Source organism: Canis lupus, chromosome 8 (assembly GCF_003254725.2).
Source record: "Canis lupus dingo isolate Sandy chromosome 8, ASM325472v2, whole genome shotgun sequence".
Taxonomy (NCBI): domain Eukaryota; kingdom Metazoa; phylum Chordata; class Mammalia; order Carnivora; family Canidae; genus Canis; species Canis lupus.
This window is the reverse complement of record NC_064250.1, coordinates 55,419,282-55,491,370: the sequence shown is the minus strand read 5'-3', so window position 1 is coordinate 55,491,370 and position 72,089 is coordinate 55,419,282. Positions and strand designations below refer to the sequence as shown.

The 72,089-nt window shown below is 36.0% G+C and overlaps 1 long non-coding RNA gene across 2 annotated transcripts; it reads left to right on the top strand.

The window, feature by feature from the left end:
• Nucleotides 1–27,125: 27,125 nt before the first annotated feature.
• Nucleotides 27,126–67,107, top strand: LOC125755602 (uncharacterized). 2 transcript variants are annotated; one of them, XR_007412458.1, is made up of 3 exons: nucleotides 27,126–27,425; nucleotides 58,317–58,456; nucleotides 59,033–62,679. It is a non-coding gene; the product is annotated as an uncharacterized LOC125755602 (long non-coding RNA). The 2 variants fall into 2 exon arrangements; XR_007412457.1 differs by lacking the exons at nucleotides 58,317–58,456; nucleotides 59,033–62,679 and adding an exon at nucleotides 64,478–67,107.
• The last annotated feature ends 4,982 nt before the right edge of the window (nucleotides 67,108–72,089 follow it).

Genomic DNA, 72,089 nt, shown 5'->3' with positions numbered 1-72,089 from the left:
CACTTCACCATTGAAAACATCCCCCTCTTCAGTTTCGAAGATGGTGATGAACTTCAAAACCAGAAATGTAAAGCATCCAACATGGTTTATAATTTATCCATAGCATGTATTTGAGAAAAGCAAAATTTTAAAAATGATATAATAAGTTAAAAAGTTATAATTGCTTTATTTCCTCATAATCTTAGAAAAACAGTGTATACAAAATCATTGTATTATATACATATGTTATAAATTCATCTCAGAAGCCTATGTAGATAGTATTTCCTCCCCAAATATTCAACAAATAATTGCAAAAATCATTAAATAAGAAATGCATTTCTTGTGACCATATAAAAGACTTTTCAAATATATTGTTTATAGCAATGATAAGTAAATTACTGCCAAAAATTAAGCAAGATGTTCTTCATTCTACTTTCCGAATTGCTTGCAGAATGATATTCTGGAGATATAAACTCAGTAATATCAAAGTTTAAAATCACTCATAAAGTTTAAAATCACTAGGACAAAATTTAGGTTTTTCCCTAGGATATATACATAGCGACTGATCTTACCCTTATCAAATGTACTTGTTTCTCAATTTTCTTTTACATAAATTCATAGATAAATAGACTTCCACATTCACATTTTTATGTATTTCCATGTCCTCAACCAATTTTACCATGTTTACCATGATTTTACACTGAAGGCATAGTCCACATTTTACTGTCAGGTCAAGAGTTTATAGATACTCCCTTTCATAAGAGTCACATGTTCCAGGAGAGATAAGTGGGAGAAATCCCTAATCACATTCCTGGCAGTAATGAAAAATCTGTATTGAAATCATTAGCTCTTTTATAATATCTATTACAGAATCATATAATATCTATTAGGATACTGGTTGATACACACACAGGCACACACACACAAGAACACATACACACACTGTTCAAAAAGTAGTGTTGATCATCTTTTTTCTCTTCTACCTAATTTTGATGATTAATATTTACCACTCAATAGAATTATATAGAATTTATCATTTTTAAACACATCAATATTATTTGGTGTTTTACTCACATTCTTTACTCTAAAGTAGGACTCCAAGGGAGCGTTGGTGGGTGAGTCAGTTAAGCGTCCAAATCTTGGTTTCAGTTCTGGTCATGATTTTGCAGCTGTGGGATCAAGCCCTGAGTCAGGCTGTTTGCTCAGCATGGAGTCTGCTTCAGAGTCTCACTCTCTCCATCCTGCTCTCTCTCTCTCTCTCTCTCTCTCAAATAAATTAGTAAAATCTTAAAAAATAAAATAAAGTAGGACTCCAAGGACACATGGAATATTTGTAATACTATCTTATTCCTTTCTTTTGAAATATCATCCAATATTGATTTTCTTACTGAGTAATAACACTTCTTTTTATTTGTTAGATATCTTTTATGTGTCTTTTTCTTACCAAGCCAAATTCATTTAAAAAAAAAAACCTATTAGGTCATTGATTCTCTTTCTGAATATATTTGTATTAGTTTACTTGTTCTACTGATAAGCTATAAATCACAAACATCTTTTCTGTTCCTTATTAAAACTTAGTTATCTTTTGTTTAACTTCTTTCTGCTCCAAAATCTAATCAGATGAAAGAATACGATGAGTATGTGTTCTTTCAAAATTATTAGAACATTTCCCATATATATTTCAGATTTCTTCAGGACTATCTAGTATCCCTAAGTAAGTGAAATAAGCCTGCTGGTTGTATGGCTTTTAGCAAAACCTTCATAGTATTTTAAATATATTATCTAAGAGCAATTTTCTCAGTTAAATAAGTCATGCTTTCAATAAATTTTGTACATATTTGCATGAAGTATGTCACCTAATACCACCATGTGTAAATCCTCTTAAATATATTGTGTTTTCTTACTTTATAAAAGTTCTGTAAGTGGAAGACACAAGCTGAATTTGAAACACTTTTCATGCTTTAATATGCATAGTTTTTCATGTGGTATTTTCTCAAAATTTTTACATTAGAATAACTAGCCTATAGCAAAGTTTATTCTATTGAAGACTAATAAAGTAATAACAAGAAATCCAGAGTTCCCAACTGCAAAGTTTCTTAAAATATGAGGGGGAAAAACTACACTGAGTATCAAAGGAATGAATAAAGATATTATCATTTAAAATATCCCTGAAAGAGGTAATAAAATATAGCTTCTGCTAGAACCTCAGACTCTATTACCTCTAAGAGATACTTCCTTCGACATCACAGAACCATGTCCATCTGAAGACCGTCCAAATTAACATTTTTTTAAATTGGATTTGTCACTATATTCAATAGACCTCATTAATGCACACACACAATTATGACAAATAGAGGAGAGAGTTGACCATCACTTAAAAACACTACTACTGGGGCTCCAGTCAGTTAAGCATCTGCTTTTGGCTCAGGTCATGATCTCAGGGTCCTGGGATCAAACCCCACGTCCAGCTCCCTGATCAGGGGTAGGTCTGCTTCTCCCTCTCCCTCTGGCCTTTCCTCTGACCCATGTTCTCAATCTCTCTCTCTCTCTCTCTCTCTCTCATGCACTCTCTCTCCCTCTCAAATAAACAAAATCTTTTTAAAAAAGCAAAACACAACTACTGACTTAGCCTAAAGAAAAGAGAAAATGCTTTTCATTGTGCATCAGCAACCTGTTAATTATGTCCATTTTTGCTGCTAAAATAAAAGTACCACAAAGTTTTAATCCTTTATCTTATTTTTCTCAAGTTACTTATCTCCCAGTGACCTGGAAATCAAATTTCAAATAAGCCTACCATTTAAAAAAATGGACCAATGTTTGTATTAATCTATATAATATAAATGTTGATTAATTTTTTTAAAGTTATGCTATCAACCATAAGCAGACAAGCAAGATAAAACAAGCAAGATAAGCAGAGTGCAAAATTCAAATACACTTACCTTTTAACACAGAAGTGTTTTTATTTTCTGTACTCTCTTTAAGGGATCTCTATTCACTATTAAGATAAGATAGATGATCAGGATCTTTCTGATCATGCACTCTTTCTATTACTGGTATACTGTCAGAACACACTGGGTCCAGCTAGCAGCTACCAATGCAGCCAAATAGAGAAAATAAGATAAGTGATTTATAGAAGTCTCCAACCCACTATCATGCAGAAATGGCTGTTCTCACAGTTAACTGTGAAAAAAAAACAAAAAACAAAAAACAAAAAACATCTTGCTATAAACAACAATTATATTGGACTTTGACTTAGTATAATTGATCAGACTTAACAACGCTCTTCTTGAAATATTTCCTACATATGACTTATATGATACAATATCCTCCTGGTTTTCTTCCTCTGTTACTACTCTCTCTTTCTCAGTTTCTTTTAAGGGTAAAGTTCAGTTTTGCAATCCCTAATCAATTATTCACTGTTAACTTTCTTCCCAGCACTTTCTATACTCCCTATGATTCCTACAAACAATTGCAGGTATATCAGTATAGATATAGAAAAGGATACACATGTAGATTATATATCAGGTTTATACTGGATGCAGGTAATGAGTTAGAAATTGCTTGTATAAGATTTGTACAGTTGTTATAAATTCCTTACAAAAAATGTATAGGAAAATAGTATAGGACTGTTAAGCTACAAAGAACACATTCTTTAAAAATATTTATATGTTTACATAAAAATATCCTTATTTACTAAACATTTAAGAAGATTAGTATTTGCTTTTGGATTTATAGAGAGCAGAAGCATTGTCTTTTCCTTCTCAACTCAGATGACAGAAAATGTTAAAAGAAGAATAAAACAAAAAAAAAAAAGAAGAATAAAACAATAACAGTATTAGAAAATAAGAAAATAAGGAAGGAGTGGCTCAGAAAAATTGTGGGCAACCCAGAAATGGACAGCTGGTAAAGGAACCAGTGAATCCACTGCAAAAATCTTCAGGGAAGAGAACAATTCTTTCCAAAGTGGTTCAGGAGAAGATGTAATCTTAATATTAAAAAAAATTATTAAAACTGCAGTAGGTGGTAGGTCTCAGGTTATTAATTATCGTGCTACAATTAGATCAGTGAGAGTGGTTGGTTCCTTAAATTGGCCATACCAATTGTTGGCAAGGATGTGGAGCAACAGGATCTTATCCACTGCTATTAGAAATGCAAAATAGTACAGCCACTTTGGCAGATAGTTTGGCAGTTTCTTTAAAAAAATAAATACAGTTTTGCCATACAATCCAGCAATCACACTACTCTCTACTTATCCAACTGACTTTAAAACTTATGTCCATACAAAAACTCTGTACTCAAATGTTTATAGCGGTTGTATTTATAATCATCAAGAGCAAGAAGCAATCAAAATATCCTTTAAATACTATTTTGATATTAAAAAGATGAGCTGTTAATTTATGAAAGAATACGAAGAAACCTTAAATACATGTTACTAAGTGAAAAAAAGTCAGCTTGAAAAAGCTATACCTCGTATGCTGTCCATTATACAACATTCTGGAAAAAACAGAACTGTAGAGATAATAAATTGATCCATAACTGACAAGAGTGGGGAGGGCTGAACAGATGAAGCACAGGAGAAAACCATGTGATACTGTAATTTCAGATATATGAAATGATGCATGTGTAAAAGTCAATTGATCTTTATAGCACAAACAGGGAACTATAATGTGCAAAATTTTTTATAAATCACTTTGTAGGTTTGAGGGAACCCCTAGATGGGATGCAGAATACGGCAAAACAATCTAACCGTATTACAAAAGTATAAAAGAACTTCAGTAACCTGAGTGGGAGAAAATGTTGCTAACTTTGGAAGGGAGTGGGTTCTGTAAAACTAAAGACAAAAAGAATCTGTATTAAGGACTGTACTCTAGCTGGTAAAACTGTTTCCCATAGGGGTCCAGCGTAAGAATTCTTATTCAGCTATCAATGTATAGAAGAATTGGACAATCAAATCAATCAATGGGAGAGGATGAGAATCCTAAGTCTAGTATATCTGGGTATGGTAAACTAATAACTTTGCTCCCATTTGTCAAGATCTATTGGTGGTATTCAGGTGTCTTTACTTTGGTCAGCTCAAATGATTCCTCTACAGCTTCTATTACAGGATTCAGGATTCCAAATTTTCTTCCTTATCATTTGGAAATGTTATCACTAAAGAATCAAGTGAGGGTGAAGACTGAATGAAAACACACAAAGAATTCAAAATATGGACTCAAAATTGTAAATCACTAACACAATATATTAGTTTGATATGAGGTATTTTCATGCTGTATTAAATTTTCATCATTAGCTTTTCTAAGTCTCCTTTTTCCTTCCATTCTTGAATATATGCAGGCAAACTTTATCTTGTTCCCTCCTACCTGAAAGGAAGAAATGTGTCTCATTGTCAAGAATATATTTAACCTACCAGTGCTTTGATCTCATCTGGCTGCTACTCACTTTGTAACAAATTTTTTTATACTCACTCCCCTTTATGAGTTTTCTGTTTCTTTCCACTTTTTCTTAAACCATGCTCAAACACTTTTTTTTTTAAAGTCAAATAGGAAACAATGTAAGTTTATCATATTTTCATTCTGTCTTCTGGATCTAGTGTTTGCTCCTTTTTTCAATGATAGCTGTCTTAATGGGTGTGATGCGTTTTATTCTGGTTTTGATTTTCATTTGCCTAATAATTAGGAAATAGAGAGTTTGGTCATGTGCTTATTGGTCATTGTATATCTTTGGAGAAATATTTAGTTTTCTACCAATTTTTTGATCAGGTTGTTTATTTTTTGTTGTTGAATTGTAGAAGTCCTTTATATATTCTGGATATTAGCTTCTTTTCAGGTAAATCCTTTGCAAATATTTTCTTTTTTCCATGCATTGCATTTTCACTCTTGATTCTTCCTACCAAAGAACATGGTGTGTTTCTCAAAGCTTTGTTGTTTTGCGGGTGCCTTGGTGGCTCAGTTGGTTAAGTATCGGGCTCTTGGTTTTGGCTCTGGTCATGATCTCATGGTTTGTGATCTCATGGTGTCCTGAGATCTAGCTCCTCTCTTCCCCTACCCCATTGGGCTCTGCACTCAGCAGGGGCTTCCTCTGTCCCTCCCATCTCTCCTACGTAATAGATAAATAAATCTTAAATATATAAACAATAAAAAAAAACAAGTTTTGCTACTTTGTTTTGGCTTTACTCACACTGGTTTTTAGGGTATTTTTTAATTTGTAGATTTATAGATTCATTTTTAGTTATTTTTAGTTAGTTAATTTGGTATTAAAAGCAATCCCCTTTTGTAGTACATGTTCTTTCTAGTTTTAGTCAATAGATATAAATGCTGTTGATTTTTGTGTACTGATTTATTACCTGCTACAAATGGTATGCTTATTTGTAGATTTTGCTAATTTCTGTAGAATAAATAATTCTGCTGTGACTAATTTCAAACTTTCAATGATCCATCCACTGGCTTGGAAAATTCCTGGACTTTTAACAATCTTCATTAAAAGCCTGTACAAACTGGCTCCAGCATTATAGGGCCTGATACTTTAATAAATTATTTGTTTGTTTATAATAGTTTTTTCATTGATTCTTTTGGAATTTCTAAATGTATAATTATATCATCTGCACATAGAGACAGTTTTAGCCTTTCTACTTCATACAATTTTAATAGTTTCCTATTGTCTAATTGTATTAGCTAGTATTTCCTATAAACCATTAAATGTTCCTGGAAATGGTGGCTATCCCTACCTTGTTGATGATTTTGGTAGAGAAGTTTCTATCTAGTATGTTCCATTAAATAAACTTCCCCTCTTTAGTTTATGTAGATGCTTTTGTCTTTTTATGTAGGTGTGTGTGTGTGTGTGTGTGAAAGATATACCCAACAATACTGTTTTACTGAGTGATTTTTTTTAAATATTTTATTTATTGATTGATGAGAGAGACACAGAGAGAGAGACAGAGACATAGGCAGAGGGAGAAGCAGGCTCCCTGCGGGGAACCATGTGGGACTCCATCCTGGGACCCCAGGATCACACCCTGAGCCAAAGGCAGACACTCAACCACTGAGCCATCCAGGTGCTCCTACTGAGTGTTTATAACATAAATTAATGTTCATATTGGTTTTTGTATAATGCCTTTTCTGCTCCTATACTGACTCGATGGAAATAATAAGATGACTTTGTCCTAATTTTTATTAATATGCTAGCTGCGTTAATAAATTTATTAGTAATTAAATACCATTTTATTCCTGGAATAAAATCTATTTAGTCAGGACTTTCTCTTTGATATTCTATTTTATTATGCTGTTGCACTTTATTACCTACTATATAATTTTAAATGTTTACAAAATACTCATCACTGTGTTTATACTTTTCCTCCTCACCCACTATCTCTGATGTACTTTTTACCAGGCTTTGAAACATTATAAAAGTTTGAAAGAGTTATCAGTATAGATCTTAAAATTGTCCAGCAAGATGCTCAATCTAATCTGACTTCATTATTCTCTTAAAAGAAAATTGTTGAAATATATATTTAACTAGTAAATATATATTTAACTAGTAAAACTCCTTTACATAGAAATAGTGTCTAGATAGAAATAGTGTCTCATAAAAGGTATGAACTATGTGTGATTATATTCTCCATTTGCCTCTTGATTTTAGTTGCAGGGGTCATGTTATTTCTATCATATGCTTGAGAAAAGTGGATGAAAGACTCATAGTGTTCAGTTGGATAATTAGCAGCAACAAATTTTAACCTAATTCTTTTGACATTAAGATAAAAACTCCCATAAGTTTTTGTTGAGCCCATAAGTTTTTGTTGCTGAGCCATTCGCTTTCATGCTTTAATCCTTCCCTTAGTCAATGGTTTAGGAATAAAACCTATAATCATGGAATAAAATTGCTGTACCTGAATAACTAACAGAACAGCGATGCCACAAAAATCTTTGCCTCATGATCTTGATGCCATGTAATAATAACTCTTAATGAATGAACTGGTCATTTTTGTCCTTCAATAGTTATTTTATAGTCTTTTTTTTTTATCATTCCAGTTTATACTGTGGCTTTATTACTTTAATTTAGGAGAAAAGAAAACTGAAAGAACAATAATATCTTGGATAATATAGAAAACAAATATTTCTCACTTGATGAAAGTATTTTTCCTTTAAGGAAAAAATGGACAATTAAATTAGTTAATTACAATATATCCTTTTTTAATCCTCATAATGTAATAAAAGCCAGTTAATTTTAAATGCCTACAAATTAGCGTGACTTAAAGAAAATGGCAATAAGCTGTAAATAATAAGTTTTTAATTATAACTGTTAATCATGACAATTAATACTACACCCTCTCAAGTTTTGTTTTTAAAATAATGGCCTAAAATTGCCTTAACAAGATATAATATAATTTAAAAACTCCTGTGAATATACTAAATAGCTATAATAAGCCCCATCATTAATTTAATAAAAGAAACGTTTTAAAAGGTGAATTGGAAAGAAAGGGGGAAAAAAAGCAATAGCTGTAGACAAACAAAGGCTTCTTCTCTCTCCCCATGCATTTATGACTTGAGGGCAAAACGGGAACACAGAATAATGATTACTTCTGCTTTGAATTTTGTGTAGAGAAGAGAAAGAAAAATTTACCCCACCCACTCTAATTGGAAGGCAGGACGTATTCAAAGCATCGGAACAGTAAAGAACGTCATCATAGAAAGTGGCAAAGGTTAATTTGGCGAATGCCTGTAATCCCACCTCTTTCAGGATTATTTAGTAACCTCTGTGCTCTGTTTTCCTTCTCAATTGTCTCCTGATTTACTGCTTCTATTTACTTTCCCTGACATTCTTTCTCACAAGTGGAGGCTGATTAGTTTTTGTTATGATTATTTGACTTGATCTCTGTGGAGAATTTTGGGGGAGCGGTGAAAGGTGCATAATGAAAAGATATGTTGCTTCTACTGAGATTACAGAATTAAATGTAATGCAAAGTTTATGCAAAAAGAAATGCAATCACTCCGACGAGTTGAAAGAAAGATGAGGAATAACAGCACTGTGGATGGTTATGAAGTTAATCTAAATTAAAATATAGACTGGAATTAATTTTGTCTTCTTGGATAGCAGAACACTCCTCCTGATTTCCTCTCCTTGTGTTGACTTAGAGAGATAAATAACGTCCTCACTTTCAAATGCATGTGTCACCAACCAAAACAATCTAACGAGGAAATCTGTTAGGCAAATGAGTTTTCCCAAATTGTCATGGTTGCCTATTGAGACAAATGAGTTAGTAAATTTTGGAGGATTCACCACTCATGAGTATTAAAGTGCATGTTTGGTAAGAATTATAAAGTGTATTTAATCTTCACTCCATGTACATGAAGTAATATGACTAACTGAGTTCTAGAAGAAGTGCAGGTCAAATAGGTTATTACAGGCAAGCTATGAAAATTAGTATTAAAAATATTTATTGTTAGCTTTCATACAGCACTGCTTTAAGTAGAGAATACAAAAACACCATTGAAATCTTGACCCTTTTTTTGAAGCCTGGCTTAACCAAGGCAATCTGGAAGATACCTTATTTCATTTTAATCATTATAAAATAAATAATATCATTGCACTTAGCTTGAAAAGCTCTGCCATTCTATTATTTACCCTATGTAGTTTTATATATTATTTTTTAAATTTATATTTATATGCCTCTTATTTCTTATTATAACTTCCTAGAGAGCTGAGGGCTTCCCTTGCTTTTTATAAAGGTCAACATAGTAGGTATTTAATATATATTTTATACAAAATCAATTGAACTGATGAGTTTTCTGCATCGTATCTAATTTAACCTTTAGTGTGCCTAAAAATAACCTGTACAAATTATCAAAGACTTTCATTGTCAGGAACCAATTCTACCCCTAGTCTGAACTTCTGTTTCACTAGATTTGGGTTCAAATTTATGGTTTTGACACTGATGTTTGTAGGTGGCCTAGGGAACACACATGAAGAAATGTTGCATAAAGAAACTCATTTACTCTTCACAATAAACATGAGAGAGGTGCTATCATCTCATTTGCAAAATTTGTGTTTATAATAAATTATGAGGCAGATATTTGAACTTGGCACCAAGTACACAAAAATAAATCAAGTGTTCTTGAGAAGTTCAGATCCTAGTGTATTTGTTCCAACTAGCCCAAAAAGATTAAAAATATATATATATATATGATTTCCTTGCTAAAATTTCTCCCGCCTTCAGCCTCTTTCTCTGCTAGGGCAGATTTGCTCCACTCTGAAGTTCCTATTTTCATCTTTATGCCATTTGTATGATCCTCTATAGAGAATGTAGCTAGTTCTGCACTATAATTTGAATAGAGAAATTATGTGTTAGTTGGTTTCCTTAGGACATATTCTGTTTCTGGCTTTTCTGCTCTTTATGTTTTGTGATCCTTCAAGTAATATAGAGGTTGGAAAAGCTTAAAAAAAAAACCCTTAAAAACCAAATATATGCCAATATATTTGTAATACTAGTTTCCTTCTCTCCATGCTTAATAATTCCATCAGTAGCAGCTATTTTGTTGGAAATGCCTTCCACAGCAATCCTCATAGGGGAGTTTAGAGTGCCCTGTCAAAAGCCATACTAACTAACTTATTCCCATAACTATTACAGATCAATCTTTTGGTAAGAAATAAAAAACAGGAACAAAAATAGGATTATAATTTCAAATTCACTTCTGGGGATCCCAGCTGTCATTTTAAATCACCTCTTTTTTGCTACCTGGTTCTTCACTTGCAGCCCTGTCCAGCCTCAACATGAGAGGCCAAACCCCTTAGGTGCCTGGGTGGCTCAGTCTGTTAAGTGTCTGTCTTTGGCTCAGGTCATGATTTCAGGGTCCTGGGACAGAGCCCCACATTGGGCTCCCTGTTCAGTGAGGTGTCTGCTTCTCCCTCTCCCTTTGCCCCTGCCCCCCTCCCTGCTTGTATTCTCTCTCTCTCTCTCAAGTAAAAATGAAAAATAAAAATCTTTTTTTAAAAAAGAGGCCAAAACTCAAAAACTAAGGTGTCAATGATTAACAAAATACTCACTATTATAAGGAATAACAACCAGTTCAAACACATCAGATGTTTGTTGACTCACACCAGAGCACATAGCAATAAGACTGTTTATTATATAGATACAACTACTAACATGAATCTGACTGTGTTTCAGAGTGAAAAATGTTTTATTTTTTTAAAGCATGAAATAATGGTCTCCCACATTCTAATTCTCTAGTTTAAATCAATATACTCTTTTATCGAGAATGAAATGATATTTTTTTTTCTGAAATCATTTTAATGTCTGACTTTGTGTATTCAGGCTACTATAACAGAATACCAGAGACTGGATGACTTAAAAAGAACAGAAGTTTATTTATCAAGTTTCTGGACGCTGGGAAGTCCAAGATCAAGGTATCAGTAGATAGAGTGTCAGGTGAGAGCCTACTTCCTGATTAATCTTCTAGTGTTCTTTCGTGGAAGAAGGGGGCAAAGGAAATCTTTGGGTCTTTTTTATAAGGACACTAATTTCATTCATGAAGGCTATACCCTTATGACCTGACCACCTTCCAAAAGTCCACCTCCAAATGTCAATATACTGGGAGTTAGAATTTCAACATATGAATTTGGGGAGGATGGAAACATTTAGCCTATAGCTCTAATAGCTTGTATTCAATTATTCTAAGAGACAAAGTCAAATTATTTTTTAAGTCAAATTATATTAAACACTTAAAGTTTCTAAATGAAAATAAATGCATGAAACACAATTGTCCGTTAATAATAATAGTCTTCAAATCCCACAATCAAAACACTGCAAACAAAACAAATTGGCTCTATTAAACCTTTTTTGTTTGTCATTTACCATTTACAAGAGCTCTGTTGAAAATACTTACCACAATCATCATTCTTGAAAATATAAATATAAAAACACAGATAATTTTTTCAGCATAATTGAATTATATGAAGTAATACCAAGTTTGCCATCCTCACTGAAGCATATGATTCATTTCCTATGACTACTGACAAAAATCACATAAATTCTATACTGTCTTATCTGAAAGATGCTATTTTTAACCCAACTGCATCAGAATCAACAGTGGTTAAACGATGGTTAGCCTAATTTAATGCTGCATTTTAATGTCTTATGTTAAAATTAAATACAAAATGGAGACCAGATTTGAAACTTTCCTGAGCAGTCAAAACCATTTAAGCACATAAACAAAACAAAATCTAGCTTATTTCATGGACATAAGCAAAACTTAAGTGATTTCTTATAAATGCCTCTGAATAGCATAAAATAAACTTTAAGTTATCTTCCTAAAATGGTATGACATAATCGCTTTTAATCAATCCCCTGCCATTTGGAAATCCCCATTGTAAAGGTTAAACCACTTCCTCAATTTTTGCCTTATGAGCCATCTTGTAATCATGCCCTTGAGCTTTATATCAGTTTTGAATTGAAAGCTCTCAGTTCATGAACTGTTTTTATATACATAATAAACTTTTGCTAAATACTATTTTATTGATCTGCCAGTTTTAATTTGTGACTTCTGGATATTTGACATTTGCAAGTCATGGTTGCAGGAATTCAGTGGCTATGACAAATTCTTGACAAATCATAGAACTACATATTGATCTAATATGACCATTTATTACCTAGTCTGTCTTCTTTCTTTCTTATAATGTTGAAAGAAAAAAAAAATGGTTTTGAATAATATTCTGTCAATAAAATCAATCAGATATATTTTACTTTCCCTTTGAAATATGAAAAGCATACTAAAGTAAGTCATTAATATTAGAGGTCTATTTGAGCACAATGATAATTTAACAAGCCTAGTTCTCTGTACCACAAAATAAAGTTTAGTTTATAAGGTTAGGAGTAAGAGAGTGTAAGAGATTCATGGATTACAAAATGCACGAAGTGGCAAAAATCATCCCCCACCAAGCTCAAACCAGAGAAACAGATCAAGGTCTCTTTGTTATTGAAACATGGGAACTTAACCCCCCAAATACAACAAATTTATGGAATTATCAATTTAAAATCCAAATTATAGAAATAAAAACAAATGAACCCTAGCTTCTGGCTTCTAGAAAATGGCAGAGTAGCTTGGTGGGGCTAATGTTCCATGGATGACAATCTTAAAATCAGAGCAAAATATTTTCTTTTAAATCAGGTGGTTTAACAGTATTAAAGAATAATCAAAAGGAAAGCATGCATAATCTGGAAGAAAGCTGACAGTTAAAAGATGAGAATTGCCCTGGGGAAACTGAGGCATTTTGCAGCAAGCACTCTTAAACCCAACTTGCCAGAACAGCAGAAAGTTGCAGTTCACTCTCTAACAGAGGACAAAGAATGGAACTAAAGAAACTGGAAAATTAGGAGAGAAATCTAGAAGGAAAGGAGACACAGAAAGGAGGATCCACAAAATATTCATATAAACCCTGTTGAAATCCTTGACTTACCATTAAACTATGAATGTATGGGGATACTCTTACGGTGCATGGCATAAAAGGCAGAGGTAGAAGCTGAAAGAACTGAGAAGGCTTAGTGCTGCCCCCCTAAATTTTTCTTTTGATACACGGATTATTTGCGAGTATATTTCTTATACTAGTTTACTAATTATCTCCTATATTATTGATTGCTTTATTAATTGCACTGTGGTCAAAGAACATACTATTGACTGTTGATAATTCATTTCCTTAAAAGTTGTAGAGACTAGCTGAGTAATATTCTATTGTATACATAAACCACACCTTCTCAGTTGATGGACATTTGGGCCTTCGCATACAATGGAATACTACTCAGCCATAAAAAGGAATGAGATCTTGCCATTGGCAGTAATGTGGTTGGAGCTGGAGTGTATTATGCCAGGAGAAATAGTCAGAGAAAGACAAATACCATATGATTCCACTCATATGTGGAATTTAAGGAACAAGACAGATGAATATAGGAAAGGAAAAAAAAAAAAAAAGAGGAAGGCAAACTATAAGACACTCCTAACCCTCAGAGAACAAACTGAGGATTGATAGAGGGCAGCAGGGTAGAGGACGGGCTGATGGGTGATGGGGATTAAGGAGGACACTTGTGATGAGCTCTGGATGTTGTATGTGATAGATGACTACATTCTCTACATGAAACCAATTTTATTGTACATGTTAACTAACTAGAATTTAAATAAAAACTTGAAAAAAAAAGTTGTAAAGACTACTCTAAGGCCTAACATACGGCTGGTTTTTTATAAACATTTCATAATTATTTTAAAATGATGTATATTTTTACAGTTTTTTGGTATTACTAAGTATAAATTAGGCCAGCCCTGGACCCCACTTTTTTCTCTTTCTTTCTTTTTCTTTCAGCACAAACTTTGAAAAGGTCTGCTTAATTACTCAGTCTTTCCAGTCACATATCCAAGTATCACCAGGCACTTCTAGTAGAAAGCAACATCCAATAGTAGGATCATCTCCCAATATTTCCTGCTTTCTTAGCCATTTATTTGCCTTGCAATTCTTCAGAGTATTGACGGTTCTTGCTTTTGTTGACATCAGATTTTCCTTGATGTTCCTATACTCTTCCTATACCCTCAGAAATTCCTTGAATGGGTTTTAGAGACTGGATGGCCTGGGCTTAGAGAGGTTTAACAATCTTAACCTCTTCAATGCTCAGATTCTTCATGCCAAATTGTCTTGATCAGAAATAGATAAGGAAGCCCACTATTCTTTTGTTTCAATTTTATAACCAAATACATTTTCATGAGCTATCGCAGACAGTGATTTCTGAGTTGCAGGGGTCTTGACAGCAGAATCATGAAGTTTACAGAGCTGAAGAAGAAACAATTTCCCTCTTTTTGCCATGACATTGTACCTTGGGGCGTCAGCTTTCTTTCTTTCTTTCTTTTTTAATAGGAAAGCTATGTTGAGGTAAATTGATCCTCCTCAGGCTTTGCTTTCACATGGCTGAGTATTTTTTTTTCTCTCTTTATTAAAAAATCCTGTCAGACCTAAGGCCACTGCTTGAGCAAGGTAGACGGTGCAAGAGTCCATTCTAAGTCACTTGTTAGGTGGCATTTGCATTTTGATTCCAGTGCACCAGAATGTGTTAGGGAAGTGTGTTTACACATGAATAAGGTAAAAAGGGAAGTTCTCAAGAAATGAGTCATAGAAAGTATGTTTCTCCTCTCTGGCTATGAAAAGCACCAGCAGAAATATGCTCTGCAAAGATAATCAGGAAGAAAATTCCTCACTAAGAAGGCTTATAAATAGTTGAAACATTTAATATAATACATTTCATACAATTGAAAATCATAGGCTCTTTTCATTAAGCAAAACATACTGACTCAATATAAAGCACATTGCAGGGGAAGAGATTATCTAGAGCACTCATCCGCATATATTGGGGGGAAAACGAGATGGGGGAGAAGTGAATTTTATATGCCAGCCTGTGATCCTCTAAGCATCACCTACAGGTTTCAGAATTTAAATTCTACTTGTCAGCTTTCCCTATGGAGAGTAAAGGAAAGCTTGCTATCATACAGTCAGGATTTTGTCCCTTCTGTTGCTTTCTAACCTCCTGGAATGGAATCCATGTCTCTATCCCAGTAATAGCATACAGGATAAGTATCACTCTCTTCTCACCAAAATAAATATTCTACCTCTACTGTTTTGAATATAATATGCACTAGTTTTCTTTTAGGTCATACAACCGTGCTCTGTGTATCCCTGCTGACATCCTGATAGCCCTTAAAATATTTTAGCACTATTAAAAAAGCAGTTGCCCCAGGTTGTACTTCTTTTGCTTGAAGAGTGGATTTTAAGAGCTGAGATGTTTCTTTTACCTGAGATTCTTTCACTTACTTAGCAAAATACAATTGTCGGTGATTGCTGAAAGGCAAAATAATTCAGTGCCTGGAGACGAAGACTGAGGAAAGTCTGAGCCTTATACTCTTACTTCAATAGCATTAACAACAATAGAAAAATATAAATTATATTCTTCGTGCTCCATATGCTTTGAAAAAAAATTCCAATATACCGAGGTGATGAACAAAAAAGTAGGAAGAGAAAGAAGAGAAGGATGGAGAGGAAGAGGTAAAGGGGGAAGAACAATGCAAAGAAACATATTTAATGTGTGCTTTGTACAAGGTACTGCACCAGGCTCCATGTGTTACGAAATGCATAAGGACATTCGAAATGCTTAGCTTCATTTAGACACACTTAGGGGGATCCCAGGATGGCTCAGTGGTTTGGCACCTGCCTTTGGCCCATCAAGTCCCGCATCAGCTCCCTGCATGGAGCCTGCTTCCCCCTCTGCCTGTGTCTCTGCCTCTCTCTCTCTCTCTGTGTGTGTCTCTCATAAATAAATAAATAAATAAATAAATAAATAAATAAATAAATAAAATCTTTAACAACAACAACAACAAAAAATTATAAGGATTATTGTGGATTATCTTAAGGACTGATATTATCAACATTTCCCAGATGAGAAGCCTGTGGTTTAGACAGGATCTACCACTTGCCCAATATTGTAGTTATAAGAGGATTGAAAACCATATCTGACTGCAGAGTGTACAGGAGTAACTATATTGCCCTCCCTCTCCTTTTAGAAATGCTAAACCAAGAGCTTGATCTAATTTGGGTTCCAGTGAAAATCTACACCTTATTTTATAAAATTCATTTTGTAGTAGATATAATAAGAAACTTGATTCTAATCCCTCCAGGTCAGAAATTCAGGAGGGACAAATCACAGGGGGAGCAAAAAATTAATTTGGAAAACAAGCTACTTATTTCTACTACAAAGAAACCTCTTAGGTGGGCTCCCTTCCTGTATCTCTGGTCTGCAGAGCAAACGGGAGCAAATCAAGAAGCCGATTAACGAGGTACACATTTAAGTTGATAAGTTTCTTCCAAATATGTTGCAGTCACGTTAACAAGAAAAGCTAAAAGGAAGGCTTCAGTGAAAAGAAGGAATTACGAGAACGTATATATATGGCACAATCATCAATTTTAAACAAAAATGGACCTCAAAACCAATGAAGGAAGCTGCTTCCTTTCTTCACGAAGACCCCCACCCAGAGGGTGGAACTAGCATTATTTCCGAAGGCTGTTCTGACCCCTAAACAAGAGTAGAAAAAAGACATGCCTACTTTTCTTTTCTTTCTTTCTTTTCTTTCTTTTTTTTTTTTTTTCAGGTCTTAGGAGGGTCTTAGCGATGTTATTACATACGGCTTCTTCTTCTTCACTCTTGTGTCATAACATCTGGATTTGGGAATAGAAGTCAATACACCAACTTTAAGTAGGGAATGGGAGACTGGAAGACCAACTTTCTCCCTAAGAATAAATAATTCTTGCTTGTCAGATGAGAATAAAGATCCTTCGATGAGCAAAGAGAGAAATAATGCTCCAAACCTCAAAAAAAATTATTTTTCTCTCGTTCTTTAGGAACAATATTCTTTTCACCTACTTCTATCAGACCCTGCCTTTCCCAGTAGTCTCTTTTGTCTGGATTTTTCTCTCTTGGGGGACACCCTTTATCAGCTCCAGCTGTCCAATGTGCTTTTTTTCTTTGCTTCACAAAGAGTTTTCAGAAGAAAGAAACTTTAATTACAACCCTTTAGAGAGTCAACTGAGTTATTTAGAATTGTTGCCTGGATCCTCTAATTTTATCCAAACTTGCCTTTGGGGCTAGTGAACAGTAGTGGAAAATGCAGGTGCTTTTAAACAAATCAATCTTTATAAAAATCTTTCCTGTACCAGTAAAGGGCTGGTGGTCATGAACAAGTCATATCACCGGCCCTCACTTAAAAAAAAAAAAAATCAAGAACATAATTCCTGTGATAGAGGGCTATTAGGAAAGATAACTTATAGGATGCATCAAGTATGATCTTGGCAAATTGGGGAGAAAATTTTGAAAACTTTAGGAAGAAAAAAACTTTGAAACTTCACTTATTAGGAGTTTAGATGCTGTGGGAAAGAAGTAACAGGTAAGGAAGATATGTTGATCTCCACAAGAAGAAAATATAGCAAGCCTTATAGGAGTGAGATCAATTAAGTGAGTGATCAGAGAATGTTGATGACTGGGAGAAGCTTTTTAGGCCCTCTCTCCTCCTACACAAATAAGGCCCTCAAAAAAATCCTGAGACGAAGGATAAACATGAAGCCTTGAGGGACGGGTAAGGCACCATACCCACTCTCGGCATTTTCCCCAATAGCTTCAAGTGAGCCACATCATATTTCATTTTACAATACTCATGATATAATATCCAGGGAAGGGGGACCTTAGCATTTGTTTCCTGTAGTTTACTTGGAAATGAAGGGTGAAGTTAGGAGGATTTCATGTCCTAATATCACTCAACCGCATGATGACATAGATTCTGGCCAGTTCAGTGACTGGTGGGCCTCCTCTGACAATAGCCTGTCTGTATCACTTGACTAAATATGCTTTGTGAAAGGAAGATACATCATACTCCTTTTACTCATAAAAGGTAATAATCACATATATATATCATATCTATACCTATATATCTCTACATACCTATATCTACGTATATATAAAGTTGGCTCCACACCCAGCGTGGAGCCCAGCAAAGAGCTTTGACTCACAACCCTGAGATCAAGACCCAAGCTGAGGGGCACCTAGATGCACCGTGGCTTAAGTACCAGACTCTTGGTTTCTGCTCAGGTCCTGATCTCAGGTTTGTGATTTTAGAGTCATGAGATCAAGTCCCATGATGAGCTCCACATGCAGTGTGGAGTCTGCTTAAGACTCTCTCTCCCTCTCCTTCTGCCCCACCCCTGCACTTGCATTGTCTCTCTTTCTAAAAATAAATAAATAAATCTTATTTTAAAAAAAGGATCCAAATTGACATCAAGAATTGGATGCTTGACCCACTGAGCCACCCAGGGGCCCCTATTCATATTTTTTTTGAGAGAAATACATACTTAAGAGACAACATCACAAATTGATGATAATAAAAGTGGTAATAGTAGCAGAAATGATAATATCAATAGTTTTAGGGAAGCCTGGGTGACAGAGTGGATTAAGCATCTGCCTTTAGCTCAGGTCATGATCTTAGGGTCCTGGGATCAAGTCCCATGTCAGACTCCCTGCTCAGTGAGAAGCCTGCTTCTCCCTCTGCCTGCTGCTCCCACTGCTTGTGCTCTCTCTCTCTCTCTCTCTCTGACAAATAAATAAATAAAATCTTTAAAAAATATTATTAAAAAATAATTTTAACAATAACAAAACAAGTTCATCACTGCTAAGTAACAACTAGATGACATCCTCTGGGATGATGATGTTAAGAGCATTTTTTAAATTTAATTTTTATTAAAAAGTATGTAAGTTTTGTTATTCTTATTTTACAGATGAATTGGCTAAGGCTTATATGGATTAAGTGTAATGCCCGACTCACACAATTATTAAAACTATTTAGTGATATAGCTGAGATACCAGAAGAGGATCAATTCCTTCAATACACTACCAATAGGTTGGACAGGATTTATGGAATTAACACCCTACACTCTGCAATAGCATAAAGGGGTGAGGACAATGCTATGAGAAGTGAGGACTATGTTCTTAACGGATTCAGGCTTTTTTTCTTTTTTATGTGTGTTTATTCATGTATTTCCTGTAATTTGGATGCAACACAGCCACAATAGTCCTAAAATGTGGGTATCATCAGATTCAAGTTTACTGATGAGATCACTTCCATCAGAAGCATAAGAAATAGCATTCAAAAAAAGTCTAGGTCTCCTGGAGTTTTTCCATATTTCATTCCTCCTTCATTTTCATTCCTTCTATTTCATTCCTTTTCCATATTTCATTACCCAAAATGGTAAGTTTATTTTATAAAAGATGGAATTTAAATTTTTTTTAAGTTTTTATTTATTTAGTCAGGTAGTCTCTACACTCAACGTGGAGCTCGAACTCATATCCCTGAGATCAGGAGTTGCATGCTCTTCCCACTGAGCCAGCCAGGTGCCCCAAAGATGAATTAATTTAAAAATACCTTGAATTACCCAAGAACAAGTGAGAGAACAAGTGAGAGAGGTGTCTGCAATTCACCCTTGTGAAGGTGGCAGTGTAGTGTTGTGCTGAGAAATGCTCAACAAGTGGATCTCTGGAAGGATAGAAGCCCTGATTGGTAGGTATATCAATTTTCATGGCGTAAATACTCTCACCGTGGCCAATTTCAAGCTATTAACATAATGGCACTCAACACAGAGTCTGGAAGAAATGTATACAATGCACTGACGAGCTGTTGCAAGCTAGTCCAGCAAACCACTGAAGGTTATGCTGCAAAAGCCACACTTTAATCTGAAGACAACAGAAGTGAAATGTGGCTACCCCAGTAGTCAACACCAAGCAAATATTGCTTCAAAAGGAAAAAGTCAAAATTTATCTTGTGGGCATCTACATTGGACAGTATTGACTTTATGTTATATCCAGTGTAGTTCAGATTTTGAACTTTCAACCTCCGTTTGTTCCTTCCATGGCTACATTTCTAAGATATTTCACAATTTCCTTCTCTATAAAATGCAAGAAATGGTACCAGGGCTAAATTGGACTTCTTACAGAAAGGTGAGTTACATTCATCAAAAATGACGGGCTATATTGAGCAGGCAAACTTATTCCTTTCTTTCATTGCCCCAATAAATCATTCATTTATGGAAAAGGACTTTAAGGACACCCTAATAATTTCACTTCCACAACTCCACTAATATCAAATCCTCAACATTGGAAGTGTTAAGAGGAAACTCTGTGATAAATAACATCTGCAAAGCAAGGAATGGTTTCTAAACCACCCACAAGAACACTTGATCAAGGCGAGTATTATCGGCCTTCAGACAAATCGTTCTGACTCCACTGAAGAGCCTAATAATCTTGGATGGTTGAACCATCATGGCAGAAAAATGTAATTGGCCTGGAAATTAGTTTTAGTGACATCATTTTGAGTTTAATGTTCAACATATTTTTTAGGCTCAGTTTTATGCAAGGCCCTGTAGGTGACATAAGGGAGATAAAAAGAAAATAACATTTACTTTGATTTGACAAAATTTACACACAAAAAATAAAAACAGAACATACCTATTAGAATGTAGCCATGAGTTATGCCAGGAAAAATATATCCTAGGAGCTGAAAAAATATATCCTGTACACAGAAATACAGGATTTTATGAACTAATGTAATCTGAGGAAGACTCATAAAGATGCCAGGATGCAAGTCTGAGTTTGAAATTGTAGCAGACATAGAAATGAAAAATCATCCCTGAGAAATGTGGGAAAGGCAGAGAGGTTTGATGATTGCATCAGGATAATAAATAAATAATAGGTATTTGTTGAATTCATTAATGTATTATAAAATTTACCATAGATCATTCCAATTATGGTTTAGATTTTATGTAGTCTGAAGACTCTATAGAAAGTAATGGGCAAGAAAAGCTCTCTACACAGTACTCAAGAAAATGCTCCATACTCTCACCAACAGAGTATTTTCACTCTATTTATAGCTTCTTTTGTCATATGTAATAGTAGCTTTAATTTGAAATTCCTGGATGAATAATAAAGTTGAATATATTTTCAAATATTTACAACCATTGGAATATCCTCATTTGTGAAGTTTCTGTTCAATTCTTTTAATCATTTTTTCTAATCAGGTATTATTTTCTTTATTGATTTATAGCAATTTGTTTTTACATATTCTAGAGATGAATCTTCTCTTAGTCATAGGCATTGCAAATGTCCCACTCTATGGCTGGCCATTTTACTTCCCTTGAAATGTATAGTGTATATTGATAACATAGTCTCTTAATTTCCAAATAATATTTGTCAATTTTTTCCTTTGCAATCAGAGGAGGTTTTTTTTTTTTTTTTTTTTTTTTTTTAGATTTTATTTGTTCATTCATGAGAGAGAGAGAGGCAGAGACACAGGCAGATGGAGAAGCAGGCTCCATACAGGAAGCCCGACGTGGGACTCGACCCCTGGACTCCGGGATCATACCTGGAGCTAAAGGCAGATGCCCAACCGCTGAGCCACCCCACAATCAGAGGAGTTTTGTGTAGTATTTTTCATCTTTGTATATCCCACTGTGATGAACATATTCTTTATATTCCTATGAAAGATTTACTTTTTAACTTTTACGTTAAAATCTACAATCCACCTGAAATTTGTGTTAATATTGTGAATGGATCAAAATCTCTTTTTTGATATTCAATTGATAAAGTGCAATTTATTGAAATTATTGTCTTTTATTTCATCTTCTGTTGTGTCACCTTCACTGTAAATCAAGTACCTATATATATATCTAAGTCTATTTCTAAACCCTAGTCTACTCTCTAGGGTGATTTGACTAATCTTGCACCAATAACACATCATCTTAATTATAGTAGCTTTGAAATGAGCCTCATTATCTGGGACTTGTAGTTCTCTTATTTTGGTCTCTTTCTTCAAGATTGCATTGGCTGTTCTTGGCCTTTTGAATGATCATAGGAGTTTTACTGCCAACTTATAAATTCCAACAAAAGAATTCCACAAGAATTGGGATTTTTTTTCCTTGGGAATTCAGTAAATTTACAGATGAATTTGGAGATAATTGATTTCTTTGCATCCTAAGTCTTCCATTCCATGAATATTTCATTTTTTTTAGATCATATCAATTCTTCCTCAATAATGTCTTATGATTCATAAGACATATGTTGACATATGTCATAGGTTGACCTCTTCCTCGTTACAGTTTTTTGGATGATCTGATAGGTTTAGATATATTAAAGATTTAAATTTTTTTGAGGATTTAAATATTAAAGTTTTAAAATCCTTGGAGGAAATTTATCAAAATATCTTTATCACTAAAGGTCTAGCAGGATTTCTTGTATGTGACAAAGATCACAAACTATGAATTAAACATAGGAAACATTACAATATAAGTATATTGTTTATAAAGAAAACAGAAATTGAGAAAAAATTGAACTTCAAACAGTCAGAAGATATTGACTGTTATATGAGCAAAACTGAAAAAAAAATAATTTATCAATTAAGAAAGAACAAATATCTAAATTTTAAATGGCCTAAATTCATAGAGTAAGCACTTAGTGAAGAAGAAACGCATGTGACCTATACATATATGACAAAGCTGAGTAATGATTAATATTATTATTATTTCTCAATAATTACTCAAATGCCAATTGTAGCCAAATTAGATAAAAATCAAATCATTTGGTTTATCAAAAAATAAAATGACTGGCAAAACTAAGTAATGGTGAAGATTGCAGCAAGGGAGCATTCATACACTCAATATACATTCATTCACTGAAGAAGAGAGTGATAAATAATGGTCAGATGACTTCACAAAACAATCATTTTAAGGCTAAATATAATCCCGCAAGTATACTCTCAGACATGTGACTTAACATAAGAATTTATGTTTGTTTGTTTGGTTGTGTTTTTTTTTATTTTAATTTTTTAAAAATATTTTATTTATTTATTCATGAGAGACACAAAGACAGAGGCAGAGACACAGGCAGAGGGAGAAGCAGGCTCCCTGTGGGGAACCTGATGGGGGTCTCAATCCCAGAACCCCAGGACCACAACCCAAGCCAAAGGCAGATGCTCAACCACTGAGCCACCCAGGTGCCCTGTTTGTTTTTAAAATTGAGGGTTGCTTGGTAAACATATTGGGTTGTGCAATTTTTTAGGGGGGTCATACACGACATTTTAGAAAATAAAATAGAATGGCAAAGAAAAGATCAATATTCACCTAACATTTTAAGGGTAAGAGTTTTAGTCTGACACATATTTGTTGGAAGAGGCAATCCACCTGGGCCTTGGTGGCTGTGTACATTCCTGCTAGGTATGCTAAGAATTTAAAGCTCTGCCCATTCTTTGTCCAGGCCACTACTCAAGGTGGAATTTGCAGAGAACAGCCTTGAGGGATGAGGTAATGTCTCCCCCCAGACAAAGTGCAGGCTTACCATGTAAGCGGAAGATCACCCAAGCTCAATGTTTCTCTCCCATAACACAGCCCACTGCATGTTCAGGCATCCATCACAAACCCTTTGTGTCACACCTGTGGGACTCTGAGGTCTAGGAAATTGATGCCAGAAAACATGAAGCTCTGGCTACTGCTTTTGCCATGAGTAATGAGGTCCTTCATCTCTGACTCGAGAGTTTTGTGTCTCCTGCCAGCATCCATGAAATAATAACAGACTAGTTTATTAGCTTGCAAGTAAGATGATATCCCACACTCTGCACAATTCTCCCCAATGTTTTCCTGGCCACAAAGTGAAACTTTTCTAGCTGTGGATCACTATCAGAAAAGTTTGAAAGCCATTTCACGAACCAAGAAACATGCAAACTACGATTTATAGTAGTAGTGTTTGTAATAGCCCAAATAAAACAAAACAAAAGCTGAAAGCAACACAAATATTAATCATCAGGACAATGGATAAATAAGTTCTGGGATAGCCATTCAAAGCAATATATATAGCAGTGAAAATAAACAACCTGCCACAACATGCTGCAAAATGGATCATAGAAACAATGTGGGGTAAATCAAAGCAATTACTGATAACTATCTGCAATATGACAACTTTTTTATGAGTTTTTAAATTAAATATAATTAAACAATATATTAAGACTATATATATGTGGTAAAAATCATTATTTATAAAACAGAATGAAAATATAAACATAATATTCAGGATAGTGCTTAGTCCTGGAAAAGAGTCAGGCTCATGTGCTTATTCTTAGAATATGAGTAGCTTAAATGAAGAATGTATACACAGGAGTTCATTAATGGATCATAATGTAAAATATAAAACATATATTAATTTCACATGCAAGATATTATTTGGTAATTTTTTAAGTGTCCCAAATTCCAAATTAATATAATTCAGAATTGGAAGAGGAAAATGGACAAACTGTGCACACTAACAATACCAAAAACTATTCGTTTCAATCTTTAATATAATTGCCACCAATGGAGAGTAAAATAATTTAATTTCAAACTGCATTAGTTTTTACTGCTTGGAGCACAGACTATGGAGTTTTAAAAGATGTTCTTTAAGTAACCAGTTTTATATTAAATTCCATTTTATTTCATAGAAATGGAAAAATGAAAATACCAGTAAACTCAGATTTAGAGCTGGATATTTTGTTTGTAATTTGGGGATTAATATAGAACACCCCACCACCACATTTCTGCATTGAAAAGAAGCTCAAGTGGTATTATACCCACAGTGTAAGAAATCCAAACACAAGAATAAAGAGAAAATATTTGGGAAACTAGAAGTTAAATGTATCACTCTCTATATGCACCATGCTGAGTGAAACATAAAATTAAATTAAATTCACAAACAGAGAAACATTCTGCTTTCGAACGTTGCTAGTTCTTCTCTGCTCCAATGCTACAAATAGAAATTTAAAAAGTTATCCTGAGCTATGAAAGCATGACTTCTCCTGATGATAATGCAAAATTTTCAAACGTAGATTCATATGAGCTGTGAAGTATTTTAAAGTATTTTAAAAGTATTTTAAAGTATTTTAAAGGGAAAGGAAAAATAATCTTAAAAATTATTTCTCAAGCATTATACTTATTTTACAACTGCATTTGTTTATAAGTGCATGAGTACCATTTATTCTTCCTTTTGTAAAAATGAACAAATAAATAAAAATAATTTAAGGTAAATGCTCTTATGCTAGTTTGCCCATGCCAACGTATGGGGTTTATTTCTAATTCTGTTTGTATGTATGGTGCAAATGGAGTCTTATTAAATCTGTGGTTTCCAAGTCTCATGATTACTTCTTCACAATTTACTCCATATGCCATCCGGCATCTGTAACTCTTACTCCATTAAAAGCCTTTATTTTTTTGGCTTCTCAATGATCCCATTACTTTCCAGGCAACTTGAGCCCATTTGGTTTGCAGGAATGTCACCTCAGCAAAAACCTCTCTGAACAACGATGTCTGCCTGGTCCAGAAAGCTGCGTGGTTGTGGCTGACTTCCTGAGTCTTGGGGTCAGCAGCAACCCACCTTCTCACTGCCCAAGCCCTCCCCTGGCCCTACACATTATACGTTTGGCCCTTCTCTTTTGCTGTGGAGGGAGAAGCAAACCATAGTTACTTTATAGCCAGCAATTAGACTCAGGGTTTCAGAAATTTACTTTCCCTTTAGAAAATAAAAGCAAGAGCACCCTCAAAAAAAGTATGGAAAAAGTGATTTGAAAGGAAAGAACATGGAATCAACGTGAATGTGCTATGGTCCTAAATTGATGCTGGGTTTGGCTCCAATCTTCTGGGGAAATTTAAGACTTCTCAAGGCCCGGACATGCTATAGCAGAAATATAATAAAAGCCAAGAGAATGGGATTCCAGGTGGTCGTGTTGACATTGCTCTGAATAGAAAAGACTTGTTTGAATCCTCTTGCTAAATATGAGCATCACCCAAATGATGAAGCATGCGATTCCCACAGAAAGACGCAGTGTGTGTCATGAAGTATCACCACAGCAGATAGACACACGTTTTCCTAGCTATCACCTGTTAATAAAGTCTGTTACACAAAATACTTTCAGTTCAGGTGCAGGGTTTGGTGATGAGACAGTAGGTTCAGGAGAGCCTGTGTTCTTCGAATTCTGTCTCACATTCCTGCCGATGAAGCGCTATCACTTGGATTTCTCTACCTGAATTTATTTTAACTCCCTCCAGGAGGTAGTATCCGAGGTTGGTCACATCAAACATTGTTTTAAAACGCTGTGATATTCTGTGTGGCCTCACCTTTCTAGCACCTGAACATTCCTCTGAAGGATGGTAACATCCACCACCCAAAAATACGTCGCTTCGCCACATTATTTTGAGATGTAGGCACTTGTAAAACAGCCAGTGTAAGAGGAGGCTTTCTCTGAATTCCCCTTCTCTGCCTAAAGACAGATCCTCCAGCAGAAACTCAGTTGTATAAATCTTCCCCCCAGGATATTCGTTTGCCAGGGAAGACTGACTCATCACAGGAGAAAAGGCTGGAAGTCGATACCACACCAGACACACTCTGTCACAAAGCGTCATACCTCCCAATCTGTTTTACTAAGGACATCACAGACCACCTGTTCATCTTTCACCAAAATCCCTTCATCCCTCTTAAAAAGCCTACCCCCCACTTCTCCTTCTCCATTATGACAGTATCTAATCCTGAAATCTACACCAACTCCCGGAGTTACTCGTTTTCCCTGCGTATCTTCCACATATATATGAAATATTCATGTTGATACATTCTTTTTGGTTTTCTCTTGTCAATCTGTCTTTTATTACAGAGATCTCAGCTAAGAACTCAGAAGAGTAGAAGGAAATCATACTTCCTTCATCCTCTGGTTGTAAAGACCTCCTGAGCTGATAGAGGGAAACCATCAGCCAGTGACCAGCACAGAGTACTAACTTAGTTCGTGGTCCTGATGACGGTGAAAATGAGGAGAAGGCAATGAATGGTAAGATCAACAATTATAAGCATTATTGTATGATCCAATGAATTTAAAGATCTCTCGATATCAGACTGCTTTTATCAGGCATATGATCTATGAAAATGATAAGATAAATAAGCACAAGACTAGAAGATAGGAAGTATAAAACTTTCAATCAGGAAATAAGTTCAAAGGACTTTTTCTAAGAATAGTTCATTTAAAGAAAGCAATCTTGAGAGATGAGAACTACATGTGTACTAATGTGACGCTATGGCAACAATGCCTTTATGATTTGTATTTTAAACATCTTAATTACCATTATACGTGCTTTAGATGAAATGTGCCAGTACAGTTGAAAGAGTCATTCATTCATTTTTTCATATTGCCTGTATTTTAATAGAAGTCAAAGCATGCTCATAATTTTTATTTTATCACTTCTTGGATTGCAAAATATTTTCTTCCTTAGATTTTGAAAAATTAGTATTCAAAGCTTCTTGTCATTACATAAAGCATTTAAAGGATTTAAGTGTTTGCTTTATCCGTTTTCTGAAAAAAAAATGTATGTTTGGGGAATTCGGAGGACACAGAATGGACTTTTCCTTTTAGTTTTAAGTCATCCTAAAAAAAATAATAAATCAGGGAGATTATAAAGAATGACTAAAACTGAAAAGTGTGGAAGTCAGTAGGGGAGCATTTTATGGAGGAAATCAGTCAAGCAAAAGTACATAGACCAAAAGCTTAGAGTATTGCCTTAGCAAAAGGACATCAGACCTGAGTGCAGCAGAAGCTAGCTAAGTGCCTTTTACAAAAAAGGAAAACTTAGTGGAAGAATGCCTGGTAGCACATCAAAGCCACTGCCAGCAGTGTGTCTGGATTTCACCAGAACCTGGAACAAGAACATGGACATCAAGGAGAAGACAAGCAGTTAGTTTCCTCTGCTTCTGTTTAAGGGAAAATGAGTGCTCATCTCTGCTTCTTCCTGTGTCTTCTTTTAATTTTCTCTTCTGCATATTCATATTCATTTCCTCAGCTATCCTTTTCCTTGGTCCATTATGACCATCCCAAAATGGTGCCTCCTGTCATCTTTCAACTTGAGCTCCTATCAACAAACGAGCCTCTGTCCCAGTTGAGGAGAAAGAATAGAATGTTGATAGTGATTTATCCAATCATCTCTGGCTTCAGGAAGGGATAATGTGGTGTATAGGTCTGCAAGGCCCCACTTCTGTGAGATATGTAATGTATAGCACGGGGTATATCTTTTACCCATGGAAAGATAAAGATGTATTAACTCACTCTGATTAGAGGGAAATATTTCTAAAGGAGAATATTCATATACATCTTACGTTAAGGATGGCTGGGAACTACAGCAAAATATTCAGGAAAAAAATATTTGGGGCTTTGATTAACAGTCTCAAGAGACTGGATGTCACTCTTTTGTCAATGTGGAATTGTGGAACATTTTTAAGTTAATAGGGTGAATCTGAGCAGTGGTTCAAGTGATGTAATTTGACTTCTCTGCATCAAAGAGATTAGAAGTGGAGGACTAGCAATTTAAATTCCTAAAAATCAGAACAAAATGTTGAAATGCAAGGTTTTTATGAAAGTAACTTCAAGATCAAGGAAAATAACACATACAGACTAATGTCTTATTTTTTCCATAAACAACAAAAATTTTTTTTAAACCTTATCTATTGAATATTTATCATGTGCCAGAGAGTAGGCCATATATTAGGAGTACAATGGTTTACTCTTCATGCATCTACAAACAGCTGTAGTCTCCTGGGATTATGGGGGGTGGTGATCAAATGTAAATTATTAAATAACTAATGGAGTACCTAATTACATTGTGATCAATAATGTGAAAAGATTAGAAACCTATGAATGAGTATAAGAGACTAGGCAAGGGGTCTCAGAGTAAATGAATTTTAAATTATCTGGATGCATAAACATCATTTAAAAGAAGCATATGATGTTACAGATTAGAATTTAGAAAAAAAAAAAGAAAGTTCACTCAAAAAGAGCATGTCTGGTAGATATGATGATGAGTTCAGATATGGAGCTACCAGTTTGGGAGATGAGAGCTAACATCCAAGAACATATATACTTATTAGTTAGTTATAAATGAGGGTCAGGAGGGGCACCTGGGTAGCTCAGTTGGTTAAATGTCTGCCTTCAGTTCAGGTCATGATCTCAAGGTCCTGGGATGGTGTCCCGCTTCAGGCTTCCTGCTCAGCGGAGAGTCTTGCTTCTTTCTCTTTTTCCCTCTGTCCTACCCCACCACTCATTCTCTCTCTCTCTCTCTCTCTCTCTCTCTGAAAGAAATAAAATATTTTAAAAAAATAAATAAGTGAGGGACAGGAAATAATGGTAGGAATTTAAAGAAAATCAGATTTATACATGCAGACAACTTTGATGTAATATCAACTGTTTTGGTGCCACTTTCGACAGGATCCAGACCTTATTTGGATCCTGCACAAGGATCTTTCTTACAAAGTATCATAATGCACATTTGTTTTTTGCTTTCAAAAATGTATGTTTCTTTTTCTTAATTTAGGTCCGATGCTGCATTGCAATTAAATGTTTATGCAGTTGGATTTCCCTCTGGATTATTAGTTCCTTGAGATTGTGCATATTTATTTATCTCATTCCTCCCATGCTTTGCACTGAACCCAAAACAGAGCAGGTGCTTAATAAATATTTGATGAATGGAAAAGAATAAAGAAATGGATGATGAATGGCTACTGCATATGCAGAGATGCACAAGGTTTGTGGAGCAGAGGAAACAGAAGAAGGTGCAAAATCTTCAAGGCATGAGAAAACCTTCATGATGTAGGCAAGAGCACTGTGTGGGTGCAGAATGGGACAGATAATTAGGGCCACACAAGGCAAAGCCCCTAAGGCCTAATAAAGCAATTTTGGCTTTATTCTGGAGGGAGTAAAAGTCCTCATAATGTTTCAAAGATGTGTGCAGCTGAAAAAAATGGTGGAATATAAGAGTGGAGCTTAATGAGTGATTGAGGGAATAATGAGCCATTTTTACATTTCAGTTAAAGAACAGTGATGATGAGAGGCACCTGAGTGGCTCAGGTGATTAAGTGTCCAATTCTTGATTTTGTCTCAGGTTATGATCTCAGGATCCTGAAATACAGCCCCAGGTCAGGCTCTGTGCTCAGCAGGAAGTTTGCTTGAGATTCTCTCTCCTTCTCTCTCTCCCTCTGCCCTTCCCTCACTCAAGGTGGCTCTCTCTCTCTCTCTCAAATAAATAACTCTTAAAAAAAAAAAGAATACTGATGATGAAGTAAAGATGTTTTGTATCTCTGTGTGAAAACAAAATTTCAATTTCTAGAAGATTCTTTAAAAATCAGAATCTAATAAGACTGATGAAATTACTCCAGAAGGCAAAATGACTAATCTTATGCCTATGGTCTTTCTCAAAATACCTGTGAAAATATTCAGAGAAATTTAGAATGTGTAATTTTAAAAATATACATATGCTTATGAAATGCAGGAAGAGACATCATGAAGTTTTGAAAGGAAATCTTACAGAAAATCTACCCCATCAGCTGTGGTTCTGTGGAACAGCATGTCCCACAATGGCAACTTTATCTGGGAACTCTGATGACAACAAATCAGCATCACAAAAGCAGCCAAAGACCATACAAAAATGAATGGGTGTGCTATGTTCCAAAAAAACCATTATTTTCAAAAACTGCTGGTGAGCCAAATTTAGCTTATGAGTCATAGTTTGCTAACCCCTGATCTGGTTATTGTACCTGATTATTGTAAGAAGCAGTGTGTGAAGAGGGTAGGTCAACATTACAAAGAATTATAAAATTTCCACTAAAGCTACTTCAGAATCCTATTGCATACCACTCAATGCTATTACTAATAGATTATTATCTGGGAATGAGGGAGAAAATGTCAAAGGGGCATAACACTTTCTTTACAAATGAAGCACATGTTGAAATTTTTTTTTTTTTTTTTTTTTGATGCTTAGAAGGTCATTAGCCTTGGGGACCTGACCTGATAGATACTAGGAAAATGAATCCACTCAGATTATACTACTCTGAAATACCTGCTTCAAAGATCAGTAATTTATTTTCTTAAAGTAGCAAGCTGTCTTCCTGGAACCATGCTGCTATAACAAAATACCATTGAATGGATGGTTTAAACAACAAAAATTTATCTCTCTCAGTTCTGGAGACTGGGAAGTCCTAGACCAAAGTGCTAGTTGACTTTGCTCCTTGTGAATACCCTGCTCCTGGTCTGCAGATGGTCCTCTTCTCCTGTAGCATCCTGGTCTGCAGATGGTCCTCTTCTCCTGTAGCTTCCCGTGGTGAGGAGAAAGTGAAAGGAAGCAAGCAAGCACTCTCTTGTCTCCTCTTATAAAGACACTGATCTTATCATGAGGGCCCAACCCTCATAGCCTAATTACTTCCCAAAGTCTCCGTCCATCTCTAAATACCTCCGCATTGACAATTAGCAGTTCAACGTATGAATTTTCAGGGTACACAAACCCAGTACGATAGGTCAAAGCAAGCTTGGCAACTGAAGTCAAGTCATCACAAAGTCTTCATTTTCTCAGTCACCATGTCACTTAACAGCCACCTCCTCATCCCAAACTAGGATAATAAATGTATTGACCATTTAACCTGCTGATGACTGAAGAAATGTTTTCAGCCTTTACCTCCTGGCTCTATTGCTCCCTTCCTACCACTTCCATTGCTCCCTTTTACCTGCGTCTCACCCTCTACCAAGACACTTTGATTCTGAAACCTCATATGACATTGAAGTTTCACTCCATAATGAAATTTTTCCAAAAAAATAATTTATATTCTGTCATTTGAGGTTCTATCCTTGTTCATTGTAGAGTCCAACTCAAGGTCCCAGAATTTCAGCCTGAACCAGATACCCTTGTCCTCAAAAGGAGTTTATATATACACATATGTATTTATAAACATAGGTATACATATTCCATACAAAGAATAGTTTATAATACTTATAAGTAAGTTGTTATAATAAAATTGTAACAAGAATAATTAAATATTTCCTTTGTGTTTAATACGTGTACATGAGTCTTATCGCCATTCTTTTAAAAATAGTCTTGGTTCATTTTTCTCATTTTATCCCTTATGCTCTATATTTATGCTTGTATACATGTACCCAAATATATATTTAATATATTAGGGTTCCCAAGCACTCTCTATTTAAAGGTGAAAAATTTACCTTATTCGTGGATATTTTTTAAAAGGCCTCTCCTAAACTAATCACTACAGCATTTTGACTTCTTTCTTATGAAGTTTGAAGTTTTCTGAGAGTTCAGTCAAGGTCATGTAACATTTAATTTTTAATCAGTTATTTAGACCCAAGATTGATAGTTTTCAAAGCCTAACGCTTCTGGAGAGTGTACCTGTGTTTTCTGAATCTCTTCCCCATCCCTCTCTTTTATTATCCTGAAGAGAAAGTATTATTTTTGATTTTATGACAGCTCAGCTGCTTCTATCAAAGAGCAATCTTTGTCATTCCTCACTACCTATCTTCTTCTTTGCTGATCTCTTGCTCCCTCTGAACCAGAAACATTCCTTAGATTTATGGACATTTCTTGTACAATGTTCTTTTCATTTTGTTGCTTAGATCTTTACTCATTTTGGTTCTAGTTTCTTTAGCTCTATTTTGGATTTTTTCCAATCTCCCAGTCTTTGAAGTTTCAATCTGTCTATTAGTCTTTTTTCTGTATGTGCCTTTTATTCACTCATAGACTAGTCTAACCATTCATTTCTCTTCCCAAGCAGAGAGAATTCTCCTTTTGAATAAATGATGTTTTTCTTCAGTGGATTTTTCCAATACAATCTTCTAATACCAAGTGATTAATATTTTTTATTTGCTGAGGGCCTACTAGGTGTCAGACAGTATATATAAACAAGGTTAATGACTTCTCACAAAAACTATAAAATTGATATAATTCTACAGATGAGGGAATAGAAGCTCAGATGAATTAAAGGGTTGACATTTTCACAAGTCCTGGATTTACTCTCCAAGTATTTACTGAGCTATTTCCAAACACCAGGACCAGGCACTGGATCAGATGTTGGGAGTGTAGTAGAGTAGGAGACTATTGATATTCATGTCCTCATGAAGCATTATACAGGACATTATCAGTATATAAATAAATATGTAGCTAGGTATCAAATAATATAAGATTTTAAACATAATAGGAATATAAATTATGACACACACAATAAAAGAAATGAATATGTGGTTTGATAAAACATAACTGGGTGTGAAGTGGTTGGAATGGGCCTCACTGAAGAGACAACAAGGTAGCAGAAATCTGAAAGAGCAGAAGGACTCAGTCATTAGAAGTGGGATGAGAAGAGTATTCCAGGCCCAAGAATGTGAATAAGGAAAGAAGACAGGCCAGGAAAAGTTGTAGGTGTGTTCAACAAATAAAATATATCCAATAATATTAGTGGTTAAGCAGAATGAGATGAGATTTTGGAGGCAGGACTGTCATGTTCTAAAGTGTGTATTCTTCTACCTCTCTCTGAGAAGTTGGTGTCATTTGCTTGACACAGCAATAAAATAGTACTGACTCCATAGCATTTATTGGGATTTGTTGAAGTGTCTCATGTCTCAGGCCTGGTTCCTCTTACCTAACTGTATTCACCCTCTTGGTGAACTTATTAAATCCAAGGGCTTCAAATACACATATATCCCAATGACTTCCCAATGTTACTTATAGCCTGGACCTCTCTCTGAATCCCCAAACTGTATATCCCCATATATACTAGACACTTCCACTTGGATGTTTGTTAAACATCTCAAACAGAACTTCTCCAAAAGTGAATTCCATCAGGAGATTTCTTATGGGATCTGGGGTTTGATTTTATCCCCATTTACAAGAACCTAACCTGTATCATCTCTTTCATGCTGTCAGAAGACACAAAACTCCTGGTTTGTGCTATTTCACTTGCCACTAAGTCCCACCATGTGGAGGGAGTGAGAGAATTGTTACACATGTAGTGGATTTTCATCGTTGCCAAGGAACTCTAACTTAGCATAAGCCACTGCTTTTATAACAAGCAGTAGACAAACTTGCTTTCTGTCCCTGAAGCAGATATCATTTCATCTTTCAAGATTGCTCCCTAGAAAAAAACTCTCTGAGAAATGGCCCAGGTTAAGGGCATTCAAGTCCTGGCATTCTTGACATACCTAGAGAGATGAGTAAGAATTCAAGAAACCCATGGAGGACTGTCTCACTCACTACTTCCATAAAATGGGTATGAAGTGGTTGATACCATGGAGGCATGTGGAAAGGGGCCTGGGTCTACATGCTGCTACCGTATCCCTTGTCAGTAAGGGTATGTTTAGTGGTTCTGGTACTCAGGTCAAAAATTTCAACAGTGAACTTGGTTGGACTTATCTCCTCATCCTCAACCTTGGTGGGCTGATTGGTGGTTGGGAAAGGTCTAGGTACCTGGATCAAAGTCTGAGTAGTTCCTACTTTCTTTTCATAATGAACATCCATAATGAACATTCCATCATCTAATGACCTTGTTTCCTTGATGTCCACCTCACCTCACCTAAGAAAGAAGGAGAAGGCTAGATACCATTACCGGGGCCACCATTCCAAGATTATCGATTTCCCCATCCATAATTTGCTCTTCAGGAAGCCTCTCACCCTGGCTGGATACTCATCTGGGGATAGAATGCTGCCCTGAAAAAAAAAAAAAAAAAAAAAAAAGAATGCTGCCCTAATCCAATCAGCTGTAATATCAGCTTCTGCACTCTCTTCTTCTGAGAAATAAAACTCTATAGGCCTCCTCATCTTTTGTCCTTCTTAACAGCATGAATAAGGCATCCTTTCTGTTATCACTCCAGTCGAGGATCTGATAGCCCATTTCTACCATCAAATCATATTAAGATGCTCTAAATATGGGTGCCAGCATGACCTCCTCCAATCCAACTATGGGCTGAGTTGTGGAGATCCCTAGCTCTGCTGCTATACTTGGGTCCCCTAGTCATAGCGTGGCTCACTTCTAGCTTTTTGCAGCACCTCCACACTCAGAGACTCCAACACCATTATATTCCCTGACCTCACCTTGTGAAATGGACCTGCTGGGCTCCTCTTGCCTCAAGATTCCCACCACACTACAGAAGCCTTCCATCTTGGATTTACTTATTTAGTCAGTCTATAATTCCTTTCTCCCACTAGAACCTAAGGTCTCTGAAGGAGAATAGTTTTGTATCTCATATTCATTCATATCTCTGGCACTTAAGACAATGCCTTAAACATAATCAATGCTCTTATTATCATTTATAGAAGGAATGGATATATGTCACTATTCATTCACTGTCAGAGCAGGGAACTGGATGGTCTCTGTCACTGCTCTATTCCCTGTATCTAAACTAGGAGCCCATCACAGACTTTTCATAAGTGTTCCCTGAATAAATGGATCATATGGTCAAATGATGTGAGTCTTAACTGAACAATCTCTCTGCAGAATGAAATGTAATGGTTAACTTCCACTTAGGCATTTTACTAATCACTTAAAAAATGAAGTTTATTTTAGACGATGTGACTCATTTATTGATTCAGCAAGGATTTATTATTTGCAAGCCTGTAGTAAGGGTTCATTCCTCACAGGGCTTAGCGGAACTTGTTGGAAAACAAATTCAAAGAATGCCCTGTCGAGTGTGACACAGACTACTGGATCTTTGCCATAAACTGTCCTCTCTTCTTTTCAGGCACACACATGCCATTCACTGGCTCCCCAGCAGGCCATGTGGCACCAGGAGGGTTTTCTCACCAGAGGAAGGCAAGCTGAAGGGACATGTGCCACTCTCAGGCTTGGTCTATAAAATCCTTCCGTGTGCCACCCCCTTTTATTCTCTCTGGCTACCAAGAAGGGGGCAACCTGCAGGGCAGTTCTGGAAGCTGCACATGGAGATAACAGAACCTTGTTCCGATTTGGTCCATGGATTTGCTTGGCCAAACTACTACATTCCTCTCAGAATTGCTCTTAGCGTTTAATTTTGGTTCAAGCCATTAGATATTTCAGGGGTCATTCTTAAAAACCATTTAGCATATATTAATTCATGGAAGAAATAATTTCACTGGCTTTTAAAAAGCAAATACTTTCAGGAATATTTTTCTTTCTAAATAAAATGGTAGCAACTCAATATTCAGTATATCTCTTGTTTTCCAAGGTCACCATGAGGGTGAATGCATTAAGGATAATAAAACTTATTCTGTTGGATTTTTCCCCACAAGTTATTTGAAGAATTCTCACAGAAATTTTTCATATAACTTCCCTCAAATTTTTTCTGAAGAATCTCCAGAGGTTGTGTTTCCTATCATGGAAAGTTGCATTACCTCTCTCGCATGTTGACTCTCCCTTCCTCCCCCTCTGACAACCACAGGCAATATTTCTTGGAGGGGCCTCTACTGTCCCCACTCTGGTGAGGATTCTCCATAGTAGCCTCTTGCATTTTCTCTGAAGAACTTCCACCAGACACAACCAGGTGCTTCTGAAACTCTGGAGACAAAGATGTCAACATGCAGAGCATGCTCTGAGCCTCAGAGGAACAAGCTATTGTGGGGATGGTGATTCACTCTCTTTTCTATTATTTTGCCCTCACAGAGTGAAAACAATTTATTAATCTTTCCCTAACACTGTTTCCTACCTTTAATCCTTCCAGACCGGGTCCCAAATGTGATTCTTCTTCCTTTGGGGATGCCACTAGGGAAAATTAAACCCAATACTCTACTCTAAATCCCCTCTCACACTGATAATTGAGGCTGTGATACTAGTGCAAGCTTTTCTGTCTACCCCTCTTTGCCCTTTAGAGAATTCTGTCCCTATTTCTTCATGTAAATAAATTCCAGGCCCAACAGGCACACAAGTGCACCAGAAAGAAGCAAAAGTTTGACTCTCTAAATGGAACAGAGCTCAAGGCTCAGGTTTAGTCTCCTTACATAAATTAGTCACTGATTCAGGGCCAAGCACACTGCTTGCCACTGGAACAGACACCAACAGTATACGGAAAGGGATTTATAAAGAAATGAGGAGAAGTTTTAAGGTTTAACCTCTGTTTAGTTGTCTTAGATCAGATGTGTGTGAATGTGTATAAGTGTGTATCTGTGCATGCGTGGGCATGTGTGTTTCTTCAGCCTTATTGGAATAATACTATTTACTTCCATTTACTTTGTAGAATCAAAAAAAAAAAAAAACCCATATTATTCATTTAATCATGACCATACAGGGATCTAGTATGTTTTCATTTTAATAAAAATGACCTGGCAAAGTAACATTTCTTTTAACCCCTTTTAGATGTAGATTCAATGTGATAAATAAAGGGAGAATACAGATTTTTAATCAGATGAAGGTAGCAGTGAAGCTTATACAGAACAGAAGTAGAACAAATATGCTCATTTAAGCTCCCTGTTACTAGTGTGTAGCCTCTCTGAATTCAGTTTCCTAATTCTTAAAGGAGGGCATTAGTTTTTGCAGTGGCATTATGAGGCTTAGACATAATGTATGCAAAGTGACAATCCTATTAGGCACTCAGTAAATAAAAATTTCTTTTCTTGAATAGAGAACAAACTTGGACCCAGCTTTGGGCACATGATTTAACTCTCTAATTGCTAATTGACCCCTTTTAAAATGGGAAGAACATTACCACTTATCTTGTAAAGTTGAGATAAGGCATGAATCCCACTATACTGGTCTTGTAATTAACTTAGATAAACATTATTATTGCCATTATATTACTTTTCCAAACATATATTAAAAATCTGTCACTTATAAACTTAAGCTTGGTCCTAAAGGTTTTCCCCTTTTTAAAAATTTTTAAACTAAACTCTAAGTATTGAAGTGTCTGTATCCTCAGAATATTATTTTTTTAACTTTCTATTTTGAAAAACTTTTAGATTTATAGAGAAGTTACAAAATAATAGAATTTCAGTATTTCATTTACTTAGCTTTCTCTAAAGTCAACGTCTTACACAAGCATGGTACATTATCAAAAGTGCAAAATTAACATTTGGTATACTCCCATTTACTAATCTATAGACATGATTTGAATTTCCTGAGCTGTCACGTGAAAGTTTTCTTTTTTTTTTTTTTTTTCTCTATCCAATCCAGGACCACACATTGCATTTGATTGATGTCTCCTTAATCTCTTCTAATCTCTAAAAATTTCTTTCTCTCTCTTTCACTCTTTCTCTCTCTCTGTCTTCTATGACCTTAGTACTTATGAAGACTTCCTTTTTTAGGGTGTTAGTTACACTACAGCTGTGCAAATATCCTATTTTTTTAAAGATTTTATTTATTTATTTATTCATGAGAGACACACAGACACACACACAGAGAGAGAGAGAGAGAGAGAGAGAGAGAGAGAGGCAGAGACATAGGCAGAGGGAGAAGCAGGTTCCATGCAGGAAGCCCAATGTGAGACTCCATCCCAGCCCCCGGGATCACATCCTGAGCCAAAGGCAGACACTCAACTGCTGAGCCACCCAGGCAACCAGCAAATATCCTATTCATCATAATTTTGTTCACTAATTTTAGTAATCATTGATGATCTTTGCCTTTGGCTGTCATACTGTGGTGTTGGCCCAAAGATGATTTTCTTTTTTCCTCATGTCCTGCACATTACTTTATTATAATTCTGCTACAAAGACACCACAAAACTAGAAGAAAACATAGAGAAGAAGTTCCTTGACCCTGGTCTTGGTAAGGATTTTTTAGACTTGACAGCGAAGTACAAGCAGCAGAAGCAAAAATCAACAAGTGAGACTACATCAAATTAAAAGCTTCTGTGCATCAAAAGACATAATTAACAAAGGAAACTCATGGTTTTAAAATTTTTGTCTATATCTGGGGTACTTGAAACATTACCATGAACTTTTTCCAGAACTTTCATAAGAGTGAGTCTCACATCCTTGCTATCCATTTCTCTTCCCTCATATCTCCACTCTGCTTTCATCTTTTCAGTAACTGATCTTAATAGTTTCTAGTTATCATTTCCATACTTCTCATCTACAAATAAAAGTATACATATAAAACTTATTATATTTCTATCTTTTACAGGAATTTTTTTCTCACCGTTCTGGAGATTAAAAGTCTGAGATTAAGGTGCTAGCATGATTGGGTAAAGGCCTTTCTCCAGGTCACAAACCTTTCACTGTGTTCTCATGTGGTGAAAGAGGAAAGGATTTCTCTAGGGCCTATTTATAAAAGCACTAATCCCATTATTGAGGCTGTACCTTTGTGTTGTAAGCACCCCTCCAAAAGCCCCTCCTCTTAATACCATCATTGGAGCATTAGGATTTCAACATATGAATTTGGGGAACAGACACATTCAACCATAGCACTCATCTTTTACCACACTGGCATTGTACCTATCATTAGCTCAAGAAGACAGCAAGATTATCTCCCTGTAGGCACAAGGAACATTCATCTAATGTAAATTTATTTATATCATCATTTTTCCCATTCCTTATGCTTCAACAGAATGTCATATTCCTTAGTTCTTACAGTACATGAACTAGTAAATAGATTTGTATGCTTTTGATGAGCAGTTTACCTTCTCAAAGGTTGTAATAAATACACCACTATATATTAGGAGGGAAAAAAGGCCAACAGTGGTACAGAGAGTTTAATCAATGCCAAAGTTACACAGCTAGTAAGTGCAGTTGAATTTGAAACCTGACAGTCTGTTTTCTAAATCGACAATATATTGAGTGAAAGTCATGAATACTGATGGATTTTAAATGTTAAGGACAAGCATTTTTCGTATCTGTATATTTCCTGAGAGCTTACTACACATCAGCTACTGGCCCAAAATGAAACCCATCCACTCCCATAACCCTCACAACATCTCTCTGAGAAGGGCACACGGTCATTGCCAGCACTTCAAATTACCCAATTCATAAGTGCAAGAAAAATGGCAGTCCCAGGGATATCATATTCCCCAGACCTATTCTTAGCCTGTAGATGGCCTCGGTGACTTCTAAGGCATTATATACACTTATTAAAATCTATAGTCATCTTCCTTTACATTTATTTATTTATTTATTTATTTATTTATTTATTTATTTATTTTTCTGAAGTTGGCAGTTAGACACAGCATTTCACATGTTTTTTGTAAGTCTGAGAGAAAGGCCATCCTGTCCAGGTAATTTACTTTTACTCAAAAGAACACAGAAGTGTTCACAGAAGAGTAGTGAAATCCTCAGGGCCCCAGGGCAATCAGTTGTGATACTAGGGTTGAAACCCTGGGTGGAGGATTCTGAAAATTTCAGAATTTGGGGTTCGAATTCCAAAATTCAAATTCATTGCATTATATATATTTAAGGAATATTATATACAATCTTTTTTTTAAAAAAAAAAGAATATTCTTATCTGTGCTTTTGTTATTTGAAATGAAGACAGACCCCTGCAGGATATTGGCATTTATTTGAACACCTGAAGTAAGAATCGAGAGATCCATTCTTGGTCCTGATTTCACTCTTTACTGGCTATATGATATTTGGAAATCCATTTACACTTTAGTGACTGTTAATTGGAGACTTGTCTAGCACGCACACTTTTTTGGAGATAAACAGTGAACTGACTGGCCCGTAAAGAGCTGTTGCTCAGACTGCAGTCAATTACCTTTCAAGAAGCTCCTGGGGGGGAAAAAATCCGTATAAGGATTAACCCTCTCATCTAAAAGATACCTAAGGATATGGACCTTAAAAGCACTTTGATTTGCATATTTTTCTCATAGCATTTGGCCTTATCTTTGGCTGATTGTGAATTTCTACTTGGAGGGGGAAAGAAAGTGCTAAAATTCAGCTCTTAATTTATTCTGCTAGTCACATATGCTGTCTTTCATCTTGCTAACTTGTAATAAGTGGATGTCCTAATCTCATCGTTCATACCCTTTCCTTGTTGGCAAGATTTGAAAAACGAAGAGCAGAACGAGCAATTTGTAGAGAAGAATATAATAAAGTACTCTGGTCCCCCTAGAAGGAACTTTTTTTTGTTAACAAGACCTTACATTGTCCTACTGAATAATGCAAAATTTGTTTGGTTGTACCCTGCAGGGCTCCCCAGCCCCAAAGCCAGGGGCAACAACAGTACTGGGTTGGCACAAAGTAGCAGAAATGTCATTTTTTAATTATGTGGTTCTGAGGGGAATCTATTATCCACTGCTGAGATGCTGAAATCAGACAATTTATCTCCAAGGCAGCTCTGTCTACAATCTAGAATATATATCTCTTGTCACTGCAGGAAATAGAACGAAAGGATGTTTTTATTTCTGGTGCCTTATGTTTATAAATTTATTCTTTTAAGTTTTGCCAGTGAAAGGGAATAATGTCCTAACGTATTGTTCTGCCCGCTTCTCCTTCCTGAAGGGTGTTCAAGTCACCCTGGCTCTTTTTTCCCTCAAGGTGGTATCAAACCTAGTAGGCCTCAGTAAGTCTTTGCCGGGCCTCCAACTCCTATTCCAAATGCCCACGGCCAAGGTAAATAGAAACAAATCCTTGAGAAGGACCCAGCGAATCAGAGGCATCCACCTAAATTAGTATAAATACCAATTGCTCTTTTGCATTTCAAAGGAGATGCTGGAAAGTATTTGAAACCTATCCTTTCTTCTCTCCTGAGCTATTTTCATTTAAATGTAAACTAATACTTATACCTACCAGCTTGTTCCTAAGGATTCTTCATTATTTCTGATTTTTTGCCCCTTAAGGTATCAAAGCAAATGAAAGAATTTAGTTCATATTTGTCTACCCTCCCCCTTTCTGTAAAAAAAAATCTGCCAAATTCATGAATGTTCACGCTCTGTGTGCATCAGGGCTCCAAGCAATTCACATCTATTAACCATCAGGTACAAGCTAAGTGCTTTTAAAACAAATGGATGCAGTTTTCAACGAATGTATGCTTTCTATATTCTACAATAGCACCAGAAAATTCGATGGAGAGACCTGGAATAGCAGAATGATAATAGCTGCACTGCCCTCTAGTGTAATGCTACTGGTATAGCAGTTTAGGTACAAGAAGACACATTCAGGGGATTTTTTTGTTTGGGTGCATGAGGGCACCTGTGTGCGTGTGTATGTGTAAACTTTGGTACCAAAAAAAGAGAGAGAGAGGGAAGAGAGAAATAAAAGAAAATGCAATGTAACCTTCTAGGGTTTTATTCTGAAGCTACAAACTTTTCAAAGACGGTAGGTCTCCTAATGCCAAAAGCATACATCTCTAAGGAATTTTCGGCTGGCCTTCTTTGGCAGCACGGGCAAGGGGAAAATGTGATGATCTTTACGGCAGACTTCATTGCTGTAAATACCAGAATAGAAACATTCCAATCAAAATGCTCATCCACTCTGGTTATTCTTCTATAAACATACGCAACTCAGTTGAAAAAATATGCTTCAACAGTGCCATTCGTATTCATGTGTTTCATAAAATAAGTCAGAAAGAAAGGAAATCATACGTAAAAGGATCTGCTCACAGATAATACCTAGTTACTCGCTATTTACAAATAACCATTACTATTAAGCAATATTAGGTTCATCTGGGGATTTTATTCTGAATCTGTCATAGCTAGCATTCTTTGAAAGCTCTTCCAGACTGTGACCAGGAATACTTGGGAATTGTGATATACAGGATAAATGCACACATACACACAGAGGAAACTTTGGGATAACTGGAATTTATTTTTCCAGGTTCTATGGGATTGGAATCATAATGTAAATACATAAACATCACAGAATCTCACCCCAGACCTGCCTTTAATTTATAGAAGTCACCCTGACTTTGTAGCTTCTTACATGCTCCCTGCTCCTCAGCTGGATCTGTGGCATTTCCGTCTTACCAGTTCCCAGTTCCTGGACTCTAAGACACATAACCAAACAATATATTTTTTTCCTAACTAACTGGGCAACATAATAGCTGCTTCCAGAGCCAGACTTCATGTGTTTAAATCCTAAATCCGAAAAAAGCTCTGCTACTTTGGGTTAAGTTATATAACATTCTGAGCTTCAATTCCCCATCTCTGAAATGCAGAATATAAGAGCATCTACTTCACAGGGTTGCATGAAGATTAAGTGAGCTAGGACACACATGCCAATCAGCATCACTTCTATCAAATGTGAATATATCCCACTCAAGAAGCTGTTAGCCATGTAAATACCGTTTACACTTCAAAGCACGAAGCAAGATGTCCAGTTATCATTGCCAGTTGAGATGGAGTCCCCAAAGCTGGCAGCAAAAGAAAGAGCTTCTAGAAATTGGAGTCACCTGTGTGAAGAGGCACGGTATTAACATTCCTTGAAATGCTCTCCATTGCAGTTGCTAAAGACAGCAAAGCAGAGTGGCCGCTGAATGCCTCAGAGAAGGCACACAAGTGGCTGGAGGTCCTCTGGGAAAACCCTCTGTAATATATTAATGGAAAGAAAAGAAGCCCTCAGGGGCTCAGGGGCGCCTTAATGGCTCAGTAGGTTAAGCTTCTGGCTTTAGCTCAGGTCATGATCCCAGAGCCTTGGGATCAAGCCTAGTGTCCCCCCCCCTCCCCGTTCTCCTCAGCGGGGTGTCTGCTTACTTCTCACACTGCCCCTCTCTCAAATAAATAGATAAAAATCTTAAGAGAGAGAGAGAGAGAGAGAGAGGACAAGTCCTCAAATAAAGCAATTGACTGGCTCTATCTGAATTTCCACAATGGTTCTCCCCTTGGACTCAAAACTGCCATGTGGAGAAAAAGGGTCTTCTTTATTTCTTGCAGTATATCCAAAGGGAATCAAACATCCCAACTTATTAGAGTGTTAATGTTAAAAGACCATTTTATAACCTAGGAAAAAGAAAGAGGTGTTATTGCTCACATTATTGTGAACTACTTTTGTTTTATGTAGTTAGCTACTAAATCTTAGGAGAAAACCTCAGTTCTCAGGCTATTAGGGTCCAGATTTGAGGAAAAAAAGAATTTAAATCTCTCCCATTTAGAGATTTGACATTTGATTCTATTACTTGATCATGTCTTAACTGGGGAAATAAAACCTGGTTCTGAAACCTGACTCCATCTAGTAATCCAACTACACACAGTAGATTTTATATATACGTACTTTTATAAATTTTACATGTAGTTACATAAAAATTCATATATAAAATACACATACAATGCATGTATATTTTATAGATATATTTATATAAAAATGCATATATGTGTTTGTTTATATAAAAATACATATATATATAAAATCTATTACATATAACCTTCAGAGGAAAGACAGGGGAACTTATTTCAAAAGGTAATTGAAAATACAATACAAAAATATTCATGACACTAATAAATTAATAAAAAGATAAAATAACAAAATTTTGAGAGATTATTTTTGATGATGAAATCACTACACTGAAATAAGTGGCATATGAGAGATTCTATCAAATTCAATATGAATAACAAAACTATTTTTTTCACCAAAATTCATAGCAAGGCAATTTTCTTAGCTTTGAAAATATGAAAAATAGAATATCATCTACTTAAGTGTTTCGGAGGTACTCAACTGTTTATTAATACATCCACAATTAGATTATTTCTTTCAAATTCTAATTTAAATTTCTCCACCTACTTCATAGTTGAATGCATACATATGAAAAGGCTCACACATGCATGCACACACACACAAGCCTAGAATGATTGTCTAGGCTTGATTTTTAGGCTAGAGTGCAGTGTACTAAATCTTGCCAGATAGTTTGTTCTATTTTTGTTCTGTGTGACCAGCAGGTATTTTTACCATCTTCATGAATATTCTCGCAGAAAGTCTGGTTTTCTATCTTCCATCCTATTAAAACAGACTTTAACAAAGGATCAAAGAAAATGTAACCTTTCTTAATGACTCTTTGGTATTTTGTCCTTTCTTTATCCCTTAAGGCAAAATTGTGACTTTCTATAAATCTGTTTCTAGTATGATTTTCATATTGGATAGAAAAATAAAAGAAGCATTCTTACAGCAATTTATTGTTAAGTGATGGGTTTTTTTCCCCCATATGACATAAAGTACCTTTTATTTTTTTATTATTTTTTTAAAGACTAGAATGAAAGTATTCTCCGTATTTTGTTTTTCAGCCAGAGCATTTCCTACCTCTTCCTCACAGCACCATTATATAGTTTTGTTTATTCGATTTATTTTTAATTTATTAAGAAAATAAATATTTTTCAGTACAATGATATCATTATTTAGCAGTTGCAAAATTTTGCCTAAAATATGCCAGGTTTTCATAAGCCTGAGCAGAGTCATTCAAGACTAGGATGAGAATACCAAGGCAGCAGGTAGTAGACCTTGGTTTTAGAAAATTGAATGATGAAATAAAATTATATCTGTCCATTAATTATATATATATATATATATATATATATATATATATATATAGTAAGGAAATAGTTGATGAACGTTTTTAAATGCCATATATAAATCAAAATACAAACAATGAAGATCCAGTAGTGTTTTGCATTTATGTCTTTTGGTTAATATTTTGTCTCCTAAAAAGGAGACCAGAGGCCAAAAATAGAGTCCCTTGTGCTAAACCCCACATCAGCAAACCAAGGCTTCATGCCTTACCTAACTGTAGTTTCAACCTTCTCCAGGATGCGATCTTATCTGGTAAGTCTGGAATTTTCTGGTCAGCACTAGTGATGTCATCTGCCTGAAAACCCCCTTTGCCTCCTAAAGGAAGGTGATTTTTCCCAAAACAATTCAATAACAAAATGTTATTGACTTCCTTGTCCTAACACTTCTCTACCTTTATTTTTTTTTTTTTTCCTTTTCTGTAGTGTTTGGAGTTCCTTTCTTTTGCTAGATGGGATGCTGCCTGATGTATAGATCCTTGAATAAAGAAAGCCAATTTGATCTTTAAATTTGCTGAGTTGAATTTTGTTGTTTAACAAGCCTGAAATATATAGAGACTTTAAATAAATGATTGTAAACATGGAAACTGGTAAGCTGGTGTGGGGATATAGGCATATTATAAAACCTTCTATTCCCCAAGATGATTACCTTTTCTACTTTTATTAAAAATGATAGACAGAGAAGTTTATTGAAAATAGGAATACTGCTTATCTACACTGCTACTTTAAAAGAATTAGCGAAACATGGTTTGATATTTTTTGCTGCCGTGATTATTTCAAACAAGTATATAATTTTATAGCATTATGGTAAGACAAAATGCTTATGTTTAATTAAAACCTTAATTGAAATATATGTATCAACACGATTCTTTGTATTTTTATTTAGAAAATATGTTTATTTAATCATGAGTGCTATAATTCTTTGAACTATGATTTCTATCCTAAACTGTATTTTGCCTTTGTATTTTTTGGATGGAAATTCCACATATTTTTCCCATTAAAATTTAGCCACACCAAGCTATCTACAATATATACATATAAAGAACAACGAGAAGAGTACACTTACCAGGATGAGCACTGAGTAATGTATAGAATTGTTGAATCACTATATTATACACCTAAAACTAATATAACATTAGATGTTCACTAGAATTAAACTGTAAAATTTAATTTAAAAAATAACAATGAGAAGAAAACAGGAATAGATAAAATAAATTGTCCGTTGCAGGCAATCCATACATTTTCTTTTAAAAAAAATATCACTTTGGCTTCTTCAGGACAATTCTTCTGAGGGTGAGTGGTCTGTTAAGCCAAAGATAAAAGGAAAGAAAAGTAAAATTGTGGACCATTTATAACACGTAAAAGCTGTAGAGAAGCAAAATGAAACTGGGTTTGTCTACCCGCTCCCCTGTGTTACCTGCCACACGTTCAGTTATTTAGTAATGACCAGAGAGGCAATAAGAAAAGGAAATCTATTCTGAAGGTTTTACTGCAATGATTGATGCTAGCTTTCCTAACCCAAATCCAAACAGTTTGAGAAGGGAGAGACCTATGGCAAGTATTTCCTTTTTATCCTGCTGAATAAATACTAATTTTGGAATGCGTTGAAGATTTTTGAAATGTTCAGCTCAAAATATGTAACAAAATACATTTTGCATGAGATCATCCCTGACAAAGCTGGTGCAAATTGGGAAGAGGCTAGGATGTAAAATACAAAATATTGTATTTTGAATCTCTAAAACCATATTGGGTCACATGTGGAAAACTGCCTTCTTTCTCATTTCTGTTAATGAACTGTTCATTCTCTAAGTAAAAAAAGAAAAATAAAAAAATAATAAGTTAGAAATTTCTCAATGGTGTATTATAATGTCATAGTATGATGTTTTAGAGAAATAAAAATAAATTAAAATGTGAAACTATATATGTCAGGCAATAAGGATGATGATTGATTAAAAGGCAGGCAAGCCTCCCACATCAATGAACACCACTGAAGACTAAAGTAGATTGACAACAGACATGATTCGGTAGGGCACTTTTTACATCTTCTGGCACTTTGAATAAGCGGATTCATCATATTTATCCAATCTTTTATTCAACAAGTGATTACTGAAAATCCAGTATGTATTAGCACTCTCCTACGTGCAGCAGATATCACAATAAAAAAGTCGAAGTGTTTGCCTTCATAGATTTATATTCTAGTGGGAAAGTTAAAATATGCACAAATAAATTTTAATTCTAATACCAACTACAAAGAAATAAAGCACAATAATGAAATAGTAAATGGCTAGTGCTATGTGTGTAGAGAACTACTTCAGTGTGGTTAGAGAAATTTCTCCTAAAGGAACAGAGATTTAATAGATGAAAATAATGTATTCTTACCAAGATCCAAGGGAAGTGGCTTTTTGGAGGTGAAAGAAGGACCAGCAAATTCAAAAACTCTTATGTGGTAACACATCAGTCATGTTCAAGGTATGGAAATAAAAAGGGGGGGTCACAGTGTCAGGGACCCAGAAGAGGTGAATAGATTGTATGGAATCAGGTCAGAGAGATGGGGAAGGGCCAGATTACATAGGCTTTGTAAGTCATTGCAAGGGTTTTGGGTTTTGTTCAAAGTAAAATTGGAAGTCATTAGAAATCTTACTTGCATATTATTTGAAGAATGAATAGAATATGCGTGGTGAATGGGAGGAGAGTTAAAAAAATCTATAACTTGGGAGGTTGTGAAACGATGTAGTCAAGATACGGTGGTGTGGTCCGGGGTCTTCTCTCTGAAATTGATGAGCAGATCTCTGCTATGGAATTTATGTTAAAGATAGAAATGGCACAGTTTTCTGATAGGTTGCATGTGAGATATAAGGGAAAAAAAGAAGAAAAAAATAATAATCTATCCTTTCTAGTGCCCTGATTCAAATAGATGGATAAGTGGTGTCATTTACTAAGATGGGAAAGATTTTAGAGATGAGTGAAGATAATGTTAAAGAAAGAAAAACAGGAGTTTTGTTTTATATATATTAATTTTGGCGTGCCTGTTGGTCATTAAAGCCTGAAGTTGAATAGGCAGTTGGATAAATGTGTCAGTCTAGAGATCCAGAGAAATTTTGGGACAGAGATGAATACAAAAGACTATTTTGTAGGGAGAGGAGATTTAAAACCATTTGACTTGCTTAGATCAGCCAAGAAAAGCTTGTAGTTAGATATAAGAAAAGACCTAGGATATGGAGTGCTCTCCTGTACAGTTTAGGGCAGAAGTCAAGAAGTCAGCAAAAAGGAATAACAAAGATTAGTCTACAAAGAAGGAGAAATAATAAGAATGTGGTATCAATAAATCTAGAGAATCAAGTATTTCAAAGAGGATGATGCTTCCTTCTTTCGAATTCTCTGAGAAATAATATGGGAAAGAAAGTCAATCCCTGCATATGGCAAGATAAACTTTCCTTCATTTCAGCTCTTTCAGTGAAGTTCAAGTTCAGTGAGAAAAAATCCAAATTAAAGTAATTTACAAGGGAGACTTAAAATATTAACAATAGTTTGGAAGAGTTTTGCTGTGAAGGGTAACAGAGAAATGGGGTGGTGCCTGGAGGGCGGCAGTGTCAGAAAGTTTTGTTTTCTCTTTGTTACATTTTTTAACAAACTATAACCAGTATGCAACCTCACTTTTCACTTTTATAGCACTCTTTACATTTACACTATTTACATAAGTCTATTTACTTATGTAAGTATGTATTATTATTAACTCATTGCTTTCACATTTATGACATTTATTATGATCAGCCCTGGCTTCTTTTTGAGTCCATTTAAGATTCTCCTTTTTTTTAAGATTTTATTTATTTATTTATGAGAGACACAGAGAGAGAGGGGCAGAGACACAGGCAGAGGGAGAAGCAGGCTCCATGTAGGGAGCTCGATGTGGGACTCGATCACGGGACCCCAGGATCACGCCCTGGGCCAAAGGCAGGTGCCAAACAGCTGAGCCACCCAGGGATCCCAAGATTCATGTTTCTCAAGGTGAATAAAATTTTATTAATCCCTCTACTCCAGTGTCTAGATAGTTATTGGATGGAATAGGTGCTAAATGTTCTTGTTGAATGAGTAAATAATTAGTAGAGTTCCAGAATAATGCACCCACTAAAATTTAGAAACACCTTGTTCTGACTAGCTACAATGTACCCATGGTGCCATGTTAACACTATAGTAACTCTAATCCATATTAGTCAAGACTCCTGAAGTGAAAAAGAATGACCCCACTAAGGACCCACAGTTAATTGACTTTACAAGGAAGGAATGAGAAGGATCATGATTACAACCTTATCCAAAGAACAACACTGGAATATCACCAACATTGCTGTATTTTCTGTCTGATGGTACCATTAGAGTTGCAACCATAATCACAATGGTTCCATTCACATAGTGACCTATGTGAAAATGGTAAAGAAAGACCTTCAGTTCATTTTCCTCCGATACTGCATTTCCCAAATCCCAAACTTTCAACAGCTGTCTTCACCAAGATATAACAACATTAATGCCTCTAGGTCAACATGTTGAGCAAGCCTTCTCTTTCCCAGTTTCTCTGGGTGCCCAGGCTTATTTAATAGGTAGGTAGGCAGGCAGGTAGGTAAGCAGATAGATATAAACATACAGAGATATAGAAATATAGAAATATATGGCTTCCAACCTAATGATTTGTTCAATTCAGTCAGGCTTTTCCATCTAATATTGGATCTCTAACCTCTTTTCCATTCCTATGTCAGCATAATAGTCAAGGCTTGTCCTCACTTAATTGGCATGTGATCACAATAATAGCCAAAGATAATGTATCTCTAAGTCATCTGTATCTCTCTAGAGGCAGTTCTTTCTATAAAATACCTTTTGTTATTTCCAAATACCTAGTTAATAAAGTTCAAAACCCTAGGTTTGTCATTTAAAGTCCACTGGGATCCAAATCTAGTCTTTATCAATTTGAAGAATCAATATTTATTCAAATAAGGAAGAAAACATTGGAGAACTTCTTCCCAAGACTTCCCCTATCCTTCTCTTCAATGGAGCTCATGAATAAAAATGATTTAAAATAGAATCCTGGGCACTGTTTTCTGGGGAGTAGAAGTCTAGTTATGAGAATTACTCTTCAGGATCCTTCACATGCAGAAACTTTTAAGACTCTGAGAGAAAAGGAATTTTGTATTTATAACTTTGTATTCTTTTATATTTAAAAGGACTTACGAAATCATACAAGCTTCAGGTTCATTGACTTGGATCAACTTTTTTTTTTTTTTTTTTTTTTTTTTTTGACTTGGATCAACTTTAACGTTTTCCCTGATACCCAAACCAAAGATATTTTTGTCCTACAAAGTCTTATAGCCCTCTTTACAGTATATATTATATACAATCTTGTGTCACAGCTAAACATTTATTTCTATTTTATCTTCCAAAGATAATACTCCTTGAAGTAATATCCCATGTCTATTTCCTAATTTATTGACTCACACAGAGTCTAACTCAAAGTCTATATATTCAAATGAAAGATTATCATCTGAGATCTATTCCTAAACCTTTATTTCTTTAGAATATAATGCAAATACTTCCAAGAGGAATAACCATCTTGACACCTTTTATATAAGGATAGAACTGTATTTAAATGCAAAAGCCTGGGTTGAATAAAATCTAATTTACTTTTTAAAAGGTCCCTGAATTGTGTTATGAAAATTAATATCCCGTGAAAATTAAAAGTTCCAAGCATCTGAATATTCTTCACTTGTTTGTATTAATCTCTATTTTAATGGGAGGACTGGTTTGCAGTTTTACTTCTTCTTCTTAGTATCAATACTCATTTTTCATGTACTGTGTAATGTAAGATATTAAAACATGTCACTGCGATTCATATTGAATCTAGGATCACCACAAAGATCATAGCTTTCCCCTATAATGTCCAGTCATCACTGGTATTTTGTCATATCTCATCTTCTTTCAAGTGTAATGAATCATCCTTCAGATTTTTATCTTATTAGAAAAACTGCTGCAAGGCATAGTGCATGCTCTAGGTAGCACTTGCAATTATTATTTTAGCACCTGATGTAAAACAAGAAAACATTGTGTAAATCCAAATCTTTTTGCCTATCATATTTTGCCAAGAGCCTCACCTGTCTCAACCATCAATCTGAAAAGGTAGATGCCTTCTATTGAAATTTCATTGGAATAATTAATTTGTATAAAATAGAATTTCTATTTAAACGAAAAGCTAATTTTGAACTCCTTTTAAAATGTCAATGATTTCTATATTTGCAGTCTATTTTTTTATTGCTACATTATTTAATCTATGCTCTGAGATCATTTTGCAAGGACATAATTCTAGAATATCCAACTGATTAAAGGACAGATAAAGAAAATTCGTGGGGCTCACTAAGGATGATAGGGAAACATCATAACTTGAAAAATGCCTAGATTTTATCTCTAGCCATTAAGAATCGCCTTATTGCTCCGGGATGGCCAGCTTTGTTTAACTCTAAAATGATTGCTGGATTGAAATTAGATTCATTTTATTTGACAAAGAAAGAACAAAAAGTGATAACTAAATTTAAAGACAGCACAACTTCACTTATATAAAAAAAAATGCTTGGCATTAGCTTTACTACAAGGAATATCTCATTAGGACTTTAGAGAAGAAGAGTTGTTAGAATCTATGCAAAGATGTCAGAGAGAAACGTGCATTTTGTATATTTTCACTCAGACATCTGTAGAAAGGTTTCTAATTTTTAAACTGCACTGCATATGGCAATGTATTCTTGCTGGTGGACATCCTCAACTATATTTAAACAGTCCATTGAAACAATTTAACTTTGTAAATTAAGCTTGCTATTCATATCCCTTGGCCCATCATTTTCAAATTCATACTTGGCAATGCAGATAATATTTAAAAAGAATGACTCTCGAGAACTATTTCCTTCTGAGTTTCCTGGACAGAACTCTTCTTTGAACTCTTGCCTCACATATTGTTAGACATTTATTTCTTATCCAAGGTTGTCTACACCTTCGTATTCATCTGCCCCTTAATGCAGTCTCTTTCTCTGTCTGCCACTGCCTCTGTCTCTCTTTCTGTCTCCCTCTCAACTTTTCTCCTCATCACACACATGCATGCATGCACACAATAAAGAAGTTTCAAGTAAATTAAAAAGTCCCTCATCATGGAGTCTTCTTGAATCAGTGATAATAATATAAAAACAAATGACTTGACATTACCAATAATACAATAAGGACATGTTAAAAAAGCAAATTTGAGCAAACTCAGGACTGGTCTTTTTGAGGAATGAAACAAATACATCCTGTTACTTTCATTTCTCTCTTTTTTTTTTTAATTCCTTCTCAACCTCCCATTGGCAAAGCTTACACTTTACACCACTCAAAATACACTTCTGTATTTCTACTGCATAATGAAATTGGTCAACATTAGTTGCTGGTTTTTTATCCTAAATATTTAAATGATTAAAAAGCTAATATTATATTAGTCATCACCAGAATCAATTTGTATGTTAATTTGTGAGGAAACACCAAAATGACTGGTTCCATTTGCAAGTTTTCCCTGCTTCCCTGCAAAAAGCCTTTTCTGTTATCCTGAGTCACCATCATCATCTGCATCATCCTTTACATATGGACAAGAATTTGCATTTTGTAGTCCTTTTTAGCAGTAAATGAAATAGTTTCTCAACAAATACAGAGGTAGTATCTCTTTCAGTCACTGATGTCTATTTTTGGAAAACGAGTGACTAAATCTTTAACAAAATAGCATGCAAAGTTTAAGTCTGAAATTATTAAAGACTTTACCCAATTGACTAAGTAGCTATTATCTTCTGTTACTGTGGTAATCAATGGTCCCTTTTGAACCAGAGGAAATAAATTATAATAGCAATTAATGCTTGAAACTAGTTATTCCTAGAATGGCTAATCCTTGGCTATTGCAACCTGGTGGGTCCCTGGGACTGTTAATTAATAACTAGTCATTAACTACACTGCATTTCCCCAGCAGAAAGTTTCTTGCTTCTGTTTCTGAATTTGCTTTATTTATGAATATCACTGGCCTTGTAACAAACACTACTTGAAAATAGTGTTGCATGGCATTTATTTCTTTTTAAAAGAATTCAGAAAATGTAAGGCAAAACCTTATACATTTAAACCACTAGCATAAATGAAGTAAACACAAATCTCCAAAATCAAGATAAAAGAAAACCCCCTGAAGTGACCCAGTTGTTTTGCTAATGCATATCATGATGCTACTGTGCCACACTGACCTTTCCTGCTCTGATCTGCAGTTGTTTTTATGAAAAGGTCAAACCTTGCCCCTGCTATAGACCAATTAGACATTGCTGGAAACACAGGATAGGCATTGACAATTATGATGGTTAATTTTGTGTCAACTTCGCTGGCCTAAAGGATGCCCAGATAGACGGCAAAATATTACTTTGGGGTATGTCTGTGAGGGTGTTTCTGGAAGATACTGGCATTTCATTCACTGGACTGAGTAAAGACATTCACCCCAACCATTGTGGGTGGGCATGATTTAATCCAATAAGGGCCTAAATGCAACAAAAAAGCAATGGAAAGATGAATTTCCTCTTTCTCTTCTTGAGCTGAGATGTCCATCTTTTCCTACTCTTGGAGAGCCCCTGTATTCATACTTTCAGACTCTGGGACAAGCAGCTCCCTTGTTCTCAGGACTTTGACCTTGAACTGTGAGTTACACCACCATCTCCCTTGGGTCTCCAGTCTTCAGATCCCAACAGGAACCATACCACTGGCTTTCCTGGTTCTCCAGAATGCAGATAGCAGATTGTGGGACTTCATAGCTTCCCAAAATCCCTGAACCAAATCTTATAACATATATCTTTATATCTATATCTATATATCTATATCTATATCATCTCCCTATATAACTATATCTATATTCTATTGGTTCTGTTTCTCTAGAGAATAGTGACTAAATAACAATTTAAAAAGAACAGATGTATCCCCAATATGGTTTAGATCAATGAGGATAAGAGGTCCCCATTACTTACTAAAGTTGAAACCTTCTTCCTTTGAATATTATTCTTGGGAAATAAAGTACTAGAAGAACTGTAATTTTATTGTAGCATACCTAATGTTGGGGATTAAATAGATAGACAACCTCCCTGGGCTATGTACTCACTGATGTCTCACAGCTTCCTGTTGACTTTTCTAAAAAAAAAAAAAAAAAAAAAAAAAAAGGTTGTCCATCTATTTTTCAGGTTTAATTCCAAGCAAAAGATTGCTCTAAGAAGTACACAATTCTTATCCTTACCAAAAATGGAAGGGGGGGCGGATGGAGGAGAGGGGGAAAGGAAAAGCAGGTGGAAGGGAATGTTAAGCTACTTATTTTGGTGTATTCAGGATAGATCACATATGAACAACATCAAAAATATAAAACACTTCTCAGAACTGACTGTACATATAAATTTTCCAGGGGTAAATTTACTAAAAATTATGTATTCCCAGGCATCAATTCTGAAGTTTCAGTTTTAGCAGTCTGAGGGGAGGGCCTGAAACACCATTATTTTTTGCAGTTTTATGAACGATTCTGCAGTACACCCATGGGTAACAACCACTGGATTAGGAAATGAGAGATGAGGAATTGAAGCCCGATATTGATAAGTACAATTGCCATGACTTCATGGAATTTATTTAAGGATCCCAGATAACTGTAATAGTAAGAACTTGTAAGAAGTTAACAACTTATTCAGAAGCTGACAGTAAAGTTCCCAGTAGAATAAATATGTAATTCCAAAAATTCAGTATTGTACACTAGAGCATCAGAAAGAAAAACAGAGGCAGGAAGTAGGAGACAAAGAGAAAAAGGCAATCAGAAAGACTCGTCTATATTTGTGATAGTTTCACCTGTCCACCTGGTTAGGCCACAATCACCAGTAAATCAACCAAACATTAATGTAGGTGTTGCTGCAAAAGTATTTTCTAGCTGTGACTAATATTCACAATCAGTTGAGTTTAGGTAAAGATGATTATTCTAGGGGCACCTGGGTAGCTTAGTAGTTGAGCATCTGCCTTTGGCTCAGGTAGTATCCCAGGGTCCTCGGATCGAATCCCACATCAGGCTCCCTGTAAGATGCCTGTTTCTCTCTCTGCCTGTGTCTCTGCCTCTTTCTGTGTCTCTCATGAATAAATAAATAAAATCTTTTTTTTTTTAAAGATCATTATTCTAGATAGTCTGGGTGGGCATAATCAGTTGAAAGGCTTTAAGAGCAGAAATGAGACTTCTCAGGAGAAGAAGAGATTCCACTTGTGCACTGCAGCTTCAACTTTACCTTCCATGTAGCCTACCTTGACATTTCCAGACTTCCTACCCAGACCCCACAATCATATGGCCAATACCTTGCAGTATATCTCTTTCTGTGTATCTCCTGCTGGCTCTCTGGATGAACCCTGACTGATGCACTACTGCAAGACCCCTCACTCAGCTCTACCCACAAACAGCTGCTTCTCACTCCTAAAGGAACCCATTTCCATCAAGACTTCACTAAGGAGGAGGTGCCCCAAGCACCCCATTCACACTGTTTATGAGGCTATTCTCCAAGGAAGGACATTTTTCATGGAATACCATGTGAATGAAGATAGCTGGAGTTGTGCAACTCTCCGGTATTGATCAGTCCTCCTTGAAGTTTGTTTTATACAGCTGTCTATAGGCAACAAAGGGAAAATAATCCTCACCAGGAAGGGGAAATATATTCATTCTCAACTGATCACTTCCTTGCCTTAATGATGTTACAAATAAAGGATTTTTATATCTTGTCATATCCTAAGTGTCAAACCTACAGCCCTGTGGGTTTTAAAGAAATATTTGTCATTGAAATGGTATTTACACTAGAAGATCTGATGACCTCAATAAACAGTTCATATAGAACATATGAAATACCTCTTTAAACATAATATCTAAGCATACAGAGGGGTCTTCATAATTATTTGTCACATGTAATAATTCAGGCTTTTATAATTATTTTCCCTCTTCATTTCCAGCAATGGAAGTTTAGGCAAATCTTTTTCTTCCTAGCCGAACTGTTTTAATTAAACATTTCTTTTCAGGAAAATTTTTCTTAAGCCCCAAAGCAATCTTCTAATATGAAAGAAAAAAAGGACTATAGATCAGATATGTCTGTAACTGCATGATGAACTTAACACTAGCATTTCAGCTCACTCGTTGCTTTAAGAAATAGTATTGAGCACCTGTGATTGATAGGATATTGTTCTAGGTATTATACATAGACCAAAATTCTTGTCCTCACTGAGCTAACACTGTGGTGAGTTAATAAAATAAATGAGTTTGTCTTAAGGTTAATGGAAGGTCCTAAGTGTTGTGGAGAAAAATTTAACAGGGAAAGAGCATGAGGAGGGCAAGGGCAGGAGTAGGATAGGAACAGAGAGGTAGTATACAGGTTTTTTTTTTTTTTTTTAAGATTTATTTATTTGAGAGAGAGAGAGGGAGATTGAGAGCTTGAGCAATCAAGCTCAAGGGCACAGGGAGAAGGAGAGAATCTCAAGCAGACTCCTGGCTCAGCAAGGAGCCAGACATGGGGCTTGATCCCAAGACCCTGAGATCACAACCTGAGCCAAATCAAGAGTCAGACTTTTAACCAAATGAGCCACCCAGGTGCCCCGGCAGTCTTTAGTTTTAAAGAAAATCAATGGAAGATGTGACTGAGCAGGTGACTTGAATGGAGACACGAAGAAAATGAAGATGTGCACCATGTGAAAACGTGCAAGGAAAGGGCTGTGGAAGAGGAAACTGCCTCAGGCAGAGTGTTAAGGCCCTAGCGGGAAGAGAGGCTGGGGAGGTGACCTCAGGAGCAAATGTTAGGAGATGAAAGTGGAGGACAGACGGTGTGCCTGCCGTACAGTGTCTTGTTGCAGGTCACCGCTAGGCCTGCCTTCAACCGACTGCAATGCAGAGTCCCCAGAGGGAGCTGAGCTGAGTGGTATTAAGATCAGGTTCAGACATCAGGAAGCAGCAGGTCAGTTCCCCCAAAGAGAGGACAAGAGGGCAAAAGTGCAAGAATGGGGGCAGGTGGGAGGTTGATGCAATACCCCAGGAGGTGGCCTGTGTCCGAGGTGAAGGTAGAAGTGACCGTGGTGAGACTCGGTGGGCGGTGTGCTGACGTTTCGGCCATCAGGATTTCCTGAAGGACAGAAAAGAACTGTGAAGGAAAGTGGGTCAAGGACATCTTCCAAAAGGAATGTTCTTTTTATAAACGTATAATTATGTAAAGACATGTGTTTTGAAGACCGAAGTGACCTCTACTGTTGGTGTACTGAACTCAACCTGTTATCAGAAAATTCCCCTCTTGGAAAGTAACACAAACCTGCTAATGAGTTACAAGTCTGTTAATGATGCCAGCAAACTAAACTTACTTCAACATCTGACAAAGAAATTGGCTATTAACCAAAAAAAAAAAAAAAAAAAAAGCTGTGAAAGAGAATTAACTTCACAAATCTCAATCCATTGTTAAACAGGTTAAAAAGAGGGGCATTGTGGAGCTGGCTCACACCAACTGGACAGAAGGATTGTGCACATTTCTTCCTAATTCGGTGTTGGTAGAAGACCTTGCAATTGGCCGTGCTGGGGGTCTGCCCACCATGGAAGCTACCGACAGGTACAAACTCAGGTTTTTCATCTTCCCCTTCTACCAAACTGGTTGTTAAGGATTTACCAGCACAACACTACTATTGACAACAGATTTTCACACTGAGTTAAAATAAATAAATAAATAAAGGGCAGTGTTTGTTCTTTGCTTTCTAAAGTCATGTATTACCCATCGGTGTTGCACTGGGCCTTTAACTAATAAAACTGAACAAGGTTTTCAAAGTCTTTTTCTTTTACTTTTTAAGATTTCATTTACTTATTCATGAGAGACACAGAGAGAGGCAGAGACAAGAGACATAGGCAAAGGGAGAAGCAGGCCCCCCGAGGGGATCCTGAGGTAGGACTTGATCCCAGGACCCCCGGGATCAAGCCCTGAGCCAAAGGAAGATGCTCAACCACTGAGCTACCCAGGCATCCCTCAAAGCCTTTTTCATTAATATTTCCAGAAATGGTTCAGGTGAGCACTGGGCAGCACATGGATAAGATGTAACGAAGAGTGTTATTTTTCCCATCTGAGTGACCCAAACATGTACTAGTGTGTGAGATCTTATAATAATTTTTATTAAATAGTTTCCTCATCTCTCAGAGGGGAAGAGCACTGATGTCATAGCAGGATTGTGGGAATCGAGGAGCCTTGGTAAAGTCCTGATCTGCTGGCTGGCTCTCCACACGTGATGGCTCATTCCTCTCTTCGCCTTAAACACCTTCTGCGAGAACACCACCTGTTCACCAGGAGCGACTTGACTCTAGAACAAACTGATCAGTCTTCTCATAGTGAATGATTAAATCTTTTTTTTCTTTGTATTTCTGAATCAAACTGTAATGAGGTCTAAGTGACGTGTAATATACTGTTGCCACTTAAAGTGTAGAATTCAAGGGGTGTGTCAGACACACACCTCGACACACACTGCAGATTTTAAAGCATATTTTCCTGACTTATTGACACCTCTGTCCTACTATGTGTTCCTGTTTGTTTTTAGTGACTCTTCTTGTCTTGCAATCTATTTTCTCTTGATATAAATACCACCCCTCCAACATTCTTGGGCTTACTACCTCTATGGTATAAATTTTCTCATGCTATTACTTTACTTTTTTTTTGGATTTTATATTGAAGTTGTGTCTCTTTTTATAGAGCACAGAATCAGCTCTTGATTCTTTGTAAATAGTCTTGAAAAATCACTGTGCTCTGATTGGGTGTTGTCAAGAGTTTAGCTCAGCTACTCCATGGTATTGCTGGCTCTGGTCCATTTTGTTTGTCCAGTGGGTTTTCGGGTCCTTAAACTGACACCACCCCTGAAGCCAGGGCATCCTCTAGACAGCAGCCACAGGGTTACAGGTTTGTAGGTTCTTGATGTGATTTCTCCCACAGCTCCTGCAATCACCAATCTCCCCCACCTCCCAGGGACGGTATGACTACTCTGCCCCTTGGAAAAGACCCTGTGGGAATGCCCAAAACTCTGCTCCTCTGGACTGAATTGACCAGTCCAGCCCTAGCATGGGAACCCCAAGACTCTAACAAGGCCATATGCCACCAGGTCCTGCCTCTCTGTCTGCCTTCTGCCCTCACCCCTGCATACAGGCTCTGGAGGCATACCGGGTACTTTCCCCAGGACACATCGGCATCAACTTGTCTCCTTCAGTCTCTCTTGGGGTCTGTTGTTGAACTGTGGCTCACCATCTAGCACCTGGGGCTCTGCTTGAGAAATATTAATTTAACAAACTCCTAACAGGTGTTTGTTTAGGTTTAATAGAAAAGTTATCTGATCTGCCATTTTGCTCTTCATTTTCTCTCTCTCTCTCTCTCTCTCTCTTTGTCTCTCTCTTATTTCTCTGTTCCTTCTTCCCTGCTTTATTTTCTGTTAATCAGGTATTTCTTTCATATTCCATTTATTCCCTATTTTTGCATTCTAGAACTATTTCTCTGCAGCATTTTTGAGGATTGCAATTAAATATATATATATATATTAAAAGCCTAGGAATTAAAGTATGTATTTTTAACTCATTCCCATCTATGTAGGATTAATCATTTTCATGTCTATGTAGAAACTTGGGGGCAGATATTTCTCTCTACTACCCAACCTTGTACTTTGTGTCACTATTGCTACATACATGTTAGTAATTCCCAATAGTATTTTACATTTTGCTTTCACCAGATGATGCTCTTTAAAAGAAATTACTAAAAGCCACAGCAAACATTTGGTTAACAAAATTTTATGTTATCCACATATTTGCCATTAGCAGTGCTCATCATTGCTTTCTCAGATTTAAGGTACCGTCTGGTGTCACACTCCACTGTTAGCATTTCCTGTAGGGCCTATCTGCTAGCCTCAGACTCTCTGTTTTTGTTAATCTGAAATTTACCAGTTACAGAATTCTCAGTTCATAGTTGTTTTTCTCATGTCATGATTTGAATATATTGTTTTAATATTCTGACCTTCATAGTTTTCCTTCTACTTGTAACTCTTCAAGAGTAAACTCTCTTCTGGCTTCTGTCATCTTTTGGATACATTCCAGTTCCTTTACATACTCAGTTTTCAAAATTAATCCAGTTCTTATTATTTGAGGGAGGGTTTGAACAGCCACTTCACTCTGCCACTGTACCAAATATCAGTGTCTCATCTTGAATAATTTCATATTTTGTGCTAACTTACAGATGATACTTTGATGTAAGAAAATGTATAAAACCTGAGAAGATCCAGTACTGTGAACTTGGTTCACATTTTAGAGGTAAAAATGATCTGCTTCACAGCACATATTTTTAAGCCTAGACAGAGCCTTAAGACTATGATACCATGCTCTGCTGCTTTTAATTTCTTTTTAAAGCCAAAAGGTATTTATTTTATATGTGCTTTTCAAGCTAAGTATGTATTACATTGTAAAAAGTACGGAGGTAGGGAAGGTGAAAGAAGCTTTGGGCAGGGAGAAAAGTCCATATTTGATAATATTTGCTGAAGATATTTTAAATGGCTCCTTCCTACAGAATTAGAACGTACTTCTTATTATGCTTAAAGTTCAAAGGTCAGCACTGGATTAGTACCTAAGTAAACCTTGCATTTGGAAATTGAAGTGCTAACCTATTGGTAAAATGGCGTTTTATAAGTTTGGTGAGGATGAGTAAAATAATGTCCGAATGAAGGTGACAGTGGAATTGGGCAAAGGTGATCTGTTCCATCAAGGCTCTGAAATGCTCAGATAAAAGGACTTACTCTAAGTACATCAAAAGAAAACCTGATACTGCTTAAAAGGTAGGTCCTTGAAGTTACTGTAATTTTGGTTGGGAAATGACAGTGTTATCTGAGAAAACCAAATGACAAAGAAAAGCAAAGTTTAAAGATGAGTTAAAAAAAGAAAAAAAAGGAAGGACAAGCATCTTTACTCTTGATAAAGAGGTAAGGTTACATTCCTATTCTTGACTTCTACCTTATAAACATCTTAACCCCTTTCTTATTTTTAACTAGGTTCTCTTTTTGGCATTCTTTTATTGGTTTCATCAGTTTCTTTAATATTGCTTCTCTCCCCAAATGTCTAGTGATTGTCACTCTTTATTCATATTTCAAAGCAAAGCATTTAAAACCTTTTGTGAGCTCAGATTGCTGTGGGCTGGGTTTGGGGTCTGATGAATTTCCTGCAATGTAAAGAGGCAATGAGCCAGCCATTTGGTGGCCTAACAATGTGTGCTGAGGAGGCCATCTGACTTGGTTAATAGACATCATGGCTGATACTCTTCTGTATGTTGTGATACCACTCTGATGACCCCGGGGCCTCCCTCCACCAGCCTGGTATCCCCAGGTGCAGACCAAATTTCTCTGGAAGGAAAGCTCTGATGTCCTATGGTATTGGAGAATAGAGAGGTGTAAACTGGCACTGGGTCTGTGAGAAGACCAGAAGTAAAACTGTTCCATGGGGTTTAAGCTAAGGTGCCCAATCTAAGATTATCTGAGTTCTTCAGTGAGTTGTCCAACCTGAGTCTCTTATGCCCCATGAGGTGATTCGGCTTGTTTCTTTTAATTATCCCTGTTAAAAAGGTCTCACTGTCCTACTGAATTCGTTGATTTCTGATTTTCAAGATGTTATGAAGACATTCTCTGCTGTTCCTTTTTCCCTTTTTTCTATGTCTTTGCTGATTTATATGGAATAATTTTTTAGGCTCACTTTGGTGGGTATAGATTTAATGTATGTATTTTGGCTGATGAAATAGATGTATCAAATAATAAACAAAAGCACAAGCTCCAATATTGTGCTCCTGTCATTGTTTAACTTACCTAATTGCTGCTAGTACTGATTGTGGGAAAGGTTCTCTCTTACTACAGAGAAATGCCATTGCAAATGCTTTGCAGAGCAAAGCTGTAGTTACTATCAACCTTTCCTGTTCTAATCTAACCTGAAGGAAAATTACAAATGGTCACTTTTTCTCATTTCCTGAAGTAGTAGGTGAAAAGAAGTGTAGGATCTGGCTTCATTCAACCTTATCCCTCTTCCTTTGATGACTGTTGAATAATCCCTTCAATAATCACTGAATTATATATCATGATATAGTATGATGATGGGCACTAAAGACATGTAAAAATGTCTACCAGTGAGCTCCTGACTCTTCAGAAACTTACCATGGCATCATGTAGAAATACACACCTGTATACATGCACAAAACTAAACATATACACCACAAAATAACTACACAAAATATGTCATAATATAGTCTATAATTCATTACATTAATAGATCCAAGCATAAACATTGTAATTCCATGAAGTATATCATGTTGGGCTAAAATTGCCAAGACATTCTAAAAAAAGTGAGGATTTTAAGAGGAATCTGGCATCGCTTATATAAGATCCAAAGAGGACAGTTTAAAGGGGAAAATAGGAACAAAGACATAAGTATGGAATAGAAAGACTTGTTTTTAGGCTCCTTGCATTCTTTAACTGCACACACATTTGTTGACTTCTTAGCACATGCCAGGCACTATTCTAGGTGAGGAGGCCCATCGTCTGAATGTGAGGCAATTGATCTGATTTAATCAGAGGCTCTTGGGAGATTATAAGCAACAGAGGTTGACAAGGCTGACCGAGGCTCCACAGCTACTGAAGTTTTATTCCTCATGCTTCAGTATTTTTCTTGTTTATTCCACAAACATACTGCATATGAGAAACTCATATCTGTACTGTCACTTCTCTCTCTCTCTTTTAAAAAATTACTTCTTTACTTAAATTCTAGTTAGTTAACATCTAATGTTGTACTGGTTTCAATAGTGTACCTACATCACTATTTTTTCTTTGAAAGAGAGGCAGAGCATATTTGTGCGAGGGTTGTGGGGGGATGAGGGAGAGAATCTTAAGCAGAAGGAGAAAGAGAATCTCAAGCAGGTTTTATACTCAGCATGGACCCCAACATGGGGCTCAGTGTCAGGACCCTGAACCTATAACCTGAGCAAAAATCAAGAGTCGGATGCCTAACCGACAGAGCCACCCCAGTGCCCTCCCCTGCCCTTCGTTACTGTTAATGAATGCCCCTTTGTGCCTTCTGTACTCCATCCTCCTGTATTTGTTCAAGTCTGACTTTTCCACTCCACATGTCTCCTCTCTTATTTAACTCAAATAAAGGTGCTGCATATATAGCTGTTCAAACTAAATGCAGTTATTTGGGAGCTAAACATCACTACAAGCTATGCCTTCCTAACACTGCATCCTTAGTCTCTGCACAGCTTCCTGGAATATGGGTAGTAATTTAGGTTGTGGTTGTTACGTTGTGAATAACTGAGATGGTCACTTCCCTTTTGCTTCCAAATGTCTAGCCTCGGGTGTTCAGTGGCTGCTGCAACTACACATTAGGCGTCTAAAGACACTCTCTGCCTGGAGTGTGATTTGTACTCGTTACGGCAACATGACTGAGTGGCGATGCTAGCTGCGCTGGAAGATTCTTCACTCCATGGAGGGGATGGAGAAGGTCACAGTGAAATACACATTTATGCTTTCCGGCACACTATTACATACTGTTTTGCATTCTTTGAAATAGGGATCTTTTGTGTTAATAGGTAAACCGGTTGAAGCACTGCGGGAAGAGCTCTACAATTCACGGATTAACAATTCCTACTTGGGCACGCATCTGTGAGAAATTCCTGCGAGCCTCATCAACCTCCCTTAGCAACAAAACACAGATGCTCAAAGCAGACCTGTAGATAAATGAAAGCAGACAGAAGAAACAAGGAATGAACGCTGAGCATGTTTGCTGTTGGGAAGGTATCCGCAGAGAAACTTCCATCTCTCATAATACCGTAAGATTGCCTTCGGAAGAGACCACTTGCTCTGACTTTTTGTTCAATTATTGGGGCTGGCTAACATGTTTAAATAAATGCCTGCTATTTTCTCTTGCTTTGCCTCTGGCTTGGGCTAAAAGCTAAAATGGTGGGTTCTGAGGACTAAGAAGACTCAGTCCCCCCCCACCCAGCGCTCTGCTCTTCTCCAAGATGACACTTGTGTCTGTCAATTTTCCACCATGTGTGTCTGCCTATCTCCTCAGCTGTGCCCTTGTCAGCATTTCCTCCCACTTTTCATCTGAATCACATTGAACATCTGCCCTTTGATGATCGGATGTGGCTATTAGCCTCTCGTGGGTGCTTCCTTCACCAGACTCCCTGGCACCGAGCTCACATTGTGACCAACATTAATATTGATGGTACTCGTGCATCCGTCCTCTGCTCCCTGCGCACACAGCAGTCCGCCCCCCTCCCCATCGTCTCCCCTTGTAGCAGTGATCACCACCATGGCTGCTCATCGGCCCTCCTTGGTCATTAAGCCACAAACGTGCAGGCATGGCACCTGCTTCTAAGTCTGCATCTATTACCTAAACCCTTTCCACAAGCCAGAATCAAATTACTTGGTTGATGGCAGCCTCACTTGCTGTTAGTGCTTTCAGCCTCAGGATAGAATTCACTGTAGGAGTGTGCAGAGAATTCCAAATACATGCACTAGGAGAAGGGGCATATTTCATAGAGATTAAGACCATAGTCCTTGAGGCCAGATGTGGTTTTCATTCCAGGATCGGCTGTGGAGCCTGGGAAAGTCACACACTTCTCTCGATCTCAGCTTCTTCCTCATTATAAGAGGAATAAGAGCCCCTACTCACAGGTTTTGGGGTCAGAATTAAAGAAAGAAGGCCAACTCTATAGAACGAATCACACACTTGCTTGTTAGTTGTGGGCCAACGAATATACTAGCTTTGCTTTTTCATAGTAATAGGTTTGGGTAAAAGTGATACTCTGTCCTTGAAGTAAAAAGAATATATCTTTATAAATGCATGTATTATTGATCTGAATCTTCAGCACTCTATTTGATATTCACTTTATTATCTGTAAATTATTCAATATGTTAAATTTATTAAGCATGGTTGGGAAGTTGAATTATACTAGAGAGAAAAATTCTACTGCTATTGACACTTTATACTTTTTTGAGTTGGGGTACTTATTTGTTGCCACAAGTAATGTAACATCTATCACTGCCCCCCCACACACACACACATACTCCCCCCACCAGTATATTCTTGATACCGTTGCTGGAGTGGGTCACTCCGCGAATCAGGACATGTCCTTTCCCCACATTAAAGCTTTTCTTTGTTAGCTCCCTGTAGCTTTTAGAATAACTCTTATCTCTTTAATATGGTACAGGATGTGCTCCATGACAGGCCTTTACCTGTCTTCTCTTCCACATGTCCACATTCAAACCAGGCAGGAGTATTTGAAGCTCCCAGAGTCCACCAGGTTCTCTCTCAACCTGGAGCCTTTGTAGTTTTGACTCTCTGCAACACCATAGGAATAACTTCTATTCAACCAGTTTGGACATTGACTGCCCTGGGAAGTCTTCGCTGACCCCACATCACCTCATTCTCCGTATCCTCCTGAACACTTCCACCTTACCCGTAACACTTCTTACATGAGCTATACTCTCTGATTCCTTTGAAGAGTGCCTTTGAGATCTGCAATGTTGAATTATTTCTCTTTATAGTTCCAGAAATTAGCTTAATAGCTAGCACGTAGTATTATTTATTAATATTTTAATTAATAAAATATAACTTTTTACAATGAAATTCTAAAAGAAAATGTTATTTTCTCTAATAGAATTATTTTCTTATGTAGAAGTCTTAGGCCTTGAGCCTACTGCAAAACAACCAATGTGGAAAAAAAAATCCCATCTCCTTATATTTTTTTACTTTGATTCTAAAGAGAGTTGATGATTTATGTTATGGTAAAGTTCAAAAATTCCTTAAAGCTTTGAGTTGCTGATTTTGTGGTTGTATAAAGATGTTTTCAGTTTGGACCTTGTTAGTGAGTTTTGCAAATATGCCTCACTCATTAAACTAATATTGATGTCTGAAAAATTAATATATTAGCATTTTAGTCCCCCAAGGAGAAACAATAGGGATAGCATTACTAGCATCACAATAGAGGGCATAAAATTCAATGTATTCTGCCCAAAGCAGGTGTTGAAATATCTGCTTCTTGCAGCCAAGAATCTTTTATCTATTGCTAAAAATGTGTTTTTTTGCTAGTAGCAATTTATATAACATTGTCTTAGGAAAGTCGTTAAGAAAAAAAAGGCAGCAAGAAATAATGTGTCGCAACAGTCTAAATAACTTTTTTATGTGTCAATAAAGGTAAACTTCAATGCTTGCCATGGTGAATGCATGAAAAATCTCTTTAATGTGAAGTGTGCTTAGTTTTTTTTTTTTTTTTTCATGTATTGTAATGCTTATAATCCCCAATGAGGCACTATCTGGTTTTTACCCACTTACTCACTTGAGTTTCCTTCTAAGTTACTTATCATATAATCGACAATTCCGATACCTATGCATCCTGTCAATCAAGATGTCAATAGCCTATTCATATTTTGCTTAATCATCATTTGTTTAGAAAGTGCTTGAGTTCTACGTTAAATTTATGGTTTCTTTCAGCAAGTTAGAATAGGAAAGGAAAGCATAGGAAGAGTATGGGTAGCTTCCACCAACTGGTCTAGACTTCAGACTAATGGTAGACTGCACCAAGATGCCTGTTTGGTGACTTAGGAAGGTTAGGTGTGGTGCTCTGGGATGCACCCACTCTGAGTCAGTCCTCTGGACTACCAGATTATTTTACAATAAAATAACTCCTGATATGGGTGAATCACAGAGCTGAAGCTTCTTTGTTTGGAGTACCCAGTGTTTTCATTTAGATGTTGAAAATTACCTTCCTAATACAGCATGTGTTTCAGGGAGGTTTAAACTATAGTCTTTTTAATGTTACTTATAATTATTATTTGGAGCATATCTATGACCAGTAACAGAAGCTCACCTGAGTGCATTTAAGGAAATAAAATAGGACAAGATTCGTTGTCCTAAAGAATCCAAAGGTCTAGATTGCTCTAAGAAACTTAGGAAAACCTCTCTATCTCTGTTGCTTTGCTATCTCCTATTCTCTCTAACGTTTCATAAAGAACAAATCAATCAACAGCCACAAAAGTAGCCAAGATGTACTGATTACTTATAATATATCATTTTGTATGCCAAGTAATTTATACATACCCTCCTGTTAATTCACTTTAAAGCATTATGAGGTTGATTGTTACCCTGGTTATATATTTCAGTAAACTGAAGTTTAGATTAGTTAGTAACACACTTGAGACAAGAGTTTGTTTAGTTTACAGGGAGGAAATACCTATCAACACTTTCCAAATGTACCTTTCCATGCTCTGGGAAACAAGAGATCAATACTGGGATCCTTTTCCAATTCCAAATTTCTAGAGATACTTGATGTGTTCCACTTTGGCTGGGATCCATCTCTGAGTCCAGTCGCCAGTGTCTCACGACCCTCTCTATATGTATTATCTATTTCTGGTACTCAAAAAAATAAGTTTTTTTAACTTTGACTATCTTCTGTGATTTGAGATCTCAGCCAAGATCTTTGTGTCTTCATACTGCATGTAAGAGGTATTTTGTTAGGCCAATTCTCATCTACTCATTCTTCAGCTTTTTTCAAATTAGTTTTTAAATGTCTCCATTGAATTCTTAATTTTAATTAAAATTTCATTTCTAAATGTCCTACTTTTGAAGCCACTTCTACGAGTGAATATTTTCTTAGTCTGCCTATCTATTTTACACAATATTTTATTTACTAGTGATTCTTTTTTGTGAGCTTAGTCATTTTTGATTCCCTTTTCATAATATACTAAACATACTTAATTTATAGTAACATATAACATATTATATATATATATATAACATATAACATATCAGACCGCTTACTGATTCTTTCTATGGTGCCTTATTTTCTCTGATGCAGTACTACTTAATTTTGAGCTCATGACCTATGAAAATTTTTCTTCAAGAATTCCTTTGAGCCTTGCCATAAGGTAATTCCAGCAGAGAGATTGAGAGCTTCCACTCCACTGCTTTCCTTGGAGCACTGGCAATTCTAAACTAATTTTAAGTATCAACGTGAATATTTGGGCCATACAAGCAGTGTGAATAGTTCCTTTAAAACCCTTATGAGGGTTAGCTTATAGTTAGGAATTCTCAGCAAAGACATTCTCCTCTCTAAATCACACAGAAGCATGAAAATTGTGCACAGACTCTAATAGGGTGAGTCACGAGGGTATCACTCTGTGGTCTGATGTTTAAACAGAGATGTTTGTTACAACTTCCTGCCTTATAAGGGGCCTCAACTTTTTCCTTTGTTCTATGTTTACAGTCCATAAAACCTACCCCATTGGCCACAGGGGATTGACAGTCACTAAAATAAGTTCCCATTGATCTCCCTGGTTTCATGATTCATTGTCAAGTTAGCTTCTGGGAATTTTCTTACTCTCCAGTTTGGTCAAGTTCATAATTGTATGTATTTTGTATTAGGCATAGGAGGGCAGTGATTATCTTTCATAATCATCCATTTTATAGTAAATATTAAAATATTTTGTTTTTTGGTTTTTTTTTTGGTGCTGGTTGATCCAATCATCTACTTCAATTTGAGAGAATTGAACAATAGTTAAAGTGCAAAGATGTTCACCACAGTATTGTTTATGAGAAATAATGAGGAAACAACTAATAATAAAGATGTGGGCAAATAAATGATGGCTCAGACCACCAGGGAATTTCAATCTGCTTTTAAAAATAGTTTATATTTATTTATAGAGATAAGCATTATGTTATATATAAATGTATATATATTCTTTTGGTTTAATTATTTTTTGAGAAAGAACACACACGTGTGTGCTGGAATGGGGGCAGAGGGAAAGAGTATCTGAAGCAGGCTTCATGGCAAGTGTGGAGCCTGATGTGATGCTCAATCTCATGACCCTGAGATCATGATGTGAACCAAAATCAAAGTCGGACACATAACTGACTGAGCCACTCAAGTACCCCTATATATTCTTACCTCAATTTAGAACACACACACACACACACAAAGAAGGAAGCACATTAAGATGTAAATAACAATTTTGTTTGGCTGATGAGAATATGACTGATTTGACCCTGGCTGTAATGTCCTCAACATGTGTAAAATTATTAGAGTTGCTAAACTTCTCTAAGCTCAGGATTTTGCTAGCAAATTCAGGATCATTATACCAAATTTAGAGGTCTTATTTATTTATAAGTAGAAACTAAAATCACACATGTAAATACCTTTGTAAACACTCAGGAGAATTAGGATGATAATTTTTATACATTTCTGTCTTTTAAAATGTCTAATAACTTATACATATGTTAATTATAATTACAATAATAAAAAGTAATATCACTATTATTCAGAAAAACAAAGAACATATTTGCCTTTTAATATACTAACATAGCTTGAAAGTATAAAATTAATTTTTGGTATCAAAAAGTTTTTCAATTTCAGTCCCATTACCTGTGACCATGAGGAGAAACTTGTTTTGTGTGATCCTAAGAAAAAGTTCATGAATGTGAGATAAGAACATATCTGTTTTGAGATTTCATTATGAATGTGAACTCTAGCCTTGTATTTTAAATGCTGCTTACATCTGAAAGTGTGTTTTGTACCTGTAATCTCTGGAAACTAATGATCACAGAGGAAACAACTAAACAGCAAATTGCTATGGATTATTTTTGATTTGTATGGACTTAAGTAACAGAGGTCATCAGATTCTTTTGTTTCTTCAATTATTGTCTCCCTCATTTTTATCAGCTATGCTAAGGCTTCATTGACAATTTGAACTTTATTATAGAGGAAATAAATTAAAAAATAATATAAAGAATTCAACTAATTTACTTTCAATGCATTCTTTTTATGAGATAATACTGCTGATACTCTGCTTTCTTCTCATCCCTTTTGTGTAATGCATTTCAGTCTATTTTTCACTTTGATTTGTATGTCTGAAAAGATCAGCAGAACAATATGAGTTAGAAGTTAGCCTTTCAAACCAATTCTTCCAAACACAGCAACAGAAACACTGCCACCAAAGAACCCAAAGGGTACAGTTTAGCATTGCTCCTAATGTAATTAAATACAGCAATGTTGTCTGCTTCTAAGACCCAGCACCATGTGTGCATACTTTAAACTTTGTCCAACAACTCCACTGCAATAAAAAACAAGCATTCTTAGTATATGGAGAAAATAACTAGTTCCTCATTGGAATTCTGAACTTGAGAATAAGACATACGAAGCAGCCGATAGAGAAAATAATGGTTGTATTAGTGGAAAGTTAGTAGATGTGGCTTGAGAACAAAAATGGGCTTCAAAGTTCCCAGATTTTTCTCTTTTTCTTAGATTTTTGTAGAAGTCCACTTGTGAGAGTTTGATTTTGTAGAACAAACACAGTTCATAGTTACTGTGGTTGCTGCCTCTTACTATATAAGCAAAGAGGGAAAAGAGATAGAAATAATTTCTCATGCTCAGGAACTTTATTAGATGGATCTAACCAATTCCATCAATAGCTGCCACCCACAACTAGGCAAGCCTCTCTCCCTGGTTCAATAGAGGGAGGGCCACCAGAAATACTGAGGAAGAACTCCTCCTCATGGACAGTGAAGGGATAAGGTGTGTCCATGTGAACACAGAAAGGACATCTGGAATGGAGCTGTGTTTACCAATGACAACTTGTTTGTTCTGATCTGCCTGATTCAGGAAGATCTCCAGTAAGTATTGAAGAAGTTTCAAAAGGAAAATGAAAGGTCAGCCACTTTCCTTACTAAGGGGAAGGGTAAACATTCTCACTACAATCTATTCTCAAATATTTGTTAATAGATTTGTCCAAATTTTTAAGATAAGTACTAGCCAAAATAATAATAATTAATAATAATAGTAATAATAATAATAATAGATAAGTAGATACTTGTTAAATACATTAGTGAGTGTATACGAAAGCTTAACTCCTTCCCTAACTACATTTTTGCTGAAGTTTGGAGCATATCATTGAGAAAAAAGATCACAGAATTTTTGTTCATACGGTTTTAGAAAAGTGGATTTCTAAACAGTAGACAAATTAAAATGAAAATAATTGAGCTTGATTTTTAAGGCCATGAGATATATTTGCCAAACAAATTAGCTTGTCATTACCACTTGCAAGCCCTACTAGGCACCTTTAAGAAGTGTGATTAGGTGTGTGCAAGAATGTTCAGAAGAATGAGCTCAGGGGATCCCTGGGTGGCTCAGTGGTTGGGCG